Source organism: Panthera onca, chromosome D1 (assembly GCF_046562875.1).
Source record: "Panthera onca isolate mPanOnc1 chromosome D1, mPanOnc1 haplotype 2, whole genome shotgun sequence".
In the NCBI taxonomy this organism is placed as follows: domain Eukaryota; kingdom Metazoa; phylum Chordata; class Mammalia; order Carnivora; family Felidae; genus Panthera; species Panthera onca.
The window spans coordinates 105,582,505-105,642,793 of NC_138348.1; the positions used below are offsets into that span (position 1 = coordinate 105,582,505).

Consider the following 60,289-nt stretch of genomic DNA (forward strand, 5'->3'; position numbering starts at 1 on the left):
TGGGCCAGTGACCAGCCTTACCTGTTCCTGGCCCCTGATCCTCTGGTCCTGGACCATAACCTTGAGCTCCCACTAGCGCTGCAGTGAGGCTCTTCAGGAAGGGGATCAAGAGTGGGCAGGCAGCAGCCTGGTCCCTTAGAGAAGCTGTGACTGTTCCATAGAATCTGTCTCCAGGGTAATTCTCCAAACACGCAGGGGCTCCTGAGGCAACAATCTAGGACAAAATAGTCAGCACCTGGTTCCGTGCATGGTTCCCACCTGTCCCATGTGGCTGCTTTGGGAGCTTCTCGCTGAAGCCCCCACCAAATTGGACATGCAGATCTCCTTGGCCGAGTCCAGAGTCCGTACCTGGGTGTGCAAGAGGTGGAGGCGGCTAAGCTCCCGTTGGTACTGTAAGTGACCGAGGGCTCGATCAAGAAAGCTCTGTCTCTCCCTTACCACCTCCTGAAACTCATCAGAGAGATGCTGAACCACCTAGAGTACAGGAAATGAAATGCCCGAATGAAAATAGAGCTTTTCTCTCTCATCTTGTTCCCCTCCCAGCCCGTCCACTTCTCCTCAGGGCACCCCCATCCCTGAGTATTACATCGCCCTGAAGAACCACATCTCACGACATACGAGGATGCGCGCATTGTACATGGGTCCCCTCATCAGCCTCCGAGCCTCACCTTCCTGAGACGGTTCCAGATCTGGGGGCTCTGACCCCTACTCTGCTGTAGCCACGTCTCCTCCTCCTGGCCCCGCAGCCGGCCCACCGCTTGCCCCAGCTTCTCTGCTGCGTGTCCTAAACTCTGCAGGACTCTCTGCATGCCTAGCGCCACCTGTGCCTCCTGCTCCCCCTCCTCTCTGTCTGCTGCAAGGGGCAGAGAGAAGAGCCATGTAACGGCAGCCATGTCTGGGGACAGGGAGAAGAAAATACACAGTGGTTTACTGCACCTGCCAGGTCCGAGCCAGGGCCTGGCTGGGAGCCTGGGAGGTGAGCACATTCAGAGGGCAGGAGGGGCTCCCCACTCCCGAGATTTCTGCTCTGGGGATCTGGGCCCAGGGGATGCTGTCCCACCTCGAGAGAGCAGGCCCCGCTCTGGGCCACTCTGCATGCTCAGGGCTCTGGCTCTCCTCTGAGTCTCCTGCAGGTGGCAGGACTCCAGCGCAGCACTGGCCTCCTCGGCAGCCCTCAGCTACACAGGGCAGGAAGCACAAAGAAAGGGGCCTCGGAGAGGAAGGCAGGAGCTCTGGGCTGGGCCCCCTCATGCTGGCCCTTCCTCCTCCTCTTCTTCTTCCTTCTCCTCCTCCTCCTCTGTCCTGAGACACTTGGGGGTGACCAGGGTCTAGGGCCTGGAGCCAAGGATCCCAGGACTCTGTCTGCCCTGCGATGGGTTCCATGTTTTCCGTCAGCAGGCGTGACAAAGGCTCCACACTTACAAAAGAAACCTGTGTCGTCTGGGTAAAGGTCTGTGTGGGGACCATGAAGTGGCACCTCTGGGCCTCACCTGTCGCTGGGCATCTTTGCCCGGAACGGAGAGGAGCTCCTGGCTCAGGTGCCCCAGGTGGTCCGCTAGACGCACCTCTTCTTGCTCCCGGCGGTGCCAGTACTGCTCCCGGGCTCTCAGCTCCTTCTCCAGGGCGTCCAGCTGCAACATCCAGCTTGTTTTAGGCTCGTACATGTTTTCTCCTCGTGGCCTGGGGTCTGGCTGATGATCCCGAGCTTCTCCAGACACGGGCCTCCCTCACCCCTGGGTGTCCATGACTGAGCTTAGCGAGGCGGTCGACTTGGTTGTAGATGGAAAAATCATAACCAAGTGCCTTCTTCAAGTTCCCAGTCTCCTTCTCGCTCCTTCTAATGCCTGGATTCTCTGGAGCCACCTGGCCCCCTGTTCCCACCTTCCTCTTGGGAGGCCAGGGCAGGTGGGTGCATGACAGCAGGAAATTCTCATCCCCTCCTATCACCCCTTCATACTCATCTGGGAAACTGTGAGTCGGGGCTACAATTAAAATGTCTTGGCTTCTAGCGAGAATCTTTTACAGCATATCCATCTCTGTTCCTTAAATGCACTAGGCTGAGAACATAACAGGAGGACCCTAAGTTATTTCCATTTTCGTGGAGGCCTGCCAAGGGCTGAATTATTGCAATAACCTCCCGGCGGGGTTCCTGCCCTAGCCTGGCCCTGTTCCCATCCATCCTCTGCACTGCTGCCAGAGGGAACTTTCTAGAATGCTGACTATATGTACACACACCCACACATAAAGATGTCTGGAAGGAGGTATGCCAACCTGTTAATAGTGGCTGCATTTTGTGGGAGACGGGGGTGAGGGGAGTAGTGTCTGGGTGGGGGGCTACTGATGGCAGATGGGATAACAGGAATGAGGAAGAGGGATCTCGTGCTTCTTCATTTACATACATTAAAAAATGTAGGACTACGAGTAATTTATTTTCTTTTTGTGTCGTGCCAAGTTTTCCAAATTTAAGAGTCTTAAGAATATTCGTATCTGATCATATCACATGTCTACTTAGAATCCTTCAGTGGCTCCCCATGGCTTTCACGATAAAGTCGTATCTCTGGGCCTCAGCCAGGCACCCAGGGTTATTTGTGATTTGTTTCCTCCCTTCCTCACTGGCCTCCCCTGCTGCCTTGGCCCCAACACCTCCCTTACTCTCCTGGAAATGTCGTGGTCTCACACTGGCCACCCTTGGGCTTGCCGGCCGCTGGGGCCATTTCTGACTCATGGTTTCAGCCCAAGTGTTGCCTTTTAGGGAAGCTTTCCTTGAGCTCCCTTCCATGTGATTTAGATGCCCCCTGCTAAATGCTCCCTTAACACCCTTACAAACCATGATCATGGTCGGAAGCCATGGCCGGCCAGTTTCCTGAGGGTAGGAGCCCTGTCTAGTATTTTTGTATCTCAACACCCAACACTGTTCCTGGAACATAGAGGGTATTTAATACGCAGCTGCATATTACAGCATAAACTGCTCCTACATACCAGCCTGGGGTCACTCACTCCCCGAGGTAGGGCCTCCAGCATCTGGACAATGGGCACCACCACTCCGGAACAGGGATCTGTCTGAGCACCAATGACAGGACCAGGTTCCCCAGTCAAGGGGTCTATGGCTTGAGCCCCAATCGAGATTGGGACAAGACCTGTGGGAAAGAGGGAAAGAAGGGAGGGGTGGTCATTGAAAGAGGTAGACAAGGCTGGAATGGAGTCAAAGGAGCCCTTAGAACCCTTTTTGCCCTTTGAGAGGTTCTGATCTGGACTGGAGAGCTTCCTGGAGACCTGAGGGTGAGGTTTTTGAAGTGCTGGTTTTGGAAAGGACCCAGTTTTCTCAGTGGGGGATAAATGACCTGTGGTCCTAGGGTTCTGGAATCTCTGAGCACTTTATTTTGGGTCCCAGTAGCCCTAGTGGAGGCATTGGAATGGCCCTATTCTGTGGTTCCTGAGCAAATGGGTTGGGGGTACCCCTCCCGAGCTTTCTAGGGTTTTCTTTCCCGGGGCTAAGTCACATTCCAGATCCCCCTGGGGCTTTCGCAGCCCCCCCAGTTCCCCCCTACCTTTGCCATCCGCATCTTCCATAGAACCCGCCAGGGGTGTGGGGTCACCAGAATTCCTATCAGTCTCCATGCCCAGGATGGGCACCATGAGCCCCGAGCCCTCAGGGTCTGGGATCTCCATCCCATAGAGGGCTGGGACCCACAGCTCTGTCCCTGGATAGCACATCATTCCTAAGACAAGGGGAGGGGGCAGAGAAGGGGAGTGGAGGGTCAAGTTCCAGGCTCAAAGAGCTATATCCCTGACGCTGACCATAGAGGCTTCCCTACAAAGACTGCATTCCTTTGGGGCCCAGCTTAGCATTTTGAATTCAGAATGAAGAAAGTGAGTGACGACAGGACTTTTGAGAAGCTGAGAACAATTTCCAGGCCACACTAAAAAGATAAAAGAAGAAAACAAATATTCGTGAGCACTCTCTATATACCAGAAATCTGAGCTAGGAAGTCCACATATATTACATTTTGTTTGGGTGTACAACTAACTCTGAAGTATATACTATTTTTATTTTCATTTTAAAGATGTTAAAACAGAAGCAGAGTGAGGTTTAGTAACTTGCCCAAACTAAATCAGAGAGTTAATAATGGTGGGGCAGAGCTTCAAACTCAAGTCAGTTCTGTCCCCACACCCCGGTTCTTTTTTGTCACATCATGGGCAGAAGCTTCTAGAAAGAATGAGTGAGATAATTTCCAGGAAGATGTCCCTCCTACTTCCTTTCCTTGCCCATCCTCGTCCTCATATTAGGAGAGGTAGAGGGGAGGTGGAGGCAGGGGTGACTCCTTTCCTGAGTTGATGAATGGGAAGCTGGAGGTTATGGTTGAATAAGGGAGAGAGGGGAAGCAAGGACCCAGGCCTGGCTGTGCAGCTCACTAGCTGTAGGACCCTGGTTGGTCAAGTCACTAAACTCCCTGAACCGCCCAGACTCCTCAGTGCAAAGTGCGTGTTATAACACATTATGGTGTTGGGAGCCCTGTGAAATAACGAGAGAATATACACTTTACAAACATAACGTAAGACCCAGCAGGGTTGGCGAGAGAGGGCAGATTTCAAGCCAAGCACTCATGGGGTCGGACATGAAGTCATCACATCCCTTCTCTCTTCCCTTGGTCCCGTGTGTACCTGACCTGTGAGGCTGCAGTCCTGTCCCTGAGCTAATGAGATGAGAGTATCCAAGCACCCGGTCAGCCTGGGCCTGGGATTTCTGGGCCTGAGAGCTAGGTCTAGGTCAACGGGTACCTAGCCTTCCTCCGCTGGCTGCGATGCCACCTGCTGTCTCCAGCTGCCGCTCCAGTCTCCGAGCCTGCTGCAGGACATGGTGCAGACTCAAGGCCAGTGCCTGTCTCATGTCCTTGATGGCAGCCTCTAGAAGCCCCTGCATCCTCGACCCTGGCCTCTCCTGGTAGCTGCGCAGCACAGCAAGCACTCGCCTCTGGGCCACCAGCACGTTGGCATCCAGCAGGGCCTGTGATCCTCCCGTGTGGGGCACTGTCCGGCCCTCCTGTCGTGCAGCTCCCTGGAGACGGACTGTCTTCCTGCTCAGTGGCTCCTCGAAGCTGTCGCCAGGCAGCATAAGGTTCCCCGAGGCATCTCGCAGCCCGCCCAGGGCAAGCACTTGACCTGGAACCCCAGAGGGTGAGGTAGAAGGGGGTCTGAGCAGAGATGCAGGGATATGAGGAATGAAGGAGAGCTAGGACCTGCACACAGTAAGCGACAGGCATGGGGGACTAGACGATGGGGGAAGGGGAGAGGGCCGAGGGGTAGAGGGGTGGTGGGAGGAGCAAATGCCCCTTCTTGGTTGAAAACCTCCCCTTACTTTCACTGCAGAGCCAGCTCGGTTCTCTTTCCCCCCTGGACACCGTGCTGGAGATGGGGAAGGGCCAGCGAAGCCGGGATGCAGAACGAAGGTGGGGTAAGAGCAGAGTGAGGAGGAAGGGTGGAAAGAGGGGTTTGGGGTGGAGTTTGCAGCCTGGACCGGAGCACAGAGGGTGCAGGGGGAACGGGAGGCCAAGGGCGGACAGGAGAGGCTGGGAGCACAGCACTGAGGCTGACAGGACACCTGTGTCTTCATCCAACCCGACTCCCAGGATTGGCGAGATGCCTCCAGTGACTGGATCCTCCATGGGGCCCCCCAGCTCTAGAGGGGCCAAGGTCTTGGTGAGAGGGTTGCAGTATGTGCCCCCAAGAGCGAGCCACTGCCTCGTCTGAGGGTGCAGGGTCACAGCCAGCACGGGCACCTCGATGCCAGTTGCAGGGTCTGTCATGACAGCCCCCATCTGTGACGTCCTTCGTGGCTGCAGGACGGGCAGGCAGGCGGTTGGAGGGGAGCCTGTGGCAGGGCAGGTCGGGTAGGGCACATAGGGGAGGATGGCAGCTTCTGACGTTCGGACGCCACCTGGACAGGGAGACAGGGAGGTGTTGGTCCTCTTGACATGTCAGCCTCCCTGCCCCAGCCCTGCAGAGCCTTCTTTCACCGAGCTGCCCTCTCCAACCGGCACCCTCTGCAGCCACAATGCTCAAATGAGGAGGGGGAGGAGGCGTTTACTGCTCTGCTCGTCATCACACCCCACCGTGCAAGGACAGAGCCCTGCTCCCTGCCCCGTGCCCCCTGGGGGTTCATTCCAGAGGGCACCAGCAGACCTGGGCTGGGCAGGCGGGTGCTACTTAATGGTCAGGGTCTCACCGGAACCGAAGTCAGTGGTGGGCACCAGGGTAGCTCCCTGCAGATCGTACCCCAGGTTTCCAGCTTCAGGCAGCACCCTCCCGGTGTCAGGGTGGACGAAGTAGCCAGGAGGTATGGACCCTGCATGGCCACTGGCCGGAAGCATTGCACAGTTGGGGCTGGGGACCATCAGCTTGGTGACAGGATTCACACGGATGTCATCGGCGCCCCCTTGAGGGCCTGCTGAGGCTGCGGGAAGTCAAACAACCGCACAGCCCTGGGTGTGAGGCCAAGAGGGCGGGTTGGGGGCTCCCTGGGCTGGTGCCTGGAAGGAGTTGGTAAGAACCCCATGCACAGCCCAACAGCAAGTGCTCCCAGAGGGCAGGGGATCTTGTCTTTTGCTGAGTGCGGGGCATGCTCTCCCACTGAAGACGTGACATTGTGATAGCATCGTATTGCAGGCTGGCAGTGCCCGGGAGGACCCTGGGAAAATGGTCTTGACAGCCTGTGGGGTGACCTGATGGGGCTGGGGACTCCCTGAACTCGGAGTGCCCACAGAGAGCCCAAGAGGATCCTTTTCCCACACTTCACTTCCAGAAGTCCAGCATTTTCCAAATGTGGCCTCTTGCACCCATGTGTCAGGCTTGTGCTCTCAAGAAGTGCTCCCTTAGATGTAAAGCTACGCTTTGTGGTAGTTTTGCTGTTTTCCTCCTCTGTCCTTCCCATTTCTGAGGCTCTTTCTGCAGCACAGCCGTTTGCCCGGGGCACCGCACAGGAAGTCCCTCCCAACTTTGGGGGTTTCCACTTTGCTATGCCCTTCTCCTCCCCTCCTCCCTTGCCGGGTGTCTTAGGGGAGGGACCACGTTTCTGCAGGGCCTGCCGCCCTGAACGCAGCGCCACGTTTCCTGGGGGGCCCTGCCAGAGGCCGAGCGGGACGTACCTGGCCGCAGCAGCTCTGCCCCAGTGCCGGTGCCCAGGACGCCCCAGGCCTTCAGGCGGTGGCCCTCCTGCAGCACAGCCTGGGACAGGCGGCTCAGCACGGCATCCAGCTGGGGGGTTTCCCTGCAGGGGCACAGGGGGAGGTCTATCAGGGGAAGCGCAGTTTGGGATGGAGAAAGGACACGTCGGCGGCGTGGCCGGCTCGGGACACCGCGAAGCCATCCTCGCTTCTCCCCTAAGCCAGATCTCATCACGCCTGCCTCAGCCTCAGTGGATACACACCCTTCGGGGTTGGGCCCAGCCTGGGAGGACTTGGCGGGCCTGGAGCCCGCCTGTGCCTTCAGCAGTCGCCGAGCTGCCATCAGCGCCGAGCAGAAGGAGGCCCACTGCTCCCGCCTGGCACGGAGGTCTTGGCGGAGGAGCCTCAGCTGGTGACTAAGGCTTGCTGCGTACGGGCCCGCTAGGCGCCCCCTGCGCCCCGCCTCCTCCTCCGCGGCCCTGGCGGCAGCCTCAGCAGCCTGGGGTCAGAGACAACACTGCCTGCTTGCCCGCAGGGCTGCAGACGCCAGGGACAGCAGCCCAGGGGTCGGACACCCAGCTTGCTCCAGAACATTCTGGGCAGGCCCTGCAGCAGTGGCAAAGGGGTGACAAAGCCCCAGGGGTGGGGGGTGGGGTGGGGCTGAGAGCCCTGGGGCAGTTGGAGAGGGGTCACGGGGCGGGGAGAAGGTAGGCTGGAGGGGGCGTGGGGGGGCGGTGTGGGGGGGAGGGGGGATTAGAGCCGGGGCTCAGGGAGACCCAGGAGTCACATTTGGGCACAGGGACCGGACGGGAAGGTGTGAACGCATCCCAACCTGCTGCAGCTCGCTTGAGGGGCTCCCCAGAAGCCGGCCAGTAGAGGCTGGGATGCGACGCTCAGCACCCCACAGCTGCCGGAGAGAACGGGCTTCACTCAGGAGTCTGAGGCACAGGAGTTTGAGCTGTGCGAGAGGGCGGAGTTCACCTGTGAACTTGCTCCAGAAGCCACGCGATCGCTTTCATTGCTTTGATCACAGCGCCCTCTGCTGCCCGTTGGTGGAGGGGCGCCACGGCCCGGAGCCCCTCAGAAGGAATGGTGAAGACCGGCCCAGGCAGGTCCGGGCGCGCACAGACCGCTGGCCCAGTAAAGACGCTTGGACTACCAGTGTGCTCTGTTTTGCTCCCAACGCCCGTCACCCACCGGCCTGAATTTGTTCATGCCAGTTGGGCAACCGAGGACCTGGGATGGGGATCGGAGAGGCTCCAGAAGTGGCCCTAATAGATTCCCTATCACTGATCTGAGGCCCCCCAGATCTCGTAAAATCAGCCCTAAATTCAATCTGAAATCTTCTGCCTCCCTTCCCTTATACTTTCCTCTTTTTCCTGATTCCTTATGGGTAGATGGAAGATTTCTTCAGGTTCTACACCCTGCAACTAGCTCCCTTCTGAGATGCGTTTCCAGCCCCACCCACTTCTCCAGCTGCTCCCACTTACCTCTTCCTTGGTCTGGCCCAGTTTGGTTGTCACAGACACAGACTGCCTGAGCAGGATCGCAAAGAAACGTTCTGGGTCAAACCACTCCAGGTCTACCTGCTCCTCAGCCTCCCAGCGCCCCCCTGTCAGGGGAAGGGAAACAAGATTAGCCTGAAAGGCAAAGATGAGGCTCCCTGCAGATCTCCACTGTGTCTTCTTCCTGCGACCGTCAATGGTCTAGACATAGTCTTGCGGCTAAAAGTGTGGTCCTTGTACCAGCAGCTCCAGCTCTACTGAGGACCCTGTTAAATATGCAGAATTCCGGGGGTGCCTGGGTGGCTCCGTTGGTTAAGCATTCGACTCTTGATTTTGGCTCAGGTCATGATCTCACAGTTTCCTGAGTTCGAGCCCCACAGCGTCAGCGCGGAGCAGGCTTGAGATTCTCCCTCTCTCTCTGCCCCACCCCCACTAGCGCTCTCTCGGTCTCTCTCAAAATAAATTAAAACACTGCAAAGCAGAATTGTAGGTTCCATCTCTGACCCGTTGCAGGAGAAGATCCCCAGGTAATTCATAACCACATTTAAGTTGGAGAGGAACAAATTCCAGGGCTGCTATCTGAGGACCATACTTTGAGTAGCAAGGGTAGAAGGTGAAACACCTCAGCGTGACGCATCCATGCCTCTAGGTAGCAACTTGCTCCTCTAGGTAGAATTTTCTAACTTGGGCACTTTGTACGTGGTTACGTTACTTTTCTTTTGGAAAGCTTTTATTTGGATGTCCTTACCCCCCTTCACACTGTGCACTTCTAGAATCAGGCGGTGTCTGGCATACGATAGGTGTTCGATAGATATTTACGGAGCAAATGAATAAATGAATGGAGGAGAAGGGAACACTGAGTAACCTAGGAACATGAAAAAAGGAAGCAGGATCTGGCCAATTGGGTTTGGGGACACTTCTGGGATTCTGGCACTTCCGTCACTCACCGTGATCTCCGCCAACCCTGGGGGTATCAGAGTCTTGGTGTGATGGGCCCCTCCTCACCAATGTCATCCCAGGTCTTGGGGAAACGTAGGCATCCAGGTTGTATCCTTGCTGATGCTTCCTGAAGGTGGGGCTGGGAGTGGCCTTCCTGGCCCAGCTCAGGCGGTGACACTGAATCTACACGGTATATAATGTGGTCATGCGAAGGACGGGGGGAAGCATGTTCTTTGACGACTGGGAGGAGCGAGGTCCCTGCTCAGCCACACTTAGGGAGTGCCTCATCTTCTCTTGTTTGGACTGTTCCAACAGTCTCTCTCTTTGTGGTTTTCCTCCCTAATCCATCTCTATCTTTCACCCCATCGCTAGACTAAAAATAAAAGTCTTGCCAGAGTTTTTCTCTTGCTCAAAAGGTTTAATGAGTCCCCACTGCCCAGCAGGGCCCATGGGACCATGCAGTCTCTCTGGTCTCTCCCAGCTTCAGCCTCATCTCTGTGCTTGCACCCCCGTGTTTGGCTCCCTGAGCAGGTGGATGTTGTTTCATGCCCCTGCGCCTTCACACATAATACTCCCGCCCTCATCCCTACCCCTCCTCCCTAGCCCATTACTCTCCCAGCCCTCAGCTCACCAACCCCTTTTCTCCTACAGGGACCGCATTCTTCCATGTCTCATGTTTCAAGCCTCTTTCAGGAATCACCTCTTGACAAGTCTATCCTGACCCACGGGAGGACAGTCACCTCCTTCCTTCGTGCAGCCGGGCACCCTGGACACGCTTTCATTATAGTGCCCTAATGTTTCCTGACATTCACTTGTTTCCTTGTCTATGTTCTCCTGATGGAACTTTGATCACTAGAGGCCTGAGGCTGTGCCTTTGTCACTTCTGCATCTTAGCAACTATTATAATGCCTACCGCAAAAGGGGCACCTGAAGACCCACTTCTGTGGAATTGGAGAGGCAGTCTTGCCCACTGGCTCAGAGGTCACTGGTCCATTTTACTCACCGACAGAAGCAGGCAGAACCCGAGGAGCAGGACAATCTCCCCCAGGACTTCCGGCCAGTCAGACCTCTTTGGGGGCCTGGGGATCTTGGCAATGCCAGTTTGGATGAGATACCCAGGAGTCGTGGAGGCGAAGGGCCCTTCTCCAAAGCACCGGCCCCCTGGCGGGAGGGTGCGGACGTACTGGGCAGAAAGAAATCTGTTCAGCCTTTGTCCTACTGTCTGCCAGAGACTGGCAAGGGGACGGAGTGGGACCCCGGGCCTGTCAGCACGAACCAAATAGTCCAGATCTTTGTGCATACCTCAGGGGAGCAGAATCTGAGTTTTTCCCAGGACACGAATCCACAGGAAGCAACTGAGCAGCTGTCTGCACGTTCTGGGGCAAGGTCAGCACAGCCTCTTAGGAGCTGCGCAGACAGGATGAGATGCTAAATTCTGTGTGTGACCAAGTCAGTGCACCTGGATCGGTGGTGGCCTCATATGCAGGTCACACGGGTACAAGCTTATGTAGATGGGCTCGGGGTATGTGCCTTCAGGATGAAAGAGCGGGGAGTGGAGGAGGGGAAATGAAGCAGGGGGCTGGGAGAGATGTCTGGACACCTGGGCTATTTTCATCCTCACGATCTTCCCCTCCTTATACGTCACATGTTGGAGTGAACGCTTGGCACCCCCAGAATTATCTGTTAGCACTGTGGGAGCCTGAAGCTTTGATAGGGACAACCTGGGCATCTCCTTCCTTGGGGATCTGTCTGTGATGGTTATGAAGCAGTATTTTTTAAGGCAAGGGGGAAATGATGGGCTAGGGTCTTAAATGAGGCAAACCATCACAGACAAACCATCTTCCGATGCCTGTTGCTGCTCAGACGAAAGACATAGACCCCAGGCTCCTGGAACTGCTGTAGAAAGAGGTAGGGTTCTTGATCTTGGAGCTGGGACTCCTCAGCGAGGGCCCGGAGGCGCCCCCAGTCAAATCCCCCCAGTGTGTTGTAGAAGTGGCCCCTGGGGACAGAGAAAGGAGGCGGTATGTTGTCTCTTGGAGGCGGCTACGGGCATAGGAGCGTCTCATCTCCGATACTTTGATCGTGGCAGGGCTGTGTCCTCTGGACACTCACAGGTCATACTCAGGGTAATGCTCACGGGTCACCAGGAAGGCAAGCGTATCATTGATCTGGAGGCAGACGGTGGGGTTTCGGATGCCTGGCTCTGGGGGCGGCAGATCCTCACGGCGTGTGGAGTTGAGGCTCATTGACCAAGAGGAGGTCAGATGTCCTTCCCTAGAATTTTCTGGGCAAGCAAGGTACAGAACGTGAAGAATAACAGTCAGGTTTAGGCAGATTCTTGCCGGTGGAGACGGGAGAGGAGACGCAACAAGTGTCAGGTGCGCTGCTCACCTGCATCGTGTCCTCGGGGCCTGGGATCCCTGACGAGCAGGCCGAGGGAACGCAGGAGTGCATGACCTGGTCTGATCAGGCCCAGGAACCCAGTCCCTAGAACAAGGCAGGGATCTCCCTCAACGCGCAGGGCCTAGCACATGGATACAACAGAAACTGTCCATTCCTGCTTCGAATGTGGTTGGGTTCAACTTTCTAAAAGTCGACGGATCACCTTGGGGGGTGTCACCCTCCAGCTTCTGCCCGAGGGAGCCACGGAAAAGGGCGAGGATCGCCCATGTGCGGTCCTGAGCCTGTGGCCTCCCCTGTGCAGTGGTCTTACCGTCCATCCTGACCACATACAGAGGGACGGGCTTCTGCCTTTGGTCCAAGTTGCAGGGATGGCCCACAGCACGAGGTGGGGAAGGCCTGTCCAGGAGGTAAAATTCCTGGGAACGAGGAGGCCTAATGTCAGGTCTTCCCGTAAGACCTGGTGAGTGACACAGCAGCCCCACGGGGAGGTGGGGCAAGCACAGGGCCTTCCCGGAGCCCTGTCCGCGTCCCGATAGGGATGGAGGGAGGACGCCGTGCCAGTGACCTGAGAACGTCTCATCTGGATGCTATCCTTCACCCACGTGGGAAGATTCCCGAGATAGTTTCCCCCTCCTTCATGAACAAATTACTTTTTCAAGGAGCTTTGCAGGATGAAATTAAATCAATGCTGGGGCCTTTGCTCTGGCACTAGACATTGTGCCTATGATGGGGTTCAGTGAGTAGGTGCCAGGACCCTGTGCACAGGCGTGTCACACACGCCCCTTCTTAGGAAGCAGAGGCCACGAGCGCTGGCTCCTTGGGTCTCTGCTCAGCGTGGGGCTGGGCCTCGGGCACTGTACCTGGCTCCCGGCGCCTTCAGTGATGGAGACCTGCGGGATGCCATCAGAGCAACTGAGCTGCAGGGCGTGTCTCTGTCCCTCTAGGCACAGGGCACCACACATTCCACTTGAGCGTTGTCCCCAGCACCGACAGAGCCCCAGGCCTGCGTCATAGCCGTGGGCATCTCCTGGTGTGGCACACACCTGCACAGAGACTCAACCTTCTTAGGGACACCTCTCTGGGGGAGGGTCCCCCCAACTCTCCAGCTTTAGAGCATAGAGCACAGGTGTCCATGTTTCCATAGATGGGGGAGTGGAATGAGCCCAGAGGCTAGGGGACTGGGCACGTGAACTGTTGGCTGAAGGGCCAGGAGAGCTGGGGGTGTGCTATATATAGACCCCTCCTACCTCATGGGCACAGTGGTGGCTCCACTGGTCCTTGGTCAAACACAACCCCTCCTGGTTCCAGGTGGCCCCATCTTTGCAGTTCTTATGCTCCCGCTGGACACAGCCCCTTGGCTCTCCAACATCTTGGTAGCCTGGAGGGCAGGGGCACTGCCCATCGCTGGGCTGTGGGTTGTGGAGGGAGGGATGGCTGGTTGCTACCTGGTTGTGGTGAACCACCCCTTTGGCCGTGACACTGCCTGAGATGGGCCAGAAGATAAAGGCGGGGGAGGGGAATTAAAGGTTCACCAGGGCTGGAGAGGCGTCAGGTGACAGGGAAGGCTACCGGCTCATGCTGGTTAGTGTCCAGATGGTGCTAACACTTCGGTCAAAAAGATTTGGGAATTTCAGGAAAGGAAGGATTCACGTGTGTTCTTTGTTGGCTTACAGGGAAAGTTCGAGGGGAATGATCTGGGTCAGGGTGTGTAATTTGGGAGTGGTCATGATGGAGGACAACTCTACCCTTTCCTCCAAGTAGGGTTACCAGATTTAGTGAGTAAAAATATAGCACACCCCATTGAATTTGAATTTCGAATAAACAAGAAATACATTTTTAGTATAAATATGTGTCATTCAATTTTTGAGACACGTTATTCTAAGCAATTATTTAATTTATCTGAAATTCAGGTGTAAGTGGGCAGCCTGTATTTTGCCTGGCCATCTTACCCCACGTCACTTGGAAATGTGAGCTAACCCTGGTCAGGTTACACCGGAGCTGAACTTGACCAAAACAGTCCTGGAAATGCAGCGCGTCCTTGGGTCCCACCGCCAGAAAACATACCTGGAACACTCGGCCAGGCCCCAGGCAGACACACGTATCCTTGCCCTCCTCCGGCTGGGTGGCCTCCGAACCACAGGGAAAACAGGCATCTTGGCCGGGCCAGGGGTTGAAGAATCCTCGAGGGCAGAGGTGGCAGAGGGGGGTGTTGTGGGGACCTTCTCTGGAGAGGAAAGTTCCAGGGGGACAGGGGGCAGGTGGTGGGCCAGGGCAGAGCCTACCTGTAGGGGGATGGGTGCACGGCAGTCAGCGCTAAGACTTACCTTCCAGGAGCTGCCCGTCCGCAGGTGACTCCCCCCAGAGGCTCCAGGTAAACACCCGACTATTCTCTTTCCCCACTCGGGGCTTCTGCCCACCCCTCCCCCCCCCCCCCCCCCCCCGGCCCAGGTGTTTTGTAAGCCAACATCTCCCCTCATAGCTGTTTTTCTTTCCCCACTCCTTAACTATATCCCCAAGTCTTTCGGTGCAAATTCAGCCCCACACCCTACCCTCTGGGCACCCTGGTTGGTGCGCCTCTTCTGCACTGGACGTCTGGTTCCCACAGTCCTGAGGATTCTCCCTGCCGAGGCACATGGCGCTCTGGAAGGTAAAGCAGAAGAGAGCCACGCGGGCCCATGTCCCTGGGATGCCAAAGGGTAGGACCCCCACCTCCTGGGCAGGGGCGATGGTGGCAGGGAGAGAGGCAGACATGCAGGTTGGAGGAAGATGCACACAGAGAAAGACACCGACGAAGACCCAGTGCTGGGTGGGACACAGCAAAGACCCAGTGACAGCAACACTGGGAGAGGACGAGATAGGGATGGGAGAGGTACAGAGAGATCTGGGCACAGGGATCTGCCTGCAGAGAGAAACCCCGCTCACAGAGGCTCCAGGGAGCACTCGCTAAATACTTCATGAAGATGAAATCTGAGATACGGATCCTCTGGGCGCCTTTGGCCCAGACAGCTCAGATATAAGATATCCTCTTATCTGTTTCTCCATAGGCCTTTTCCTTCCTAGGGCAACTGGTGGGGTGTGTGTGTGTGTGTGTGTGTGTATGTGTGTGTGTGCGCGCGCGCGCGTAGAACGGGGCTCAGGGGCACACGGGTAGCTCAGTCGTTGAAGCATCCAGCTCTTGATGTTGGCTCAGGTCATCATCTCGCAGTTTGTGAGATCAAGCCCAGTGTTGGGCTCTGCGCTGACAGCACGGAGCCTGCTTGGGATTCTCTCTCCTTCTCTCTATGCTCCACCCCTGCTCATGCTCTGTCTCTGTCTCTTTAAATAAATGAACGTGAAAAAAATTAAGAAAAAAAGAACTGGACTCAGTGAGAGCAAAGGATGTTCCAGCTTCCTCCTTGGGCAAGGCAAAGCCAGTCAGCCTCACTTAAGCCCTCTCCCTGTGTAAAATCCTGCAGGAAAAATGCAAGACGAATGAGACACGGGCTTCTGTCTTTGGTGCACGTACAGCCAAGTTTCAGAGATCCACATGATTTTAGTGTTAGAAAGGACCTTAGAGATTATTTAATTTTATCCTCTCACTTTACAGATAAGAAGACTGGGGCCAATAAGATGCAAAGTTTTAACAGATTCACACATCCCATCAAAAGCTCTTAAAGAATATGCATCCAGTGGGGAGCCTGGGCGGCTCAGTCGGTTAAACATCTGACTTGATTTCGGCTCAGGTCATGATCTCACGGTTTTGAGGTTTCGAGCCCTGCAACGGGCTCTACGCACTAACTGTGCTCCCTCTCCCCTCTCTCTGCGCCCCTCCCCCACTCATGCTCTCTCTGTCTCTCTCGAAATAAATAAATAAACTTAAATCAACTTAAAAGAAAAGAATATGCAAATGCAAAATACCTGGAAAGTGTAAAACAGGCAGCGAGCCCCGAGAACAACCGTGAACCAGGTGTAGGCCTGGCCTCGTTGTTAATTACCTTCGGAAATTAGATAGTCAGTTAACTTATCACTTGGAAAAAAGTGATAATAAATAATACTGCTTGGCTTTGAAAATCGATCAAGCTAACAGGTGAGGAAGTGCTTGGAGAGCTATAAAGTGTAACAGAAGCACATTCTAATGGCTAAGGTGTGGCTGCAAAAGAAAGGGACCTGGGACTCTGGAACTTCCTAGGCCACCCAGCTCGTAAGTAAGACCTCTGCCTCCAAGTTTGAGGAGTACTGGGTCGGGAGAGCCTTAAGAAAATTTGTCGCATGACTTTGTAATCAGGCTTTGGCTTTGAAAATAATACATATGTATCTGGTTTGATTTGTCGCACCTAATTCACCAAATTTTACTCTGAATGACTTTGTGACTTGGTTGCCTCTAAAAAGAGATGCACCCATTCAAGACAAGCTGTCCCTCTCCTCGACGGCACTTCACTCACTTCTGCATTTATTCGCTCGTTCTGCAGGGATTTCGTGCGCGCTTACTCTGTACCAGGCTCTTTCCTGGGGCTGCTGATACCTACATGAACCGGATGCCGTTTGCGGAGCTGAGGTCCGAAGGAGAATTACCGAGCTGCAGGGTCAGAGGCTCCTCAGAGACGTACCTGAGGCAGAGGACATGAAGATCCCTGGGAATCTATATTCTGTAAAACACAGCTTACAGCCGTACTGTCCAATAAAGATAGAAAGCAAGTCACATATGTCATCTCAAGTTTTCCAGTAGCCACATTATAAAACTGAGAAGAAACAAGTGAAGTTAGTTTTAATAACACATTTTATTTAACCTAATGTATTAAAATATAACCTCAACACCGAATCAGTATAAAAATTCCTAATATGAAATTTTACATTCTTTTTTTCAATAGTAAGTCTTTGGAACCACTTTATACTTAACAGCGTATCTCAGCTAGGACTAGCCCCATTTCAAGTGCTCAGTGGCCCTACGCGGCCAGTGATTGCCATGGTGGACGGCCCGGGGTGGCATCTTGTGGCAAAGCCCCTTCCCTGCGAGGTCCTCGAGAACCCCCTGCCCTGCACGTCACCTCTGTCATCGGCTCTGTTCTCCTGAGCGGCTCTGTCATCCCTCTCTAGTCTTTCCAGAAGGTGGCACTCTGACCTTGCAGGAAATGGTGGTGTTGGCAGTGGTGGGGTGAACGGAGCGAGAAGAGGAAACGTAGCTGCGATGGAGGATGTGTGTGTGTACGTGTGTGTACGTGTGTGTAAATTAGCATCGGTACCTTAGGTATTCTGGCGGATTAATATTAACATCTGTGTAATGTTATCATTCTCCTAACATTTTGCTGTTTCTGCCAGTCGCTTGGAATTCTTTTAATTTTAATTTAATTTGCATTCATGTTTTCTCTTTTATATATGCACTTAAACCATGGAAACTGTATATATTCACAGCGTAAAACATGACGATTTGATATACATATGTATTGTGACATGATTACTACCGTCAAGCTAACTAACATATCACTTCTCACATAGTTATAATTTCTTTTTTTTGTGTGTGAGGAGAGCACCTGGAGTCAACTCTCAGCATATGTGCAGTAGTTAATACAGTATTGTTAGCTATAGTCGTCATGTTGTATGTTAGCTCTGTAGACTCATTCGTCTTATGTAACTGCAACTTTCTACCATTTTGCCCAAACCTCCTATTTCCCCCACCTTCCTGCTCCCGTAACCACACTTCTACTCTCTGCTTCCATGGGTTAAACTTTTTTTTTTTTTTTAGATTCCATATATAAGTGGGATAATACACTATTTATCTTCCTCTCTCTAGCTCCTTTCACTTAGCTAAATGTCTTCCAGATTCACCCATGTCGTTACAGTTGTGAGGATTTCCTTCTTTCTCACGACTGAATAATCTTCCATCATACGTACTTACCACATCTTCTTTATCCATTCATCATCCACTGAAGGATGCTTGGGTTGTTTCCAGGTCTTGACTGTTGTGAATGAAGCTACAATGAACACGGGAGTGTAGATGTCTCTTCAACGTACTGACTTCATTTCCTTTGGGTGAATACCCAGAAGTAGGATTGCTGGGTCCTATGGTAGTTCTATTTTTAATTTTTTGAGGAAACTCCATATTGTTTTCCATAATGTCCGTATCAATTTACATTTTTACCAACAGTGTACAAGGGTTCGCTTTTCTCCACATCCTCACCAACACTTATCTTTTGTCTTCTTGATGACAGCCATTGTAACAGGTATGAGGTGATGTCTCACTGTGGTTTTGATTTGCATTTCCCTGATGATTAGTGATGTAGAGCATCCTTTCACATACCGGTCTTCTTTTTGAGAAATGTTCATTCAGGTTCTTTGCCCATTCTTAAATTGGGTGATGTGTTTTCTTGGTATTGAATGATTGATTCAGTACTATAGGTGATCTGGGGTGTGGCCCAGGATTCTGCATTTCCCATAAGCTAAGATACGGCGGTGGTCACCACGCTTTAAGTAGCAAAGTTTGTAAGAAGCTTTGATATGCACCATTCTTCTTGGTACTCATGACAAATCTTGTGGTTTTTGTCTATCTCTAAAGACCACACTCTTTGATAGTTGGTCTGTATTTGTTGCTCTCAGGTTCCTGTACTGTGTCCCTGAACTCTCCGACTTCCCTGTTCACTGTCTCCTAAAGCTACCTTCTCTGAGGCCCCCCCACAGTGTCCCTCAGCTGGTCTAGATTTCTCTAGATCTAGCTGGAGTTAGATTTTACCTGATTCCTCACTGGTTCTGACAGGTTGGGGACTTCTTCACTTTCATGATTCTGAAGTCCTTTCTATCTCTTATTTTTTCCCCCTCTGTTTTTACAGTTTTACTCAAGTTTGTTTGTTTGTTTCCTGGAAGATGATGATTTTTCCTGAAATTTTTAGAACAGTTTGAGACTTAGAGGAAAATGGCAAAGACATGTAGAGAGTTCTCATATACCCCACACCTAGTCTCCCCTATTATTAACATCTTGCATTAATATGATGTATTTGTTGGAACAAATACACCAATACATTATTGTTAACTAAAGTCCATACTTTGTTCAGATTTCCTTAGTTTGTTTGTTTGTTTGTTTGTAGCCAAATGTCCCTTTCTGTTCCAGCGTCCCATATTATATTTGTCAGATCTCCTTAGGATCCTCTCGGTTGTGACTGTTTCTCAGACTTTTCTTGCTTTTTGATGACCCTGGTGGTTTTGAGGACTCATCAGGTACGTTGTGGATTGTCCCTCCATTGGGATTTGTCAGATGTTTTTCTAATAATTAGGCTGGAATTATGGATTTGAGGGAGGACGCTCACAGGGGTGGAGTGATGTGTACTTCACTTCACATCAAGAGTGCATACCATGGCCATGACGTATCACAGTTGATGTTGACCTTGGCCACCTGGCTGAGGGCATGTTTGTCAGGTTTTCTCCACTGGAAAGTTGTTCTTATTTTTCTTCTTTCCTTAGTATGTTCCTTGGAGGGGATCGGAGAACCATGTTCCACTTCCTTGATGGTAGAGCATCTACACAAAGTATACGGAATTCTTCTTCCTGGGAGATGTGCCTTTTCTCCCCTACTTATTTATTCAATTGTTCACTTAGGTCAGAATGGACTCGTGGGTATTGAAAGCTTTTTTTTTTTTTCCTCCAAACGACCCAGTGTTAGCCATTGGGAGTTCTTTCAGCTGCTCCTGAGTCCTTTGACATAATCCATCATTGTGGGTTTTGTTTTTTTAAAGCATTTCCTTATTTTCCGGCACTATTAGATGCCTGGGGCTCATCTTGTACATTTCCTTCCCCAGTCTCAGAATCAGCCATTTCTCCCAGGAGCCCTGGTTCCTGTTAGGAAGGAATGAGAATAGAAACCAAGGCCTGGTGCGCTCTAGTCTCTTATTTTTCAGCCACTTTTCCTTCCCTTTTCTGTTAGGTCTCCTTTCCCCTGCCCATCAACCACAGAGGTTTCCTAAGAATTAATTATACATTCAAGCCAATAACAGAGTCCTGACTCTGCACAAGAACTTCATGGGAGATGAAAAATGTTAATGTACAGTCATGGAGTTTATGGTCAAGTGTGGGAGCTAGATGGACATAGAGACATATAGCCAATTTCTGAGGAACCCCTAAGGAACTAGTTCCTAATTCGGACTATGGGATCTGGGAAGTCTCTGAGCTCAGGGTTGAAGGAAGGGTCTACATTCTCTATAATCTATTTGCAGATTCTTATCAAATCTACCATGACTGGGGCTCCAAAGAGTGGTCCTCGTTTGGATAGAGCAGCGATTGCTGATGCCAACCTTCCTTCTTCTCCATCAATGCTTCTCCCCCTTCCCTTTTTTGGGGGTGGGGGAAGTTATTTTTGTTTTTTTTTTCTTTATTGCCAGGTTTCAAAGAAGGAAGAATATGTTGGTCCACTGTTACACACTCATTCTCTTTAAAACCCATCCAGATGTTTTAATAAACTCTGTCAGGAGTGGGGGATGGGGGGGTGGGCGGTGCCCATGGTTGTTTCCCTAAGCCCACGGACCCTCCTCTCCCCCTGAAAATATCTGTGGCGTGGAGAACTTTAACAGTGTTGGTAACATTTTATTTCTTAAGTTGGGGGCGCTTGCGCGACTGTTTTTGCATTCCTTGTTCTTTTTTGTGTGGCTTCAGTGTTTCAAAATTGCATTTGCAACACATTAATGAGGAAAATGAAAAAAACCTGTGTGTGGTGTTAGTCTAAGTGACCTACACCCTTGCTCCTGGAGCAAAGACTGACCTGCCAGAGACACCTGCCGTTCCCAGCCGGGAGCCGGGTAAAGGGCATCTGGTTCCGGCCAGATGGGTCTGCTGGAGCCTGTCTGACCAGGTGTTGCTTGGTGTTGATGTGACTCAGTGCCTAGGTGGTGCGGCAGATAGAAAATTGCCCCTTCCCCCATTCTCCTCGCCCCCCACACCCCTGGGGCCCGCCTCCGACTCCCAGAGAGCCTTAGAGCAGTGACACAGAGACAAGCTGTTCCCTCAGCAGGGACTTGCTGCTGGAGCTATTCTTCAAGGGCCAGGCAGGACTTCAGGTCTGGAGCATTACCCCCCCTCCCTGCCATCCCATCTTGTGGTAGCATGTTTGCCTCAGCAAACATGGACTCACACTTCCGTATCTCCCATCTGAAGCCGTCTGCGAACAAAAACCGGAAAAAGCTCCAAGTCTGGCAGCAGCCAAAAAACCCCAGAGGTCCCACCAGCAGCCAAGACAGGTGGAGGACAGGGGCGCCTGGGTGGCTTGGTCGGTTAAGTGTCTGACTTCAGCTCAGGTCATGATCTCACACTCCGTGAGTTCGAGCCCTGCGTCAGGCTCTGTGCTGACAGCTCAGAGCCTGGAGCCTGTTTCAGATTCTGTGTCTCCCTCTCTCTCTGCCCCTCCCCTGTTCATGCTCTGTCTCTCTCCATCTCAAAAATAAATAAACGTTAAAAAAAAAATTAAAAAAAAAAAAGACAGGTGGAGGACAGACTAAGCAGCGGGTCAGCTGGGGACGCTGCACTGGGGCCAGGAGTGGGATGTTTGCCTGAGTCTCTGGGAGAAAGAGTGAGAATGATGCCAGCAGCTGGGGTGCGCAGCCTGGTAACTGTAAAGTTCTATTTGCAAGGCGAAGCTGTGCAGCCTTCATGCCCGGGACAGTGTTCCTGGTGGGGTTGGCAGCTCCTGACAAGGAGACGTTAAAGATGTCTGCATCATCCCTCCTCTTGAATTTGCTCGACCAATAAGATGTGGCAGGAATGAGATGCTGGGATTTCTGAGCCCAAGCCCTTTGAAGCCTTGCAGCTCCCATGTAGTTCTTTTGGAACATTCTATCTGGGAGGCTTGTTCTGCTATGTAAGCAGTCTTACTATGTTGAGACAGCCATGCTGGAGAGGCCACGAGTAGGCCCTTTGGTCACCAGTCCCAGCCAAGCCAAGCCTTCCAGCTGCACCTACTAAGGCTTAAGACCTGAACACGAAGGATCATTTGACTCCCATCAGCCTATTCTCCAGCTGAATACCGCAGAATAACCCCCACCGATGCCACATAGGGCAGAAGAATCACCTAGTTGAGCCCGAAGCAAATTTCTAGACTCCAGCGCTGTGAGACGTAATAAAAATGATCGTTGTTTTATGCTTCCAGCTTTGGGGTTGTTACACAGCAACAGGGAACCGAGACAGCCAGGGGTGCCCCCATCTAGGCCACCTCTCTGATGATCAGCTTCCAAATCCTGCATCAATATAAGAGACAGGGGTCATGGTTCATTCTCAAAATGACATGGCCAAGACTAAAGGTCCTGAGCATCTTTTCGAAAAATGGTATCCTGGAGGCTCTCTGCTTGGGCTAGCCGTATGATACCCCTAGTGCTGAAGTGTTGAAGTAGGTTGGAAAACTGGCTTGGGAGGGGAAGAAAAGGGGACCATGCAGTATGGGAAGCCTAGAGCCGGTGTCTGGCCCAGGGGTTCAAGCAGCCCCCGGGCTGGTGCCCTCTCCCTGGCTCTGCCTCCTGCTGTTGTGCTCGGCTCCCTTTAAAGAGCACCACTAGGAGCCTGGTGATCTCACACCAACAGTGCAGGTGCAGGCCTAGCCCGTAAACCACAACAACCGGGGTCTGTGTGGCCACAATGCACAGGGCAGAGCCTCCAGAGGGGCATAAAGGGTGATTATTTGTTTAGCATCATGAGCAAGAATCCCAGAACTGGTCCGAAGCAAAGCAGAAACTTTTGTATTAAGGAGATTAAACCTTAAACTCAGCTGAGCGGGCTCTGCTGTGTGGAGTGGCTTTGTTGTGCCCGGCATTGTGTGTGATTCTATGCAAATCACCGGAGGCCTCACTGGGGTCCTGACCACAGAGGCTTAGCTGCCCTCCCAGGGCAGGAGCGGGTGGGAGAGGGGGCGATCACACGTGCTGACCAGACAGCGCCCAGCCAGCACTGCAGGCAGGGGAAGCCCATTCTCCCTCAAGTTCAGGAACTTGGGGTTTTGAACAAGTGTTTGCTATGTCATTCGGGGGTTTCTGATGGTTGGATAGACATGTAGGAACAGAAGTGCTACTAGGAAAGTATGCTAGAAATTCAGGGCAATATCCAGTGAGAATGGAGTATGGTTTTTTTTTTTTTTTTTTTTGAGAGACAGAGACAGACAGAGAGTGAGTGGAGGAGGGGCAGAGAGAGGGAGACACAGAATCCAAAGCAGACTCCAGGCTCTGAGCTGTCAGCACAGAGTCTGACATGGGGCTCGAACTCATGAGCCATGAGATCGTGACCTGAGCAGGAGTCAAATGCTCAACCAACTGAGCCAACCAGGTGCACCTTGGATGAGGGATGTCCTTATATCCAGGGTCCCTCTGACCATAATACCTGGGTATTTTCTCTTTTGAAACTCAGAGTAATATATATATATATATATATATATATATATATATATATATATATATGATTACCAAGAAGATGGGGAAATATTTTGGGTTTCTTTTTCTTTCTTTCTTTCTTTCTTTCTTTCTTTCTTTCTTTCTTTCTTCTTTCTTTCTTTCTTTCTTTCTTTCTTTCTTTCTTCTTTCTTCTATCGTTGTGTTCCTGTGTCAACCACTAGCCAGGATCCCTAGTGGTCAATTGGAAGAACTTGGGATTATCCTGGATTCATTGATCCAGAAAATGTGTCGTGTTTGCTCTGTGCCAGTTACAAGGCTGGGTACTGGGGTTGGGGAGAGGGTAGTGGTTGGTGAGAACAGAGATGAGTAAGATAGCTGTGTTGTTCAGGAGTTTACAGATAAGATGTGCACCCAGATAACTAAAATACCTGCGGGAATTTGGAAAGTGCTGGAAAAAAAAAAGGCCTCAATTAGGAAGGAATCAGGGAGGGATTCCACGAGCCAGCCCTTGAAGGTCTGGAGGCCAGGCAGGCAAGGGGCAGGGGGCTGTGCGGGCCAAGGGATCCACGTAGGAAAGCATAGGGTACAGCGTGGCGATGTGCACGGGGTCACATTTTGTCCCTAGGAACTGGCCAAACCAGCTTCTGCACACTGGGCCCAAGTTCCTTTTTGTGTTAGAATTTGGCCTGCACAAATTGGAGTCAGCAGTCTAACCCACAGACAGATCTAGGGAGCCTGGGACCCTGGGCCAGCAACTGTGGAACTGCGGAACCACCAGGGGGTGGCCCCAGAGACTTCTGAGCCCTACCTGCTGATGGCTCTGTGGGTACAGCAGCACCCCCTTAACTTTTTTCCTGAGCAAAGTCTTCAGCTGCTTCTGGGTCCGTGAGAGCACAGTCAGCTTGGAGTCTCCAAGGGTCTATTCCAGGTGGGCATACAATGCTGCCCAGCAGAGGCCAGGGGTGACAGTCATCAGTACCCTCCTCCTGAGAGGCTGTGGGCCTGGCTGGGGTCCTGCAGGTCTGAGCTGAGCATGAGGATATAGCGAGGTAAGCTCTTGGCTTATCGTGCAAGATGCATTGCTGATAGAGGTCACCCAGGAACAAGACCGAGGCTGAAAAGCAAACCCCGGAAGCCTGGGTGGTCAAGCCGTCAATCGAGAAATTGAATAGCATGGTAGAAGCAGGTAGGAGACCACAGGATGAAAGCTGGGGCACCTAGCCTGCTTTTCTTGTCTTTCTCTTTTTAAATGTTTATTTGTTTTAGAGAGACAGACAGCAGGGGAGGGGGAGAGAGAGAGGGGAGACAGAGGATCTGAAGTGGGCTCTGTGCTCACAGCAGAGAGCCCGATGCAGGACCTGAAGTCATTAACCATGAGATCATGATCTGGGCTGAAGTCGGATGCTTCATTGACTGAGCCACCCAGGTGCCCCCTAGCCTGCTTTTCTGAATTGCTGAGTGGGGATAGGGGTGCAAGGCATGGCCGCAGGCACACGCCATTGGAGCTGTAATCTCGTTATGGGCATCGAGGACATTCAGAGGCTTGCCGGCCTCTCTCTACGGTATTTCTGGAGGGACAGGAACCAGTCCTCAGTGGAGCACAGCTTTTGGGGCCAGATGGGAGCACTGAGATTTGGGAATGAGAAATATTAGCTTTGGAAAGAGAGATGCCCAACCCTTTCCAGCACCCTCCACTCCAGTCCCATCCGAGCACCGGCCTCTCGGGGGACCTCTCAGGAGCAGTCAGAAGCTGAGAGTCACTGGGCCCTTCTGCTGAGAGGAGATCTGAGCTCTGGAGGATGAGAATTATCTTCTACCTTCCACAAAGTACAGTCTTCTCCTTTTGTTGGAGGTTTCTGAGAGCATGGGGTTCTTGGGTTCTGAGGGATTGTAAAGGATGTAAGACCCCTGTCCCTTTGCCCCCCCACCAAAAAGAACCAAACTCAAACCAAATTGCTCTTTGGAACTGTGCGTCCTCTGCCCCATCAGAGGAGCAGATGTTTCTGCGAGGGTGGGGGAACTACTGGGGGGCTCCAGGCAGGAGCCAGGCAGGAAGCCAGGCAGGAAGAGCCCCCAGATGAAGGAGGAGTTGAAAAGAATTTTGTAAAGATATTGTCTGGACTTGGGTTGGATAAAAGACACCGGCAGACGGGGCTGTTCACCTGCTAGGCTTTTGTTCTGCTCTGCTGGGACTGCTGTCCACACAGCCCTTGGGGTGGGGTGACGGTGGGGAGGGCGCGCTGTCTGCCATCTGCGGGAGAAATACAACAAACACCCACATTCGCGCCAACGGAAATGCTCAGCAAAACAAACAGCGCGAGGAGGGCGCCTGCCTGGAGGGTGGCAGGGAGGGCGGGCGGGAGAGGCGAGAGGGCACCTGCAGGGGGGCGGGCCGGGGACTCTGCCCAGCGGTGCAGGCAGCAGGCAGCCAGGTGAGAGCCTCTCTCCTTCATTCAGGGTTCGAAGAGCGGTGTTGCAAAGCTAGAGTTAGATATAACCTGCCCCGGTGGAGGGGGGTGGGGGTGGGGAAGGGGGCTGGAGGTTCGCAGCAGGAGATGCAGAATTAAGTACCTGGGGGTTCATGGCCCGACTTTGCCTCTGCTGAATGAATACGTCTCTGAGCCTCTTGCTTTCCTACCTGTAAAATGAGGAGATGATAAAAATACCTAACTTAGCAAGTTGCTGGGAGAATGGGCATCATATCTGTGAAAAGCAACTTTATAAAGTACTGAATATGAAGGAATATGGATTGTTATTCATATGTTACCTCTTTGGCTGACCATTTGCACCACAGGTGATGGCTGCTGGCTCGTGACACACAGCACACATGCACATCGGTGGGGGAGACCTCTAGCCCGGGGCAGGTGGTATTTGGGATGTCCCTCTGCTCAGGGGGAAGAAGCCGTGGACTGGCTGGGTTCGGGGACCTGGGTCAGTGAGGAAAGTGTGAAGTGAGCTGGGGGTGGGGTACAGAGTCACATCTGATGGCTTGGTGGCATTAAGCGTTGGGCCCTGGCCTTGCCAGGGGTTGAGACCGGACTACAGAGCTTCCCCAACATCCTTGCTATCCTGGGCATCGGTTCCCTCCCTTTCCCCGGCATCCACACCTCAGCACAGTGAGTGGCAGCTGAGGCCGGTGTCCACAAACCTGTTGGGACAGGGCAGGCAGCTTGTTTGTTCTTCCCAGGGCCAAGCCTGGTGGGCTGGACCCAGAGGTATTATGTTACTCAGCCAAAGAATTCCTTTCCTTGCCTGCCTCCATTATAAAGGGGAAATAAAACCCCAAGCTGTATACCCTTGTGGCCCCAAGCCAGGTCCTCAAGTGTCATTTCTGGGGAGCTGCCCTCCCCAGGGCAGGGTGCAGCCTCCAGGGAAATAAGAGCCCTTCTTCCCCATCCCACCGGTGGTGGTCCAGTCCCATCACCCTGTCCCGCCTACCCCCAAGGAGGCCCTGTGTTCTCCAACATGACCCTTGAATGTTTTTCTCATCCCAGGTCTGAGCTCTTGAGAGCAGAGTAGGGCTCAACGCTTTCCTTATCCCAGTGAAGGCTGCTGGGGCTGGGCTGCTGGGTTGATGGGTTTCTGTCGCGGCACCGGGTGGTGCTGGTGCTGGTACGTTCCAGCAAAGAGAACAACCAAAGAGGTCTTTTGCCATTGTCTGTGTCCTGGTGTCCTCGTCTGTGCTTTGAGGACCTGAGATGGGTTTTGGATCCTCCAAGGCTTGTGCTGCTATCGTCCTGAGCTCTGGTCAGAACCAGACAGTTCTGGGCAAACGTGCACCAGTCTTTCTGAGTTGCATCTCCCTGGAGAGTCCCAGGAGCAGGTGAGGTCTGAACTGTACAGATCTGCCAGGTGAGGTCCTCTCATTTTGCAGCCAGAGCTGGAATGCCTGATGGAATGCTTTCCAGGGAATTCTTCCTGGAATGCGAGGCAGGGAGAGCGACAGGTGAGGGGGGTTGGATACAGATAGTGTGCAGGGCTTGGGCTGAGGAGGGCCTCGGAGATTCCCTGCCTCCTCGTGCCGCCTGATTGCATGGTCCTTTTTGATCTGGAGGAAGAGGGATCTAGAAAGCTTGGATTTGAGTGTGCCAATGCTACTTTTCACCACAGATGAACCGTTTCATGTCCTCATGCCTCAATTTCTTCGCTAGTAGAGTAAGAAACTCAGACTGGATGATCTTTAAAATCCCTTCTGTCTTTGATGTGCATTTTTATGACCATTTTATATCCTGTGGCCCATTGCCAACAATAAATGCTGGTTTATGAATGAATTCTAGGTATCCTCTCCTTCCTGTCTCCCCTCCTGGGCAGAGTCTGCCTGGTTTGGCCCAGCTGCGATGACAGGGCTTCTACCACTACTTCTGGGAGAGACAGGCGTATTACTTGAGAAGCAGAAGCAATCAGGTTCTATTTCTGAGGAATATGAAAGTTTACATTTGTATTTATTTATTTATTTATTTGTTTATTTATTTATTTATTTATAAGTTTTTTTAATGTTTATTTTTGAGAGGGAGAGAGCACGAGCAGCTGGGGGTGCAGAGAGAGAGAGGGAGACACAGAATCCGAAGCAGGCTCCGGGCTCTGAGCTTGTCAGCACAGAGCGTGACGTGGGGGCTCTAACTCGCAAACCATGAGATCACGATCTGAGCCGAAGTCAGATGCTCACCCGACCGAGTCTCCCAGTTTAAGTTTTTAAACAGCATGAAGCAATATATAATTAAATTTGGCTAGGACGTTCCCCTGCCCCCAACGTGTTCATCTCTCTTCTACCTGGTGGAACGAAACTTTACTTGACTTGCTAGTTTCTCTCATGTCTTTTATTTTCCTTACTCTCAAATATTGGATCGCAAGGTAGATTGCCATGTGTTTGTTTAGTATCCATAGCCCAGCTATGAGTGATTTGGGCAGGGAAGCCATGATTTACATTCTTTCATGCCACCACACAATGAAGTGTCTTACTCGTGAGCATTCTCCAAGAGCGTCAGTGCCCCGAGAGCCAGGATTTACCTGTGTGATCACTGCCCTCTCCCTCACTCTGGGAACAGTGCCTGGCACCAGTCATACTCAATGAATATTTGTTGAACGAATAGAACATCAGATGAATAGTGGGTGCTCGTAAGCGCTTACTGGTTCGCCCTGAGCCATCCTTTGTCTCGCTGCATCCCTTTGACTAACTTGGTGGTACATTTTCCTTGGTACCTCTTTGACAGAGTCTCCTTGGCTCTAACTCTGGGTTCCTTTTTGCTCAGTTCTCTGGCTTTCTGTTCTGATCCCTCTATGTGTCCTCCATTGGGAATCCCAGGCATTCTTTGTGGCAGCATGTAGTACTTTCATGCCGATGGCTATCAAGTATGTGTCCTCAGCTCTGAACTTGGCTGGAGCTAGGTTCTTACATCTCCAGCTGACGGTGGGCTGATGAACAGGATCATGGAGTATGAGTGCTGGAAGGAGCCTTGGCAGTCATGCTCACCTAACTCCGCATGATTCTTCTCTACTCCTGTCACGAGGCAGCCCATTTCGTCGTCGTCCAGCCCTGGTGATTGTCCCCCATGCCACTTCTTTCCCTTCATCTGTCGTCTTGTCTAAATTGTTAGCTTCTGGACAGCAGGGGCCATATCTTATGCAAATCAATTGATATTTGTTTATAAAAAGTGTATATTTGAGAATATGAAAAGTTGGAATGTTTGAAGTTAGGTGAGAGGTGCTGTTCCCTAGGTGTGGGGCGTCTCCCCTCCGTTCCGGTTTTGGAATAAGAAAGGCCTGGGTTCAAATTCCAAGTCTACCATTTAGCATCTATGAACCTTTAGGAGAGTTCCTTCTCTGAGTCTTGATTTCTTCATCGATAAGGCAGTGATACTAGCAGTAACTACCTTGCAGGCTTGGAATGTGGACTCGTGAGATACTGTAAATTCAGGGTTCAGTGCAGGGACTGACAAGTATTGGGAGGCCCCCAAAATGGAAGTTGTTATTACCAGTTGGCTGACATTAACACTCAACTTGGGCTCTAGGTCAGCCTCTAAGCAATATGTATATAGCTCTTGCCCCGTACTTCTCCAACCCCTCCTCACCTCTGAATACAATACTGAAACCCATAATCCTCTGTTCTCTGGGTGAAGGTACAAGGATGGGTTCCCCTTTCAGACAAGTCCATTAATTTCTGCTTCTGAATATGGAACCATTTCAGTGCTGACACAGACACTATGGAAACACAGAGAAGAAGGAAACTAATCTATACGTTTAGTTCAGGCATTGTGCGGAGCTACGTCACAGTGCCTGCTCTCAAGATGCTTGCAGTCTGGTAGGAAGGAAAGGCCAGGATGTGTGGAGTGAGTAGGAGACGAAGTTGGCTTCTTATGACGAAAGGCTGCATTGTGATGGGCACACCCAGTTGAGTGGCCCATTAATAGGGTGGTTAAGAGATTAGGTTCTGGAATCTCAAAGACCGGCCCTCTAATCTTGAGTCTGTCACTTTTTGCTTGTGGGACTTGTGCTTGTGGCACTTTGTGCTTGTGTGCTTGTGGGACTCAGTTACTTGACTTCTCTGGACCTCAGTTTCCTCATCTGGGTTCTCTGGTGAGGATTAAGTGAGGGCATGCACTGAGGAGTGCTCAGCATAGCCCAGCATCGCTCCCTAAGTGCTACTGTTGTTAGTAGGTACTTTCTGCTTTGGGAGAAAAGAGCTCACCGACGCCTCTGCTAATCAGAAGGGGTGAGGCTCAGATAATTAGAGGGAGGGGAGAATGCTCTGTAGTTGGAAAACAAACAACAAATGACAAAAACTCACAGAACAACAACGGCGTAGAGCCAGGAAAGACTCAGGAATGTCTAAGGGAAGTGGGATGTACATCAGGATTGGAACAGAGGAGAGTGATCTGTATGACACAGTAAGCGGGACCAGCCAAAGGACAGTTGGAGTTGGACAGTTGCTTCCTTGTACCCTCCATTATGCCTCTCACGGCACCCGGTTCAGCAAATGCTTATTATTTGCTACTGAAATTCTTGGTCTAAGTAGGTGGGCGTGTGTCTCTTCTGGCTAATGCACTTCATAGGCTGATTACCTTCTTGAGTGCTTCCATTCCATTTCCTGGTTCAAAGCCCCATAAACGTCCCTTTTTCCTATTCAGGTCTTGTTCGGCAAATTCCGAGGAAACTTATCTGTACTATTTATCATCGAGAAGCTATGAAGCACCTTTCTTCCCAGGCTTTACCCTCCAGACAAGAGCGTCTGCCTCGTTTTGGAGTCACAGAGCTGGACTTCACGGGCTACTGCGTGGCCCGGAGCAAGTTACTCAACCTCTCGTGCTCTGTTTCCTCACGTGTAAACTTGGAGTAATATGCCTCTTAGCAACCAGTTCCCCTTCTGGTACCTGCTCTGCAATGCTGGCCGGACTGTAAGCAGGTCTCGCTCCTGAGAGCACGATGTTAGACATCGTCAACAGAGGGTGCTACCTCAGAAGTATGGTCTCGTGAGTGATGGCTTGAAGGGTCCCGGGTTTCTTTTTGGGTGATAAAAATATTCCGGATTAAACAGCGAGATGTGGATGCACTGGCAGTCACATAATCGCACACTTGAACGTGGTTAAAATGGCGGGTTTTATGTTGTGTGACTTTCACCTCAATAAAAATAAGTAGGTCTCTGTGAAGACAGGACAAATCTGTGGTAGGAAGGGTTGAGAACAGTCCTTGGAACGTGGTGACTGGTCTGGTACAGTGACTAGTTTTGCTTAGTTGTTTAGCGGTCTGTCACCGGACCTACTCTTCCTTGGACCCTGGCACCTTCTTCTTGGGTGTCAGAGTCTAGCCGCCTCGGAGCTGTCTGTGTCTCGGGCTGGCTCTCTCTCACTGGCTTCTCAGGCAGTGGAGTGAATGCCTGCACTCCCGCTTCTCCCGAATCTCTCCAGACAGCTGATGGCGGGGGGCTAGGAGTAGCCGAAGAGGCCGCAACCGCTGCATAGTAGTCAAAAGAAAGGAGGTAACGTTAGACTTTGTGTCCCAGGGCTCTGGGCCCCTGAACTGAAGGTTAATTTTGCCCGACTACTCTCCCCAGGTCTCCTCTCTGGTCTGTTGCCCTCCATGTGGTGACTGTGGAGCCCAAGCGTGCAGTCCCCAGCTCCTTCTGGGGAGAGGAGCTGGACCTCCGGTGGGAGGCTCTGGAACATTCTGTAGGTTGGCAGAGGCAGTGTAGGCTCACGGGACAGGGATGCAAGGGAAGGCTTCAGGAACCACATGGTGGGGTTTGAAGAAATGCTGAGGGCTGGTTTGGGGGAGATCTTCCTTTAGAGTAATCACTGATGATGATGATGAGAGACCGGAGAAAGGTGAGGAGGTGTACACGAAGAACTCCATTCCTTCAATTTCCTCCTCTTCCATCTGGGTAACGGTCCCCACCATACCACCGAGCCCGGAAGACTGGTGTTGCCGTCGCATACAGTGTCGTTCCTCCCAGACCCAGGGTTTTTGGGGCAACCTAAGTCAGACGTTTTCTGTCCTGATATCCCCATCTTACCCACGCGTGTGCCTGGTCACCCGTCCTGCCAAACCCCTCCCACTACGGCTCCATCTTCAGAGGGTGCTGCTTGCCAGGGGACCGTCACAGAGCAGGTGGGGAGCACACGACAGACGGGGGCTGCCTCCCTGCAGGGCTCGCGTGTCCTCTAATGCTGGGGGCGGGGGGCACCAAAAGCACGTGCCTCCTGATTGGCAACTCTGTCACTCTGATGCCATTTTCCATTGAGCTGACTCAGGAAGGCTCAGGAAAGCAGGCTCAGCGGCCGGCCTTCGGGGCTCACACGTCTGACCCCTATCCCCATGGGGTAGCCACAGTCGCTGGGTGGCACTGGTTTCAGGGTCCCCGGGCTGTCAGGGTCTCTCTCTGAGGACTCCCCTCAGACACGGTTACCAAACATGTTTTTCGTGTTTATTAACCTGCTCCTCTTCTCACGTTTCCCTGGGCACAGCTGCATTTCTTATCTGATGGGCTTCCTGCCAGCCCCTCGAAGCCTGACAGTTACAAAGGGCGGGCGGATTAGCTGCAAAAGAATATTTATTAGAAAAAAAATCCCTTTTATTCTTCTGTCCTTTTTGTGGAATTAGCCATATATTGCCTGGATGAGATAAGAGCAGCCCTTTTGTGAGCGAGGAGCAGAGGTTCGCCATCTGGGTTACTGGCAATGCCAAGGTGAGTGATGATTATTCTTGCCTGCTGTGGACCCTTTCTCTCTCTCGGCCTCTCTTGGAGGCTCCTGCTCAATTTCACAGCTCAGAGAGGTCTGTGGTGTGGCTGGATTTCTCCAGAAAGAGGATAATCTTTTTGTGAATGGATCTCATGTTTCTTCTAAACTCCAGGGCTGGAGACCAGTAGGGAACCAGTCATTTGGTAATGATCTTTCAACTTGGTAGCTCCACTTGCTGGGGTTTGTTTAATGGGGTTATAGAGAAAACAGATGTTCCAATGGAAAAATGGAAGCAGCAGTGGCTTTGCTTATGCATTCATGGAGAAACTCTGCCACTGAGGGAATTCTTGGTTCCCAAGTAAATCAACTCCTTTGTGGGAAGTTGGCTTTCCTTCTGTCTTTGAGACTTTGGTGGTGGGATTGCGAACTGAAGATGTTTGCCTTTGGCTGCTTCAAGCCCGAGGAATGTCCCAATCATGGCACTCAGAGTCCCTGTGAGGTCCCAGAGGACATGTTCTGTGAGGGCATATGCACTTTGTGTAAACTCTGAGAAGATGTCAACTTTCCCGCCCCAACCTGGGAGCCTCTGTGCCAGACCTGCCTGGGCCTGCCTGCCTCTGATGTACTGTGATACAGGGGAGGTAGGTGAGGAGGCCTGGGTGCTGGCCAAGAGAGCGACTTCTGATCTGGTCCTTCTGGTGCCAGTGGTGGTCATCATCTGGTATTTAGGCCAGCCTGGGCTCTTGGGGTCATGGGAAAACCAATGAATCAGGATCTCTAGACCAGGAGCTAGGGTCTCTGAGAATGGAGGGAGAATCATTGTCAAAGAAGAAACTAAGATAAAGTATTAGAGCCACAAGGGACATTGAAGAGGGAGACCCTTGTTTGCCCATCACCACTAGAATTCAAATTCCCTTTGATATCCCCACCACATATGTCATACATATTTCTGGTATATTCTCTATTGTGTGGTCTCCTGGAGGAGAGGCTATGGCTTTTAGAAGAGAGTCTTTCCAAAGAGCTTTGGTGGCATGAAGAGAGAACAAGGGGTGCTACGGTCTTGGAGAGATGTAACTGCTCATATCTGGCCCTCTTTTGCTATTTTTTCACTTACTTTTCCTTCCCACTGACCCCTCCTTCCTGGCTTCCTGGCTTCTCTCATCTCTCTTTGCATGGAACACCCCTCACCTCATAGGTGGGCAACACTGGGCGTAACTCACAGTAACTCATCCTTTCTTTCCCATCCCAACATTCTCCTCTTGACCCCCTGGTCTTGGATGATGGCACCAACATTCTCTAAGTCACCCAGGATGCACAGCCCTGGTGAGTTTGCTACTTTTCTTGCCCCGCTTTCTATATCCAGTCGGTTTCCAAACTGAGTATAGTCTACCTGGGTGGTATTGCTTCCACTCATGCCTTTATTTCCCTTCTTGTTGCCCTGGTTTCGATCATTATTTCTCATCTAAGTTAATGCACTAGCTACCCAGTTGGACTTCCAATGTTTTCCTCTTTCTTCTTAAATTTGCTTTGTACTCTGGGGCTAGATTGCTCTTCCAAAAGGCTCTTATCATGAACTTGCAATATTATACACTGTCACTAGTTCCCCAGTGCCAACCTGAAAATCCTGGAACTATTTAAGAAGGGTGACACTGGGGGTTCTCTAGGCTTCATTTTTGGCCTTATTCTTGTGTCGGGGGGCACTTTAAGCCCTGCGAGGGCAGGGACCTTGTGTGTTTTGTCTACTGGTGTATCCCTGTACTCTGCACAGAGCCTACAAATAGCACATAGGCCCTGGCATGCAGCAAGGCCTCAACGATGCTTGTAAATTACTTCCCTACACCCAAAATACTGCTGCCTACCAGGAACCCTCACTGCTCCCAAAGAACAGCCTTCCTTCCCCATCCCCCCCTTCACCATTGCACATACGCTCCCTGGAATGAAGGCGACACAATTTCTGTTTATTCTACTCCTACCCACTTCCCAAGGCCCAGGCCAAATCTCACCTCCTTCAGGAAGCCCTCAATGATTCCTCAGAGAGACGCCATGGCAGTTCTTACTCTCCTGGGGCACTTGGCATTGTTGGCCTTTATTTGAAGACTTCTCATGTGTTTCTTTACTAAGGTTTGAGTTACTTGAGGGCAGGGATCGTTTTTTATTCATCTTTTGAAGCACCTAATACAGTGTCTTCTCCTGGATGTGCTGAGTCAAATGTATTGAATTAATAAATGAATATCCATATCTTATCTGCAAGCCTGTTTGATTTGTAACCACATGGACATACAGCTTTAATGACGAGGAATGACTTGGAGGCCAATTAGCATCCATTTATGCTACTGCTGCTGGGGGTTAATTAACTCTAATAAATGTGCACAAATTAGCATTTGTTGTTTTACAGCAGAAATCACATCAAGGTGAATCCCATGCCAAGCTCTGAAGCAGAGGGGTGTAGACACCTGAGCTGTGGACGGGAGACGCCCTGAAGTTTAACCCATGAGGACCTCCCGCCATTTCCTCAGCTGACTGCTTTCTCGGATCCTTTCAAAGATGCGTTTCCTAGTGATGGTCAGACAGCAGAAACCCGTCACATCCATGAGCCTGTGCGAATTCCCTTTGCCTGTTTTGTGAAGATCTGGGGAGGGTTGCTATGGTGAACTTAGTGCTTGGGGAGGGAAAGGAGCCCCTGCCTGAGAACGTTCCTGGTCCCCAGTGTCCCTCCCCCTCAGGAAAGTGACATCAGAGAGGAGGAGCTGAGCTTTTACCCCCGCGTGTCACCTCATCTCTCTATGCCTCAATTTCCTCATTGGATGGTGGCATCTGCTTTATGGGGAGGGGGGTGTTGCAGTGGCATTGCTGAGGATGAAGTGACATAATGAGTGTCATGGTACTTCGAGAACCATGTATTACTCTGTCACTCACTTCATCGACATCGACAGTCCCAAAAGTTGTCGGCTTCTGTTCAGCTGCCTGTGCTGTGAGAGGTGAGTGGTGTCTAAGAATTCCTTTGGGAAGGGTTTGACCAGCTCTCTGGGGGGCAGACAGTGTGGGCACTTAACTGAGTCGCCTGGCACACACATGACTCTCTGAGGCTGGCACAGAGAGGACTCTGGAACATGTCCCATCAGTCTGGCCCAGTGCTGGATTAGCAGCCTGTCCTGGGTGTCATTTCAAGTTCTGCTTCAAGTTCTGTGTTGTCTGCGGATCCTTGGCAGTGATACAAGGGCTCTGCTTCTCCAGATCTCCCAGATCAAGCCGCCTCACTTGGGAGTGGCAGGTGGAGGGGGAGCTGGAAGATATTTCCAGATCCTGATTTCACAGCACAGTGACTAGACAGAGAGGCATCCCACAAAGCCTTCCCGGGCCCGGCACCGCGGCGAGCTGTCAGTAGGGGGAGCTCTGTCACTGTGGTGCCTCCTCTTGCCGCAGCTGGGGTGAGGGTCTGCCTGGGGGTCTGAGGAGGGGCTCGAGGAGGCCAAGGGTGCTGTCTTCGGTAGACTGGTACTGAAAAGCAGCTTGGTCAAGAATTGTGGGCTGCGAGAGCCCCAGCAGAAAAAGAAGTGGAAATCCACTGTGCCTGGTGCCCAGGGGTTAGAAGGGTGCTTGGGTTAAGCACACAAAGAAAACACACAAATATCCCAACTTAGGGTGTCTTAACGAAGAAGGGCTGGAGGGCGTGGCTTCACTAAGACCGAAGCTGCTAGAATTGTCCTCCCTCCCCGTTCCCTCCCACAGGGCCGCCTGTGGGGACTGGCCACAAGGGGGCCCAACATGGTTCTGGGAGCTCCTGAGCCTGCCCTCTGTGGGTGCCTGGGTCTCTCTGCTCACTGAGCAGCCCTCATGAAGCTGGCCTGGCCCTGGCTTATCAGCTGCACCCAAAGGCAGGAAGGTTCTAAATGAGGCTCCTAGCCTCAGACTGGGAAGAGGGGAAGATAAGGTAAGGGAGGCCTCCTTCCTTCCAGGGCCTGGGGTGGCTTTGAGCACTTAGGGGGACAGATGTGTGCCTAGGACTCTCCAGGTGGTGGGGGTGAACAGCAGGGACGTCCACCTCCCTCAGAGGGTCTGATGCTCAGATGGACTTGTCTTGCCCCTCTCGCAGGAGGCTACAGCCACTTCTCCATCTCTGTCCTGTGCTGAGACCCTGGGAAGCCCGAGGACAGGACATTAGGTTTGTCATCAGCCTTGCACGTGTGTGAGATGAGACTGTGTGGTATGCGTCTAGATGTTTGAGCAGGAGTGGGGCTGGGAACCATTTCTCATGGGCAAGTGGGGAGGAAGCCCGGCTTAAGTGGGGCATTGTGGCCTCATCCAGAACTGCTCTACCCTTAGTGGTAACTTGTGAGACACGTCTTTGTGACGGCATTAAGATCAAGGCTGAGGGTCTCTGAGAGGCTCAGTCAGTTAAGCGTCTGACTTCGGCTCAGGTCACGATCTCACGGTTCATGAGTGTGAGCCCCATGTCAGAGCCTGGAGCCTGCAGGCTTCAGATTCTGTCTCCCTGTTCCTCTGCCCCTCCCCCCACTAATTCTCTCTCTCTCTCTCTCTCTCTCTCCTTCAAACATTAAAAATTAAATTAATTAATTAAAAAAAGATCGAGGTTGAGATTGGGGTGTCAGGGAGGACAGCTGGCTTAGAGGTAGGGGAGGATTTGCAGTATTTTTTTTCTGAAGGTCTCTGGTACTGGAAGGATCTTCTCTGTATCCCTCCTCCTTGGGGTCAGAGACCAGATCTTCTGGCTTGGGGCAGTTTAGGGGGAATCCTACCAGACGGAGGGATCAGAGATTCCCTTTGGGTGAATGGAGAAGGGGCTGTCTTTCTGTTTGTGATGAAATTTGCAGTGAACCACCAAGCTTCAGAGATGGAGAGAGGCTGATCCCTGCCGCTTCTGTGCCCTGTAGGTCCTGCGCCTTAGCTTTGCAAGCTGAGTGGTCTGGCTCCATTTGATGTGTGGCCTACATGGGAGCCCACAGGGACGTCCCGCCCTTCTGCCCACACAGGTGCAGACCTAAACTTGATCTTTGCAAATCAGTCGGCTATCTCTGCTCACTAGAAGCACAAGTAACCTCTTGAATTGTCCAGATTAGAGTTTTCAGATTATGAGGGACCCAACACAAGTTCAAGTCAACAAAAGGTGAGAGGGGAGGCCTAAGGACTCTTTCCAATCTCAAGGCCTTTACATATATTGCACTCCTCCCCCACCCCCTACCCCCACCGGCATATTCTCCCCTATCCCTAACCCATCCTTTTATCTAGGCAATTCCCATCCATCCTTCAGAGCCCAGCCTAGGTGTGGCTTCCAAGGAAGCCTTCCCAGACTGCCCAGATCAGTCTCAAAGCTCTTGGTCTCATTTGCTACAATTATAAACATTTTGCATCGTGTGACTGATTATTTTCTTCTCCCTCTTGTAGAATGTAAGCTTCATAAGAATAGCGCTGGGAGTTTCTCTTATTTACCACCCATCAAGTCCCTGGCAGAAAGTAGATACTCAACAAATAAGAGCCGAATGAGAGAATAAATGGGGTCACCAGGTTGCCAGTGGAATCCCTCCCACCTTCTAGCGGCCAGACTGCTGTCTCAGACTGTATGGATACTGTTCTGTGTTCTCATCGACTGAAGGGGAGAACCACAGCTGGGCTGAAGTTCTCCGCGCAGCTCCTGGGACTTTTGAGTTCTCGTGAGGTGATCACCGGTCTCACTCCTCTTGTTTGATCTCCCCCGGACTCTCTGCTAAGTTAAGGTCCATTCCCTACCACGCCCACTGTCTTCTTTCTCGAGATTCTTAGCTTCTGGTCTTTGTGTGAAACACGTGGCTCTCTCCAAGTGAAGCCCAGAAAGCTACATGGTGGAGGGAAGGTTGTGGGCTGTTAGCTCCTGAGCTACTGCTCCAGAGCCAGAGTCTCTTAGCATGGTCCACCTGCCCTCGATGCAGTTTCATGATGAGATCAAGGAGCAGGTCATCTGGACTGGTTGGGATGGTTTCAGAAGAAGCCTGAATACTTCCTGAAGCAGTCCACCTCTGCTTTTGCAAGTCCTCCGGAACTTTGGACCTTGAGAGCTGGCTCAGAGGCAGCCGAGGAGCCGGCCTGGAGACTCCCCTTTCTCTAGAGAGCGGGACTACAACTTGCTGGCTGAGCGCACAGAGCCTCAAGGCCGCTCTACCTGTGTGCCCTGCTCATGCTCCGCCCCCAGCCACTCCCTCGCTGGGCCTGTGCTGAATCAGCAGCATCCCCCTTGCTCTCTTGGCATCGTGCAGCCCGGCTAAGCCAAGTGTGGTTACGATGAGTCGGTTCATCTGGCAGCTCACATCCTGTACCCTTTTCCAATGCGATGTTCCAGCCAACTGGCACCCAAGAGTAAAGAACAACCCTGGGAACCGAGGCTGCTGAGGACTTACAGCCTTGCACAAGCCAAGGGCAAGGGCAACATTGAGGGGAAGGTCGCCCCGCTGCCAGGCCTTTCTCTCTACTCCATCTTGGTTCCTGCCTAGCAGCACATGGCCCCGGCTGGCAGTCAGCGATCCGCTGCTGGTACTTGTTGGTGGCTTGGCTGTCCTCCATCTAGCCAGGGCATTTGGACCTTCTTTCTAATTCTGCTTATGAGCTTGGGAAGCGAGCCAGTAGGTTCCCTTGGAAATTGCCTCTATTGATGTCATTTTCCATCCTAGTCCCCGGGGGAATCTGTTTCTCTATTTCCTCCACATTGACACTACTCTTGCCCTTGGCTCAAATACAGAAGCCTGAGGTAGCACCAATGCCATGGGGAGGGGAAGGGGTGGGGGGGCACATATAAGAGACAGAGGTCATGGGGCACTTGGGTGGCTCCGTTGGTTAAGTATCTGACTCTTGATTCCACCTCAGGTTATGATCTTGCGGTTCGTGAGTTTGAGCCCCACATCAGGCTCTGCACGCACAGCACAGAGCCTGCCTTGGATCTTCTGTCTCCCTCTCTCTGCCCCTCCCTGACTCGAACTCGCACTCTCTCTGTCTCTCAAGAACAAAAAAAATGTTAAAAAAAAAATTAAAGATGGAGGCGGTAAAATGTTTACATCTGGTCAAAGTGATAGATGAAGCTTTGAGCCCCCAGGGTTGTAAAGTGACCCAAGGAGGGAGGGAGTCACAGGCTTATTTCTTAGCCCCCGGACTGATTGGCTATGGCTTTTGTCAGAAACTCTCTGGCACATCTGTGAGCACCAGTGTTGACATTGGTTATGGGCTGAATCACACCCCACCCTCCGCCCACAGATTCATATGAAATCTTAGCTACCGGTACCTCAGCATAGCTCTGTATTTGGAAATTGAGCCTTTAAAAAGGTAATTAAGGTAAAAATGAGGTCATATAGATGAGCCCTAATCCAGTATGACCGGTGTCCTTATAAGTGGAGATGTGGACACAGACAGGCATGGAGAAAAGACCACATGAAGACAGAGGAGAAGGTGGTTGTCTGCAAGAAAAGCAGAGCAACCCTGAGAAGATACCAATCTTATCGACATTCCTGTTCTTAGACGCCTACCCCCAGTGTTGCGGGAAAATAAATTCCCATTGTTTAAACCATACAGTCTGTGGGACTTTGTTACGGCTGCCCTAGCCAACTAACACAGCCTCTTCCAGCAATAACAGAGAAGGTGTGCAGAAGGGCCAAGGGACTAGTAGATTAGATGATCCCATTTTGACCATTTTCTCTTGGACTCTCGAGATTACTGGTGGTATGGGGCGCCTGGGTGGCTCCACTGGTTAGGCATCTGACCCTTGATTCCAGCTGAGGTCACGATCTCCTGGTTTGCAAGTTTGAGCCCTGTGTTGGGCTCTGTGCTGACAGTGGGGAGCCTGGTTGGGATTCTCTCTCTCCCTCTCTGGCTCTCTCGAAATAAACAAACATTAAAAAAAATAAAAAAATAAATAAAAAAAAAAAAAGATTGCTGGTGTCCCTCTGTCTTCTCCAGTTCTGCCTTCTTCAGGCAGCCACTAACCTCATCTTGTTTAGGTGGTTAGCCAAATAACTACCATCACTGGTGGCCAATACACGAAGCGTGTCTCTTCTTCCATTGTTTCCCTTGTGATACAAACTTTAGGATCTCATTGTCACCCGGCATGGCAGGTCCTGTCCACTAGAAGCGCACATTCTATGGGGAAGGAAGTCACAAAGGCCATTTGACTACAGCGTGGCAGGTGCCCTGAGGGTGGTCAGCAGAGGGATGTAAGACAACCTGAGTTGGCCTGGGGAGGTGACGGAAGGCTTCATGGAGGTGGCGGCTGAGCAGAAAGCCTCTTGCTCTAGGAAGGCAGAGACTTGGTCTTGCTCACTTTCCTTCACCCATGGAACCGGCACAGTGCTTTGCGCATAGTAAGCACTCACCTACTTACTTGTCCCCTGGATGGATGACACTCTCAAAGTCCCTTCCGGCTTTACGATTCTGTGATTCTGTGACCTCCCTGTCACAGATGCTAGAAGGTACTACTGGCAGACAAGTGAAGATGAACACGTACAGGGTTTTGTAGCATGCAGAGTCACTTATGAACGATTAGACTCGAAGTGGGCGAGGAGAGCGTAATGAACTCCCCTCCTTAGCATTTCTGGGAGAATCCTCAGGCATAACAACGGGAACCCGGCCAGGGCACCTGCCCCACGTGCATGATCAGAGGCGACGCCTCGCTCTCCACAAAGCCAAGGTTGGTCAAGCTCCTCACAGCTGTTTCCCGGAGAGAGGAAAGCCCCTAAGTTCCCAGGCAGTGTAAACTGACCGTGTGTTTATAAAATACGAGCCGCGGCCCACGAACATGAAAAGGCCTCAGATGCACGACGCGGCAGCTGGCGCATCAGGGATTCGAGACGCCTGGGTGCAGGGAGGAGAGCGTGGGAGAGAGAATGGTCGCTTGCCAAATCGGCGTGGCTCTCCTTTGGAGAACACCCAAACTGATCTAAAACCGAAGTTGAAAAAATAACAAACATACAAGGCTTTTGAAAACAAATTGGGCCCAGACATCTTTTAAGGCTGATGGTTGACCCCTGGATGGACCACCCAGCACCCAAATCAGGGGCAGCGCATGCGCCCTGTCTGAGGGTTTCAAGAGCTTAGGCTAAAACCCTTTCCACCCGGCTTTGCAACAGGGAACTTAAAGAGACTCCTTGGGAGAGGTCAGGACAGTGTGGAGGGCTGTCCCCTCCCTGTGCAGACAGCGCGCTGCCTTCAGATGAGCTGTTTTGTTTCACGCCCGCCCGAGCTGAGCTCACCTGGGAGATGACCTTGTGACAAGAATACCAAGCTGAGTCCAGATCAGCAAAGAGAGCACAGGAAGAGGAAGAGGAAGAGAGGCAGAGGCGGCCATGCGAAGCAGTGACTGGCAGAAAGCGAGTCAGAACGGCGGGTTAACATCATTTTTAACCCTTCAGGCAGAGTCAGTACAACTCCGACAATCAAGTTTGCCACCAAATTCTGTCCAAACCCTTGGGCTGCACCGGGCTTTGAGTCCCCTCCGGGTTAAGCTAACATATGGTAAACCTGGGCACTCCGGCCCCCTTCAAGAGCTCACGGGGACTAGGGAAATGCGGGGGCCCTGGCTTCCCTGAGAGCCTCCTCTGAGAGAGCTACTGTGGGCCCAGCGAGGCTACTCATCTGGGGGGAAACAATAATAATGATGATAAAAATAATAAGGATGACTGTTATTTATTGAGCATTTTATCTGCTCAGATAGATGTTGTGCTAGGCACAATGTCTCATGTAGTCCTACCAAGGATCATTATTGTTCCCTTTCTACATTTGAGAAAATGAGACCCAGAGAAGTCAAATGGCTTTCTTAAGGTCACCAAGTACATGGTGGGGCCAGAATACAAATCCAGGAGCTCTGACCCTAAAGCCTGTGCTCTTAATGGTCGTCCTGTCCTGCCATGGGGAAGTACCTTCTGTCCCTTCTGGTGGTTCCAGGCTGTACATGGGGGGAGGCTTGGATACTGAATTAGAACCCAAGGCTTGCTCTGGATTTACTGCAAGGGCCCCAAATTATTCCATGGCACTGGCATGGCTCATAGCTTCTCAAATCTGTTCTTCTGACTTGACCTCAGGAAGCTAGTGTCCTCTGAGGCCTGGGGTATGTATGTATGGGGACCCCAAGTAAGGGGCACATATTATCTAGGATTAAATATAATGATATATCCAAGACGGGGCAAGAGAGAGAGAGACTCAGTTCTTTCCATCTAGGATCCAGGAAAAGAACGATGAAAGCCATATAGACTCGGTCTATACAACCTCATTCCCCCGACCAGGCTACACCATCAGCAATACCCCAGCGATCCCTCCCCCAAACCCTCCAGGCCCATCTCTTTTTAAAAAAATTTTTTTTTAACGTTTATTTATTTTTGAGACAGAGAGAGACAGAGTGTGAACAGGGGAGGGGCAGAGAGAGGGGGAGACACAGAATCTGAAACAGGCTCCAGGCTCTGAGCTGTCAGCATAGAGCCTGACGCGGGGCCCGAACACACAGACCGTGAGATCATGACCTGAGCCGAAGTCGGACGCTTAACCGACTGAGCCACCCAGGCGCCCCAGGCCCATCTCTTAACAGCTGGACATTCTAGGGTGCCCAGAATGAAAAGTATCCTGAAGCTTAACATCAAAGGAGCTGCCACATTCCACTGTATTTTTAACCTTTGGGCCTCTGGCTCTTCTGTGTGTCCCCCAGCCCTACCCCTTCCCCTACCCTCAGCCCCCTGCGACTGCTACATCTGCCTCTTCCCCTCTGCAACCAGCCAGACTTCATCTTGGAGGCCAGATTTTCTTCCTTGTTTAATGTGGATGTGTCTCGGGAGTCTGTCGGGCTGGTCATTCAGAGAGGCCATTGCTAAGTCCTACGGGACCTTAAGCCATACTCGCCTCCTTTTCGAATACCTGCTATTTTGAACACCAGAGATCCAAAGGAATCCCAAACTCTCTCTCTCTGTCTCCCCCCACCTCTTTCTTTCCTCCCACCTCCCTGTCTCCTCCTGCCCTCTGACCTCTGGGACCTAAGGCCAGAAGGACATGATTCTTTTTAAAACAAAGAAGAGATGTCTAATTCTTTCTCCCTCTGTCCTTTCGAGCCCTCTCTGTGCAGTGCTATCTTTTTATGCTCACTTTCCCTTATTTCTCAGTGAACTTCAGCATCCTAGTGACTGGTGTGACCAGTGGCCAGCTTATAAGTAAAGGGAGTCTGAAGAGGAGTGGAGGGAAGGCTTCTGTTCTCTCCCGCTGGCAGGACACACGGAGGGTCAGCAACCTGGCCACAGGAACCTGGCCACAGGGTTTTAGTGAGGGGGGCTAACTCCGCATTCCGCTCTGCAAGGCAGGGCTCTAGAGGCGTCAGCCCACGTAGGGCATCCTGCGACTGGCATCCCATTTGGGAGCCTGCTGGCACACAGGGCTTGTGCACATTGCCCTTTCCGCTCTTCAGCTGTTTCTCTGAGGATATGTGACTTTCCACTCTCCTGTCTCTCCAAGGCAGGCTGCTCCCTCTTCCCAGGCTCCTGGAAGACTTGCACACTTAGTTCTCCTTTAAGCACTCATATCCCCCCCCCCCCCGCTCCCCCCCCCCTCCCTTAGGGCTGGGGAATGTGGCCTTCACTAGCAACCTCCAGTTGGAGTCTCCCTCTAAGGTGCTGAGCAGCGGGGAGAGGAGCTGCAGGCCCATGCAAATCACTTTTGCCCGGAGACCTTCCGAGAAGAAAGGGAAGCGCAGAGGCATTGATCTTGCTCTGTGTTTTTCTCTGCTGCTGCTTTCAAGTGACCCGGATCTCATTACAGATATTGAAATGGGGTGTGATTTGGGGGAGGCGGCTGAGAAATGGGAGCTTGGTTTCTGTGTTGCCTTTGAGGGTCGGTGGGAGAGAACCGCAAGCCTGTCCAGATCTTATCTCGTCAGGAAAGGGCAGGAAAACAACAGAGCAAACAGTCACTCACCCAACGTCTTCACACCAGACGCCCACGCCCACGTGTGGTGCCGCTGCCATTTCTCACAGAGGCAGAAGGGGAGGGCGAGGCAGGGCAGGGATTCCCTGAGCCCCAGTGGGGGAAGCACGGCCGTGATCAGAACCAGTCACCTCCGCCCCAGGTGCCATCTCCACCGACCGGGGAGGGGCCGGGCTGCTTCCCTTCTCTGGAGCAGGCCCTCCATCACCAGGAGTGGGTCTGCCTCGTGCTCCGGGGAATCCAGTTAAATAGAAGACAGTCCTGCCCCACGTGGAACTTAATGAAACTCGAGCGGGGGCACCAAGTCCAGATCAAGGCGAGGTTACATAATGTACAGCACGTGCCCGCACATCACACCCAAGAACAGTTACAGGTGGTAAGTGACTAATTGGCAAATGAAAGACACGTTTGCTCTCGGTTTGCTCCCACACTGACATTTCACTGAATGACAGGACAGGACAGCACAGCTCCGCGGCTCGGGGAGCTGGGGGAGGGTGGGGGTGGGGGGTCCCAGAGCAGGGCCGCAAGGCTTGGCCGGGGCCACCTCCGCACATGCCCCGCTGTGATGTCAGAGGGACTAATTGTCTAATTGTCTCAACTGGATTCAGAGCCACCTGGGCCGTGCTCTCGGAAGGCTCTGGTTCTATCTTCCTACCAGACACCGATCGTACCTGCTGGCATCTGCTCCCACTGCCAGAGCCTTCCTCCGCCGTTGGCGGCAGGCTTGGGGATGGACTCTGTCCTTTCAGAAGGTGCCTGCGGCTGCCTCTGGGCTATTGTCCCGGCCATTCTTTTCCCAGGCTCTTTGTCAGGCTCCCGACTGGGGACCTTGTGCTCTGGAGGCAGTCCAACCCTGGTGTGAATCTCGGTCCCACTGTGACCTGTGGTGCACGTCACTTACCCTCTCCGAAAGGATTCGTTGTCTCATCCAAAATGTGGCAATTCTCCACGCATGGGATTTTATGACGGTTGTAGCAATAATGCTTGTGAAAGCTCTAGCATATTGTGAGACTTCAAAAATAGTGACTGTTCTGCCGTTTCATACCTACAGTAAAACCTTGGATTGCAAGGAACTTGTTCTGTGAGTGTTCCACGAGATGAACAAACATTTCTAATAAATTTTAACTTGATGGGGCGCCTGGGTGGCTCAGTCGGTCAAGAGTCTGACTTCAGGTCAGGTCGTGATCTTTCGTCTTGTGAGTTCAAGCCCTGTGTGGGGCTCTGTGCTGACAGCTTAGAGCCTGGGGCCTGCTTCAGATTCTGTCTCCCTCTCTCTGTCCCTCATCCCCTCATGCTCTCACTCTCTCTCTCTCAAAAATAAACATTAAAAAAATAAAGTTTAACTTGATAAATGAGCAATGTCTTGCAAAATGAGTAGTACGTGGAGTGCCTGGGGTGGCTTAGTCGGTTAAGCACCTGCTTCAGCTCCGGTCATGATCTCACAGTTCCTGGGTTCAAGCCCCGCCTTGGGCTCTGTGCTGACAGCTTAGAGCCTGGGGCCTGCTTCTGATTCTGTGTCTCCCTCTCTCTCCGCTCCTCCCCTGCTCGTGCTCTCTCCGTCGCTCTAAAAAATAAATAAACATTAAAAAAAATATATGAGTGCTACATGCTGTTGAATGTCACATGATCACAACGGAGCCCATGGTTTTCGAAATTTGCTTTGATGTACGAGTTCTTTGGATTACAAGCATGTTTCCTGAACAAATTATGCTCGATATAATCACTTTCTCCTTGGTGTCACTATAGTATATTATAATAATAATATCTAGTTCCTTTAATAGAAGTAAATATAATAATATGCTATATGTAGGCCATGTGCTATTTATGTTATATACTTATGGAGTGTAACTAGATAGTATATGTTCTCTAGTCTATATGTAGTATATACTATGGATTTACTATATGTTTAATGGTAGGCAAATAAATGATATAATATGATAATAATAGTACTAATAGTAATAATTATAACAACCAACTTCTTAAATCCTCATCACGTGCAGACACCATATATTATTACAACGTGCACTTTGTATCCATCCCTGGGCTCTGGGTCTCCATTGCCCGTGGCAGGTGCATTTTTGTAACCTTCCAGCGTCTTGCGCCAGTTTGGCAGTGGTCTCGGAGTGCCTGTACAAGCAGAGGCCTTCTGCGAACGTGCCCTCCATAGCTAAGAGCTCAAAAGGGAGGACACTGGCTTCCTGGTACCCAGGTGCCCAAAGCCCAAGCCTCCTGCTCATTTGGAGCCCAACTAAACAGGCTCTCTCTGAGCCTGGCAACAGATGGCAGATTTTTCTGCCCCAGGGAAGATCACTTAGAGTATACAGGCATGGTGTAATGAGACAAAATGACCACCAAGCCAATTAGAATAAGAAAGGTAGATGTTCACTTTGCAGTTAGGGACTCTATTAGAAAAGTCAGTAGAGGTGAGGTGTTGGGCACAAGCATGGGTTTAATCATGTGGTGGGCAAACAATAGAGAGAGAGGATCCTTGGGATGCCAGCCGAGGACACAGCCTGTTTGGGAAACAGCCTGTTCTGAGCCATCTGCCCCTGCCCCGCTCTAGTCAGGATGGGGCCCGATTGTCACCTGAAGGTTATTAACTGCACCGTCGTTGAGAGACAAGAATGGTGCAGTGAAATGAGCACAGATGGTTAACACTTACATCTTCTGATCTTAAATTTCCTCTTATCTACAGTGAGGATAACAGTAGAATGTGTCTCATGGGTTTGTTGGGAGAAAGTGAAACATCATATGTTGTGACAGTGGTGAAGATACCTTAGATCTGCAAATGCTTTAATAATGATGATAATAAATAAAAATAATAGCAGTAATAGCATCTAACCTACATACAGCACTTGCTATATGCCAGGAATTCTCCTTTTTTTTTTTTTTTTTTTTTACATTTTTAAAAATGTTTATTTATTTTTGAGAGAGAGAGAGACTGAATGTGAGTGGGAGAGGGACAGAGAGAGGGGGACACAGAACTCAAAGCGGGCTCCAGGCTCTAAGCTGTCAGCACGGAGCCCGATGCGCGGCTCGAACCCACAAACCGTGAGATCATGACTGGAGCCGAAGTCGGAGCTTAGCTGAGTGAGCCACCAGGGTGCCCCCAGGAACGTTCCTAAGTGCTTTATATATAATTTAGCTCACAACAGTCTTATGAGACAAGTAGGAGTATTGTATCCATTTTAAAGATGAAAAACTGAGGCACAGAGAAGTTAAATAAGTTGTCCAAAGTCACACAGCTAACAAGGAGCACAACTGGCATCTGAATGCAGATCGGCTCCAGATCTGTGCTCTTAACAGCCGAGCGGTTAAGGCGAATGGGAGCATGTGCACCGGTAAAGCCTGCCTCCATCCACGATCTCAGGCAATCCTCCCTGCTCCCTGAACAGGGAAAGTCTTGGGCACAGAGGAGATTGGGCCATTCTTCACAATGAGCAAAATCTACTTCTTGGAGAACTGTCTTGAGTCTCTTCAGAGACCCAACCTGGCAAAGCTTGACCGGTGCTTGCAGAAAAAAATCAAGAGAGTCATGTTTGTTCTTGTAGGGAGGCCAGATAATCTCACCCAACTGTCCGGGTTCTCACTGTTCCGACACCTCAGCGTCCATCAGAGTCCCCGGGGGCTGACTCTGGCAGCAAGGGAGGTGCTCAATTAAGCACATCACCCAAATTCATTAGGCACCTACATCACGCCCACACTGTGCAGGGACAAGGGGGCATGATGCATAAAAGAAACCAGATTCTTTATGGTCTCCATTCACAAAAAGTTAGAAGTCTGTTCGGAAAGATCAGACAGATGAGACAACAGATTAAGATGACAAAACAATACCGTTAGGTAACAGTGTGATGTAACACAAAATTGTTCAGTATTGCCAACAAAACAGTGGGAGGTGAATGGAACATGTCGCGAATTGTGTGACCTTCATGCCCTAGTTCTTTTTTTTTTTTTCCCTCAAAGTTCTAAGTTTTTTAGGGACATTGTACCCAGCATGGGTAACCTGTCTTTGCTTCTCAGAGAAGAAAATTCCACGCAAAGAACATTTTTCACCCAGCAGCTCACACCCTGTTCATCAAGATGTGACTCTGTCCTTTCCTATGATTTTTTTCAACAGAGGTGCTAGAGAAGGCAGTTTGACTGTTATCCCTGAAGAATACCTGTCCTAAAGATGTGAACAGAGGGGACTTGAGGCCAAGGGATTAAGTCTGTCGATGCCCTGCCCTCTACTCCTTTCTTGGTGTGCTCTTACCTCCGCAGGGACCTTGGAAAGCTTCCTACTCTGGGAATGTAGGGTGTCCCATCTAGGGCACCATCTTGAATCTTTGGTGGGCTGCAGCCCCTTCCCTTAGCTGGGCGACTTTGGGCAAGCTGCTTAATCTCTTTCGGCTTTTGTTTTTCTCGTCTGTAAGATGGATATATAAAAGTGAATGTGAGGAGGAAATGGAACAATTACTGCAGCGTGCTCATCAGAGTGACTGGCACATTACATGTTTTTCAAAGGGGTGTCTTTCTGTCATTATCAGCTCTACTGCCCATACCCCCACATCACTATCACCACCACAATCTTCACCGTCATCACTAACGATATCATCGCTATCACTGCCATCATCATCTTCATCTAAGCAAGACCTCCCGTGACTCATTCCTGTAGGATCTTTTTTTTTTTTTAAGTTTACCTATTTATTTTGAGAGAGAGAGAGAGAGAGAGATTGGGAGCAGGGTAGAGGCAGAGAGAGAGAATCCCAAGATGGCTCCATACTGTCAGTGTAGAGCCCGATATGGGACTTGAACTCACGAACTGTAAGATCATGCCCTGAGCTGGGATCAAGAGTCAGAGGCTTAACTGACTGACCACCCGGGTGCCCCATCCTGTAGGACCTTTTTAACTGACTGTCTGGCTACTCTGATAAATATCATGTTCTCCTGATGTGACAGTGGCTGGTCACCCCGCTCAGGTAATATCTCTGCGAGTTTTCAGAGGCAAGCAAGTGACTTGCGGGAAATGAATGCTGACAATTTTAGTCCCTGTGGTCGAGCAGAAAGGGCGTTAGTTTTAGTTGGATGGTCTTTTGGATGTCCCTCGAATCACCCCCTCTGCAGCTATTAGGTCTGTCCCACAGAAGAATTCTCTCACTGAGTTCTTCTCATTTCCCCATGAATAACAGCGGCGACGATGCAAGTGAAGGAGACCTTAGCCCACTAAAATCATTTCCCTTTTCCCCATTAATTATAATGTCATGGGAAAGAGAAGATGCTTCATTTCAATTTTAGTCTCTAATAATGGGAGCGCCTGGAGGAGGACAACAGAAATGTTTGAGGTTGGGATTCTGAAGCCTAAAAAGCCGAGTTAATTACCTTCGGCTTCCCAGACAGATTCCTGTGTACACAATTGTGTTTCATCTTTGTGACCCGCGGCTATACTTTGAGGGTTTCTGAAGTAGAGAAATTACTCAGGCTGTGTCCAGAGCCCTGCCCTCATTAAGAGTTGTAAGAAGATGGACATAAATGCCACGTGGGACCCCCATAAGAGAAGCCCTTCTCTGGAGAGATGTTTATTTGGCGGTTCACAAGGGTAAAGGGATTCTGAGGGAAATTTTGGCTTGGGTCGGGGCGGGGGGCTCTGCTGAGAAGTTCCACTCTGCAAAGGGGGTGTTCAGTTCCGTTGAATTTCTTCACCAAGTCAACACAGGTTGCAATGTGGAAATGAGCGTGTGGAGACATTTCCGATGTGGTATTTCTTTCTTTCTTTCTTTTTTTGCCTTTGGATAACAACACAGTCAGACCTTTGTGCACAATGCGGATTCTGAAAGGCCGTGGAAGGCAGAGTGGGAGGACCTCGGAGGTATCTCGGGGGAACATTTAGCAGAAACACAGCACGCGCCAACTTGCCTCAAGGCTGAGGAGACTGAGGGCTTCTCTGCCGCGGCCCCTCTTCCTACACGCTCACCCAAAAGGAACTGGAAGGCATCCCCTTGGCTGGTACATGAGGCTTGAGCCATTCATCCACTGAACAAATATTTATTGAGTGTGAGTTAATGCCAAACCTATTCTAGGTGCAGGATACAGCAGGGAACAAAAGTAGGCAAAAATCCCTAGTGATACAAATTTCACTTTTCCTCGGATTGGCTTCACATTGTTATCTTGCTCTCTTTGATTTTATATCTATCTATATCTATCTATCTATCTATCTATCTATCTATCGGCACCTGTATTTTTTATACATGTATGTATATCTGTAGGTTTTATATGCAGATCTTAAATTTATCAGATTTATATATAATACATAATAAAAATGTAAATATACATATCATTAAGTAAAACAATATATAAATACGCCTTCTTAGATTGTATGTTCCAAGAATTCAAGGGTTGAGCTTATCCAACTATCTTTGTACAGAATCCAGAATATCATCATTCATTACTCTTTCATCCATCCACTCAACACTTACTCTCCGAGCGTCTGCTTTGAGGGAGGTGATGGCGATACTGTGATGAACAAGACCTAAAATCTCTCACGCAAATTATGGCGTAATTTAGCAAATATCGAGACGAAGATAGTGAGGCCATGCTTTTTTTGACGTTTAATCCAGGCTTACTGAGGTACAATTCTTAAATCTTACATCTGAAAAGATTTACCTCATATCTAAAGAATAATGCCATATTAATTGCCAGTTGACACATTTTCGGCAATGATGACTTGGCATGTACCACGTAGAGCCTTTTTTAAAAAAGCTTTTTAAGATAATTTTAGTTTTATAGAAGGGTTGCAGAAAAAACGGACAGAGAACTCCTGGGTACCCTTCACTCAGCTTACCCTGATGTTAATTAAGCTCTTCTATAACTGTAGTACATGGATCCAAACTAAGAAATTGACATTGGTGTAATACTATTAACTAGATTATACAGACTTTATTAGAATTTCTCCAGTTTTTCATTGATTTTTTTTTTCTTTTCCAGGATCCAACCCAGGATGCCCTTTTTCATTTAGACATCGTATCTCAGGAAACCTTGGGGACTCATTCATACTGGCATGTAACTGACTGATTCCACTTCAAAGGGTTAAGCCTTTAGAAGGACCATTACCTTTCGATGCAGATGAACACATAGATGGTTCTCACTCCTGGTCATGCATTGGCATCACTTGTGGCACATTTGTGATACAGCTCAGGCCTCACTTGAGCTCCGTAACGTCAAAAGCCTCCTCAGGTGTTGCCATGCACAACCAGGGCTGAGACCATTCCTCGTTTAAGCAGAGGTTTTTAGTGTGTGGTCCCTGAATCAGCAGCATGAGCATCGCCTGCAGACTTAGGAATGCAAATTTTGGGGCCTGAATCAGACCTCCTGAATCAGAAAATCTGGGGGGGTGTCCCCACGATCTGAGTCTGACTCAGATGCATGGTAAGGTTTGAGAACCATTGCCTTGAGCAAAAGGACCGAGGTCTAACCGGTACATTTCAGCCAGGAGTGGAGAACAACGGACGGAGGGCACTGGCTCCCCCGGGAAACACATTCCATAAATGGTTGTCTGGTCTATGTACACAGAAAGCCGTCTCTGGTTCCTTGTCCGTCGACTGAGGCTGTCTCACATTTGCAGACCATCAGCGGTGTTAGAACCTTTTCTTCCAGGAAGGACAGCTTTGCTTCAAGTGGCAACAGTATACTGGGTAATAGAATTAACTGGCGCTGTTTATGTTGGTGATCACGACTCCCCCCTTCCTTCCTCTTGTGTCCCGCAAGCCACAGACCACAAGTGAGGCTGGTGGACAGGGCTGAGGCAGAGAATAAGGTTGTGGTAGGGGAAATAAGTAATTTGATTTCTTAAGCTGAACTGGATTGAATTAGAGGTCAGGGAACTCTTTTTCACAGTACGTTATTTCTCGAATTATAAATTTAATCTCAAAAAACAGTGATCCTAAAGTTTACTTTGAAGGGTAATGGCTTCATGGCCTACAGCACTGTATGTGGGAAAGATGCCTTCAACATTTGGCTGAAATGTGGGGACGTTTCAATGATTCTATTCAACTAGCACTATTCTCGGTACTGGGGTGGTGGACAAGAGGTGCTAGTCAATGAGCAGGAGGGACACTGTCCCTAACCTCAAGATCTACGGGGGGGAAACAAACATGACTGCCACCGAAGAGGGGACACAGGAAGGATGCTGTGTGCGCATCTGGTACTTTCTCTGATCTGCTCTCTGGGGCTCAGGTAAATCGTCTCTGGGGAAGTGAGGGTTGAACAGGAATCAGCCAGGTGAAGGGACGCAGGGGAAGGAAGAAGAGAGTGGAGAGAAGAACATTCTAGAAAGAGGAAGAGCTCGAGTGAAGGCCTGGAGTCCAGAGAGAGCCTGATGTGAAAGTTTTAAGAGCCGTGAGCTGAATAAACCAGGCCCTGGAGAGCGTAGGCCATGGGATGGAAGGATGAGGTTGGAAAGGCAGTGAGTCCGGATCCCCGAGGGCCTAGGAAGTCCCATGAAGGATTTGGACCGGGGCCTAAAGGCAACTGGAAACCACTGAGGGTTTTAAAGCAGTGGAAGAAGATGACAGATTTGCATGAGAAATAAATCCTGTGGCAACACTTTGGAAAGTGCATTGGCCGGGGGAGGGGGATGAGCCGTAGTATGGGGAGACAGGAGCTGTCTATTGTACAGATGAAACAGGAATATTTGCTTAGAAAAATATGAAATGGACTAAGAGGTTGTGAGATTCAAATGTATTGCCTCTTGTGTTCTTTTTCAGCCCGAGTTTTGTTCTTTGGATGAAGAACACGTGTGGCATCTATCTTCGGCGTGGATATGCATTCGACACGTGGAGTTTCTAGTTAGCGGCATAAGACAGCTGATACTAAGTGGACACTAGCCTCTTGCAAATCACAATGTAAAACACCGTGCCGGATATCATGGGGGATTCCAGGAAGCCTTGGTCCTTGACCACAAGAAACTGATGTTTGAATTACGGAAATAAAAACATACATTTCAATTTTCATCGAAGATTCCATCTGTGTGTTATCAATGATCAAAAAGGGAGGATGGAATCACAGACGCTCTAAGAGGAGCAGTAGTGGAAGCAGTTTTGTGGAAGATGTAGGTCTTGGTCTTTGCACATGGCTTTGAAGGCTCCTGGGGGTGGGTAGAGAGACCAGCCGAGGGAAGACAGTGCAGGTGGCGGAACTGGGCATTGTGATTGGATCCACCCTTGTGGTTTCAATTTGTCTTGATTTTCAGGGATAGTCGACGGGACCTGAGACATGACAGGAAAGTGCAGTAGCTTTGGGCAAAGAATAAGGCAGTAGTAAATGTTCCCATCTTGAGTAGCGGTCACTTCTCTGCCATCCCTGCTGGAACTGAGGCACACTTGGAAAGGCATGTGGGGTTGACTGGGGATAGGCCTGGGGAGGGCGGGTGAGGGGCCCTCCATGACTCTACCTGCCACCCCAGAGATCAGCACGCTCTACTTTTCTGGATCTTACCTAGCGCCAAGGCAGTTTAGAAGTTACCTGTAGCAGAAGGGGCCGTTTCTAAAGTCACAGCCACCAGAAACCCCAACCCTTTGCTTCTTAATCCTGACACAATCTGCTCTTGTGCAGAGTTCAATTGTACCAAAGGGTCGATTTGGCTCTGCGTTGCCCTCAAGTCCTAGGCGCGAGTTGCCACTCGATGGCCACCTGCCACCACCCTGGGCGGGAAGTAGGGAGGAGGCCGAAGAGCAGAGGGGCCGAAACCAGACCCTGTGGCAGCAGAGGCAGGTTGTGGCCAGGCTGAGAGCAGACAGGTCTGCCTCCGGGAGATAGCTGTACCGTCCTGTGGCCCAGGGGGAGGGTCCGTGCAGAGGGTCAGGGTGGTGCAGGGAACGTGTCTCAGAGTCTGGCCAGAAGACATCGGTCTGCAAGGTGAGTTCAAGGGGGAACGTCACGGGGCAGAACATTTCCAACCGTGTGTGTTCTCCGGAGATGGCTTGTGGACTGCTTGACCGAGGGCCAGGGCAGCCAAAGGGGTGGGAGACTCCAAAGAGCCGACGACCTCACTCTGTTTTCACCGGAGTTAGTCCTCTTCTTTCTGTTTTAGACTTTGGGGGATCTGTTTAATAATTGAGATGAAAAAGAAAAGAATTCTGATGACAGAAATCAGTTGAAAACCTTTGTCGGTCCAATGGCCTTCCCACAACATTCTGTTTCGGTCCCTGTTTGGAGGAATGTCCTCAATACAGGGAAGGCACTTGTTGAGCCCCCCGCCTCCGTGGGGGCGCACCAGGGTGGAAGCCCTGAGCCCCGAGGATCTGCTCGGCGTGTGCAGACCAGCCAAGGCTCTGCTGGGGTCGCTGGAGGCAGGGCCGGGGAGCAAGAGCCAGAGAGCTGCCAGCGGGAGGAACAATGGGCTAGTGTGAGCGCCGCCCGAGGGGCTCAGCAGAGGGGACAGTCCACCGGCGCTGCGGAGGCGTGTTTGTCCAGGCAGGAAGCCACCAGGCACACTGAGCCAGGCTCCCCTGGCACATCTGATGCCACCTGCAGTGGAGCCCCGGGCACCTTGAAGAAGGCAGGAGCGGTTGCTGGCCAGCCCCCCTGGCCAGCCACGTTTCTCACTTCCTGCTTGCGTTTGAGGACGGTCCCCCTCCCCGACCCTGCTCGGTAAAAGGATTCCCTGTTGTGTCCAGGTTGCTCAGCCTTTTCCTGTAGCCGCCTCATGGCTCACCATCTGGGAGATGTTCCCTGAGCCAGGGAACTAAGATCTAATGCAATCGCTCCTAAGAGGGAAGGGTCTGATGGGGACAGGACACCTCGTAGGCTCTCATCAGCATCTGTGAAATAAGTGATTCTATGAGCGTGCTAGTGTGTTACTATCCCGCTGTGTTAAGACTGTTGGGCCGACACGGGTATAACTATATCATGGTGGGTGGGAGTAATTGTATCACAAGGAGAGACACCGTGCCTGGTGTCAGTCACCTGGCGAGGAGGTCTGCTCAGACCAGGCACGGGCTGTGCACAAACATCTGGAGAGGGAGTCAGGGCGGGCTCACATGGAGATAAACAGTAGCAGTGAGGGGGCAGCGTCGATGAGCCCCACGGTGGCATTAACTTGAACATGACATGTGGAAAAGGCAGGACCATGAGCCACTGGAATAAGCTGGTTGTGGCACTTGGTCGGCTTGGCTTCTTCACCAAGCCTGGCGTCCTTGGGGCTCATTCCCACTGTGGGCTCTCTCGCCCAGTGGTTAGTAATGCAATGGCCAACCTTCACGGGGCATCCACGGTTACTGGCATCGTGGTGTGGCTTTTCATGCAGTGTTCAATTTGATCCTCAATAGCCTGGGAAGGAAGTATTACCTGTATTTTACAGACAAGGAAATTGAGGGATAGAGTGTTCACTGACCTGTTTAAGATTACAGTTTTAAGTGGTAGAACCAGAATTTGAACCCCGGATCTATCTAATTCCAGAGATCAAATTCTTAACTGCTTTTTGCCGTGGAGTCCTCTGGACAATATCGGCCGATCTTCTGTGCTGAGGGTTACTAAGGGGGCGTGTTCAGTTTAAGCTTGGAGGGAACTTTTTGAGAGGTGGGAGAGCTCCCAGGGAGGACACGGTTGCAGCATATGGTGGGTCTTGGGGTAGGGGCCATGACACTTGCTCACTCACCCTTCCTTCCCAGAGTGTTTCCTTCCCATGCTACACTTTAGACACTCTGTTCTTTCTTTAGTATTTGGGAGCCATCCCCCATGACTTCTTTCTGCAACCTCTGCCCAGTGGTCCTTCCATCTTTGGCTAATGAGAAAATTCTCTTAGGGGTCAGGGGGTGCAACTGAAACTTAGAACTAGAGTAAGTCTCCAAATATACAGTTCTCTGGGTGGCCAGCATCCACACTCAGTTACTGCCTGGTTTCAGCGTGCGCTTCTCAGGCATTCACGGGGACTGAGAGCCAGAGTCACCTGCCAGTGCTGCCTGAGGGTATTCAGAGGGCTGGACAGGGGCAGGTGCTCAAATGTTTGACGTCTGCCATTTGCTCTGGCCGATCTAATCAGTCCAAGCTGTCATCACATCCTCTGACAGGTGAGAGCAGAGGGCTACCTAGATTACATGCTGTGACTCACCATCATTTACAAACTGATTTAGCGACCTGGTTCCTCGACCCAGAGAAATAGCAGGGAGCTCCGTGATCATCCAAGTGGACTTGGAGGAGGCCTTGAAGTGATCTACATAGGATCAGCCCACAGTGATCTCCCTGTTCTTCCAGCAATCTTTGTACTCATTGATATGCATGTTTGTGAATCTAGGTGACTGTATCATGTAATCTAACACACTCTGTTACACGTCCTCATGCCCCTCTGTGGTCTAGGCAAGACCACACGACTCGTCTTGGGGCCTCGGGCGCGAGCCCCGCCACAGCATTGTAAGAGTCATAGCTATCGCTTTTAGAGGCTTACTATCTGCCAGACACTTGCAGTGTTTTTCACATACTAACTAATCTAATCCTCCCCCCAAAATTTAAAATACTCGCACCCAGAGAAGATAACTTGCCCAAGATGTGTTGGCTATTCAAGACTCAAGATGCAAAACTTTTAACAGCATGAGCCTGAGTCTATTGTGAGCCACTGTACCCCTCAGTCAGCATCCTGAGTAAAGTGACCGCAGTTGAATTTGATGCTTAGTGACCGCAGTTGAATTTGACGGGCTACGGAGCTTGCTCTCCAACTTCAGGCGTGGCCACTGTTGTTTGAAAAAGAATAAATGGCTGGCCATCAACCCATCCAGGAGACTTTACTGAGCATATACTCTACAACTGGTGTTGTGTCAAATTTTCTGGATACAAAAGGAACCCGAGATGCTTCCTTAAGGAACTGGCTCTTCTTGGACCAGAAGAGGCGATTTGCCAAGGCTTCTGCATTCCACAGCTTGGTGTCATCAATGTGTCTGGCAATCTACACTCAAGCTGAGATGGATCTGGGACTTAGCAATCTGTCTGTAACTTGCTCTAAGGTTTGTGCTCTTGCCTGTGAAGGCCGCCTCCCTGGTGCGAAATGCTCACCTTGTTGCAGATATAGAAGTGGTCCGAGTTGCAGCTGAGGCTGAACAAGAGGGAACGCAACAAGGCTATTTGGGTCTTACTGGACTTTCCTTTTCTGGGTGTGGCATCCATACCCTGGTAAAATCCTTGTAGGCATCTGTGAAAGAGTGGAAAGCCCACCAGAGCCCTCGCCCCACCTCCTGCCATATGACTGAGCTTGGACCTCCTTGAACTCAGTGTCTACCTTGCCACGGTGAGGGAGTGGTTCATGCTCAGTTGATGCTCAGTTGATGTTTGTTGAGTGTGCTGAGTGTAGAGTATCTGGGTTTAACATCACTGATGGTTTTTATCTGTATCCTTAGCTGGGTTCTTAGAAATGCTTTTCTGCATGTGCATATTTCTATGGAAACACAAGATATTTATTTGGGAGATGCTTTCTGACCCACTGTTTTCCTTGTTCTGGTGTGAGGACATTGGTGCTGGCTGTCCCTCTTCCACCTCCCCCACCTCCCTCCACCCCCCACCCCCCCCCATTAGAATATAAGTTCTGTGAAGTTGGGGACTTTCCTTTCCTTGTTCACTAATATATCCTCAGTGCCAAATACAGCCTGGATAATAGTAGAATGACCGTCAACGACTCTTTGCTGAATGAATGGAGAGGTGAATGATTGATTGTTTGGAAACTAACTCTCTCGTGGTGAGGTAGTGTTACATGGCGATAGAGCCGTTCTCATCCCAAGAAGAAACGTGTAACTATACGTGGTGATGGATGTTAACAAGACTTTTTTGCAGTATATACTTGTGTCATTGTGTTGTACATGGGAAATGAATAGGTCAAGTCTACCTCAGTTAAAAAAAAAAAAAAAAAAAAAAAAGAGCTGTGGAATCCAAGTGTCCAGGTGGGATCCTGGCTCTCCTTATGAGCTGTGTGTTTTAGCCAAGTTTCTTAACCTCATTCTGTCTGTTTTCTCACCTGTAAAATGAGGCTAGTACTTCAAAGCATTGTTATGAGGATTAAATGAAATAATATGTGCAGAGTATTGAGAAGAGTTCCTGGCATGTAGTAAATGTCCATAAATCTCGGCTGTCATTGGCTTTGCAAACTGGAAGGTACACAGGGAGCTCCTGGAGCTGTTTGATCTCTGGCCCCTCCCCTCGCTTTTATTTTATTTTTTCATGGTGTGACTGTGCCCATTTGTGGAACACATTAACTAAGAAAGATTTTTTTAAATATACTCATGCCAATCAATTTCTATTTATTGTGTGCCTATTACATTTCTAACCCTGTTTGTGTTTTCACTTTCCATATTTGCTCCCACAGGTAATGGCAGAGATACTGGGCTCAAGTCAAAAGCTTCCATATTATTTAAAATATTTCATATTAAAAAGAATAATGATGGCCACCATTTATAGATTCTTATTATATGCTGGGCATCATATACTTTGGTGGCTAAGTGCTTGCCCAGGCCAGGGTCAATGACGTGTAGGTACTGACTGTCAGTATCTGACTTTGCCTCTGGGTTCACTGAGCACACGCTTAGTTTACTTGGTTCACTAGTCTCTCCCCGGTGGTACTGGGCCACACGTATGCCACACACTTACTGCCTGATTGAATTAACAGCTCTGTCTTTGGAGGCGGATCTTTCTTCCCCTTGGACGTTTAGGATGTCTACAATTCTGAGTCACCCCTCTCTCTCTTTCTCATCCTTTTCCTCTTTTTCTTCTTTCTCCACTTGCATTTCTATTTCTGTCTCCTTTTCGACTTCTCCATCTCTTCATTCATTCATTCGAGTTGCTCTCCCGCCAAACTACAGCCGCCCGCCTGGCAGTTCCCCGTGTGACCAACAGCTGCCCGGGAGCACGGCGTGCATGCAAATAGACTTGTCGGGGCTTGTCTGCAGCCTTTTCCCTTTTGTGGTAAACCAGACCTTCGATTCACAGGGAAACAGGCCTTAGCTTTACCGTAGTTCCGATTTCCACGGTGTTTGGGCACAAATCATGAACTGTACACCTGGTAAAAATCCTGAGTCACCAGAGGGCTTGGTGTTGCAGGAAGAGGATCTTGGAGGAGATCCTTTGTTGCATTTTGGAAGGAAGGATGACTGGCAAACATCACTGGACAAACTCCCCTCCCCTTACTCTTCTGAACCTTCAGCTTAGGGGAACAGAGGCCGAGGGCATCCCTGATGTCCGTTGTTTGGGGGGGGCTCTGGTCACTTGGGGGACCTTTCGACACTGAACGGAAAAGCAGTGAGACTGAGTGGTCTGAGTCATGGGCATGCCAAGCGGGTGCCAGGTCACAGAGTCACCTGACCGCTACTCCTTGAATACCCTATGATCAGGTACGCTCTCACTCTACCAGAATAGAAGGGAACTTCCATGATTTGGTAAATGGAATCTTTAATAAAGCCTACAGCTAAGAGCACACTTAATGGTAGAGATCTAGAAGTTGATAAGGCTGCTCTCTGTCACCACACTCAAGTGGGAGATGCTTGCTTGAAATTTGGCCCAGGAGGGTGAGGGGAGAAGGTGACCCATAAGAGATACTCTTGGAGTGCCTTGAGCTGCAGATGGCCAAGGAGGTCACCAGTCAGAGGCAACAACCATCCCAGGCAGGACCCCTTGCACATTTGCGAAGTCCAGCCAATTACAATCCTCCCTGGAATCAGGTCAGTCATATGGGGCTCTGCCTGGACAGGGGAGTGAGGGCAAAGGATGGTCCTGAGCCTCAGGAAGGACTAGTTTTTGATTGCCTAAGTTAGTGTTTCTTAAACCCCAAAGTAATGTCATCTGATTTTTTTTTTAACTTTTTTTTTTTTAATTTATTTTTGAGACAGAGAGAGACAGAGCATGAA

The 60,289-nt window shown here is 50.8% G+C and overlaps 1 protein-coding gene and 1 long non-coding RNA gene across 4 annotated transcripts in view; one reads left to right on the plus strand and one right to left on the minus strand.

Annotated features, from left to right (window-relative positions):
* The window catches only part of LOC132660841 (uncharacterized), a 12,271-nt gene extending 10,569 nt beyond the window's left edge, over window positions 1-1,702 (minus strand). Inside the window, exons 1-3 of the mRNA XM_060604650.2 lie at window positions 669-1,702; window positions 349-474; window positions 22-214 (exon numbers count right to left, since the gene is read on the minus strand). Coding sequence (XP_060460633.2) covers window positions 22-214; window positions 349-474; window positions 669-986 — 637 coding nt within the window. The 5' untranslated portion in view covers window positions 987-1,702. The remainder of the gene's footprint in view (window positions 1-21; window positions 215-348; window positions 475-668) is intronic.
* A 28,165-nt stretch (window positions 1,703-29,867) lies between these two features.
* LOC132660840 (uncharacterized) lies at window positions 29,868-41,955 on the plus strand. Of its 3 annotated transcripts, none has more exons than XR_013550018.2 (3): window positions 29,868-32,512; window positions 34,903-36,438; window positions 37,911-41,955. It is a non-coding gene; the product is annotated as an uncharacterized LOC132660840 (long non-coding RNA). The 3 variants fall into 3 exon arrangements; XR_013550019.2 differs by having other exon boundaries at window positions 34,906-36,438; XR_009601929.3 differs by having other exon boundaries at window positions 34,903-35,104; window positions 37,911-40,395.
* Window positions 41,956-60,289: the final 18,334 nt, after the last annotated feature.